The sequence below is a fragment of the Saccoglossus kowalevskii genome, chromosome 12 (genome assembly GCF_978046115.1).
Source record: "Saccoglossus kowalevskii chromosome 12, keSacKowa6.1, whole genome shotgun sequence".
Classification (NCBI taxonomy): Eukaryota; Metazoa; Hemichordata; class Enteropneusta; family Harrimaniidae; genus Saccoglossus; species Saccoglossus kowalevskii.
In genome coordinates this window covers 32,057,045-32,129,133 of record NC_140652.1, presented here as the reverse complement: position 1 = coordinate 32,129,133, position 72,089 = coordinate 32,057,045, and the positions used below count along the sequence as shown (strand labels likewise).

General features: G+C 36.6%; 2 protein-coding genes across 3 annotated transcripts; both read right to left on the bottom strand.

The window, feature by feature from the left end:
• Positions 1–17,488: 17,488 nt before the first annotated feature.
• Positions 17,489–30,323, bottom strand: LOC146735742 (uncharacterized). The gene is made up of 5 exons (XM_085506042.1): positions 30,302–30,323; positions 29,436–29,804; positions 20,164–20,532; positions 18,722–19,090; positions 17,489–17,956 (listed from the first exon to the last, which is right to left on the bottom strand). Exons 1-5 carry the CDS (start codon positions 30,321–30,323, stop codon positions 17,907–17,909), a joined length of 1,179 nt encoding a protein of 392 aa, XP_085362168.1. The 3' UTR covers positions 17,489–17,906.
• A 376-nt stretch (positions 30,324–30,699) lies between these two features.
• LOC146735741 (uncharacterized) lies at positions 30,700–65,274 on the bottom strand. 2 transcript variants are annotated; one of them, XM_085506574.1, is made up of 2 exons: positions 65,134–65,274; positions 30,700–31,246 (listed from the first exon to the last, which is right to left on the bottom strand). In XM_085506574.1, exons 1-2 carry the CDS (start codon positions 65,210–65,212, stop codon positions 30,855–30,857), a joined length of 471 nt encoding a protein of 156 aa, XP_085362700.1. In that variant the 5' UTR covers positions 65,213–65,274; the 3' UTR covers positions 30,700–30,854. The 2 variants fall into 2 exon arrangements, with proteins under 2 accessions (XP_085362700.1, XP_085362699.1); XM_085506573.1 differs by lacking the exon at positions 65,134–65,274 and adding an exon at positions 54,375–54,512.
• Positions 65,275–72,089: the final 6,815 nt, after the last annotated feature.

Genomic DNA, 72,089 nt, shown 5'->3' with positions numbered 1-72,089 from the left:
CAGTATATGTCTTGAAAGCCTTGGTGGGGCATAGCTGCGTATGTGCATCGACTGCGTACTTTGGTGTAAAGGTAAACAAACAAACAAACTGAATATGACCACAATCTAAATTTTCAACGAGAGGGTGCCCAAAATATATTTTTCGAAAGAACATCTCGTAATCTGTATCAAAAATGTGTAAGCATAGTTACTCTCCCGTTATTCGGCAGTAACATTGTGATCCTACATTAAACAACACTTACACTGTTGACTGCAATATTTAAATTTGGTCTTATTTATTTAACACGTGTTTACCCACACCCAACACTAAAAGTATCTCCTGAACGTTTTAAGACTTTACATAATTTTGAATCGAAATATTTGTTGTGTCATGTTGTCTTGTTGTCGTAAAACATCGGACGACTTGCATTGATTTGAATAAAAACAATCATTTCACAATAAAAACGGAACACAGTGGATCGTACCGAAGTAAACAATCTTTACGACCCTGTTAAATCTATGTCAGAAGTTCAAACTGCGGGAATATAATTACAGTCGCAAGACCATTCGTGGACTTGGACCCACTGGTATTAATTCAAATAGGACAAAACATGATTTCTTTTAACTTGTTTTTTTCAAACACAAACTAGTTGAACCTGTTCTATTTCTAACAGAAGAATGACGTTTGACCTCAATAAAAGCTAATTAGTAAAAAGCTAAAACTAAGGTATTTAGGTACACTGCTAGTCTGTGTGACATAGCTGTAGAGTTTAGAGTGTGAAATGTTGTTGAAAACAATCTAAAGTAAAAAAAACTATCCTTACTTTGTCTACTAGCAAAGGAAAGACACAGATACAACAAATGAGCGGTAATAAAAACGAAGAAATTTTCCACATAAAATAATATAAGCGAGCGTAATGACCTATTCAATGTAAGGGCTAGTAAACTAGTAATCTAGCAATGACGACTGACGCAATTAAACCATCGTCCGAATCGCACGTTTTCGCCAAAGCCGGCCATTCACAACTAGCCCACGAATTCCTGCGTGATCGTGTTAGGAAAAGCTGTATTTCATCGCAGTAAAATTCAGTCATTTGATTGGGCGCACAAAGGAGCTGGCGTCACAAATCAGCGTTGCTGCATCATAAGTGTGAACGTCTGGGGTCATCACAGATTAAAATAATGGCGGCGTGTGGCATAGTCTTTGCCAGGAAACGAAACGTGAAAAAAACGAAATGAAATCAAACACAATTTTTTAAACGACTTCTAACATCGCCACGTCACAGAATTCAATTTGTTGAGAATATTGAGTTTTCTCCTTTTTTCCCGCCTACTTTGCAGCTCGATTCATTTGTGCTGACATGACGTGTTAGCCATTTTGGAATTGTTGAACACTGATGGCGCTATTCATTTTGTGTTTCATAGTGTGAAATTTTCTCAGATATTATTAGGCCAATAAACAAGCAGCCTATCGGCTGAGATAGCTCCTCTGTTAGCAATGCACATTTCAATTAAAGAACTGAAGACATCATTAGAAAATGAACAATATGAATAGTATCAAAGCAATCGGACTTACAGTTTTTAGCAAGAAGTCGAAAATATCACTTTTTACCAAAAAATTACAAAAATATTCACCAAAATTAGAGAACTGAAGATATCATCACAAAATGAACAAATCTGAGAAAGGTCTACATGTAGTATCTATATATGTAATATCAAAGCAATTGAACTATTGGTTTTTAACAAGAAGTCGAAAATATCACTTTTTACCAAAAATTACAAAAATATTCACCAAAATTAGAGAATTGAAGATATCATCACAAAATAAACAAATCTGAGAGAGGTCCACATGTAGTACCTATATATGTAATATCAAAGCAATCGGACTTGCGGTTTTTAACAAGAAGTCGAAAATATCACTTTTTACCAAAAATGACAAAAATATTCACCAAAATTAGAGAATTGAAGATATCATCACGAAATGAACAAATCTGAGAGAGGTCCACATGTAGTACCTATATATGTAGTATCAAAGCAATTGGACTTGCGGTTTTTAACAAGAAGTCGAAAATATCACTTTTTACCAAAAACGACAAAAGTATTCACCAAAATTAAAGAATTAAAGATATCAACATGAAATGAACAAACCTAAGAGAGGTCTACCCAAGGTACATATACACCAAGTATCAAAGCATTCAGGCTTGTAGTTTTCAAGAAGAAGTCGAAAAAGTAAAACATTGACACGGACGACGGACGACGACGACGGACGACGACGACGGACAATCACTCATATGATAAGCTCCGCTCGACAAAGTCGACAGCGGAGCTAAAAAAGTTAGGGTTAGGGTTTCGTTTTGTTTCATATAAAAGACTAAGCGGGGGCGTGTAGGTTTTGCGCTGATTCACCCCGAGTCAAGGTATATATTCGTTTACACGTTTCCATTTTTTTTTATTCCAATGTTGTAAATTGCATTTTGTTTGTGGGCAAGTTAATGAAGACGATAGAATGTCTAAACATTTGTGCAAACAGTGTTTTAGTAAACTGACAAAACTTTCGAAACCGATAACATATCCCATATATAGACTTGCCCGATCCGGTTTCGTTGCAACAAACACATCCTTTCCTTCAGATACAGCACTAAGTGCTTCCGTTTGATGGTCAGCAATCTCATTCAAAGAGCAAAAAGCTTGCAACACGTTGATTTCTATATTCCAAGATTGTAATGTTACCAAGTATTTTGTTGTTTCTCTCACGAGTTCTGATTGGGTAATGCAAATGTGCCCAAGTGAATCTTATAATCGTTTGAGGGCGTGCGACGTAAAGTAAATCGTGTGAAAATCTGCCAAGGGTTAATGTTGAGGCTTCGGCGGGATAAATGGTTCTTGGCTGACGAAGATGCAATTGAACACAAGTTATACAAGTTATTGTATACGTCATTCAAGAAACGTACTACTCAGGTAATTCACTATCTATTGAGGGAAGGATTGTTTGAATGTTTTTTTTGCAACTGAAAGCGTACTCAACGCAGTTTTGAATAGGGTTGTACAAAAAGATTATTCTCTCAGCGTAACCCTTTGACTGTTTGAAATAAAGATAAAACCCATGTGAGACGAACCATGGACCCCTAGTTCACCATTCTGTATATATGAATTATTAGACAGAACTGGGCGTAGAAGTCGTAACTAAACTTGTCATACTCAATAGTGACACAAGCATACATGTATGCCGATACGAGAACCACGCCAATGTAATGGCATAACTACACACTCGGAGAATTGCTGGCCAACTACATATTACCAGTGAAACATAAACTTAAAAATACGACACTATGTAATTGTAAATTTGTAATTGTAGTACTGTTGTGCAAAGAAACACACAGTTTACACTTTTTTAATTTCTCATACAGATTTTAAAATGTATTATGACAACACCTTCATCCCTGTGTGTAGTTGTAGTCAAGGTTTCCAGAAACACACGTTTTATTGCAAGTGAAATACACGCTATTCCTTAGAGGCTTAATAACTTGATAGCCAAGAGCCACAGCCAAAGCTTTTAGAACCTTGAACTAAGACATTGAGAAAACTATTTCCTTTACGATCAGCAGAAATTCACGCATTTTAATGCATAACTATCTAAGTGAAATGGAAATTAATCAAAATCACCTCTGTGACAATAAATATTAACGTCCAGATAATATAACAGGAATAGAGTACTTCGTACATTCATGCTAAGCGCTGTCACATGCTGGTATGATCCACGAGCGAATAAAAGAGTATTATCCAACATGAAACAATCATAGTGTGATGATTAGAGAAGGTGATGCTAATTTTTTTGACCAAAGATTAAATTTAAGTAAAAAACTATCAAAAAACATAACTAGTGGTCAAATCCCACTCATTTTAAAGTTCATAATAACTGCATAAACAAAGTTATAAATTGATATACAACACCTTAATTACTATATAAGTTATATAGGTGATGAAATCAGTCTTCAGCTACATAGTAGTAAATTAGTTGACAATACAATAGTACAAGATTATTTAATTCAAACTGTCTCTACTTTACATGTGCATACTATTTGATCACCCCCCCCCCCTTCTTGGCTGCCTAGAAATTGTATAGGTTTGGAACATATACATTTTTTTAAATGTGATATTAATTAAAACAGCGAATTAAAGTATTCATAGGTTTCATAAATCATCAATATAAATCAGTAGTGTTCATATTTTCTGTTTTGGGGGATCTCCCATTTGAAAACCATGAGTGTGCTTCAATGTCCAACATATTTGCAAAATCAGAAGAAAATGTTGTCAGGAGCCTGTGAATAAAGTATTTAAAAAAATCCTCCAGCCTCTCTCCATATCAAATGGGTAGCCCTTGAAAGCCAATCTGTAAATCAGTTAATATTTCACTTCATTATACCTCAGGTTTCAAACAGGAACGAGTTGATTATGACTTACTGCATATGTTGTGCGCTCACTTCATGCATATTATGCGGTAGATATAATTTCCCTGAATTGGCCTTCTTGTTTGACAGTCATTTGTTTTGTGTTTTTTTTCGTTTTGACGACACGTATTCAGACATCGTTTGGGTACATTATAACTATTGCATTAAACTGAATTGTTTGCCAAAATCGCGGAAATTTAACTGACTCAATTATAAATGATCGATCGGATCGGTGACGGGGATCAGTAGCGTACCATGACATGCAAGCAGCAGGTGAACTTGTGTCATTCTGAATAAAATACACAAAATGGACTTTATTTTATTTCTTTAACACTTTATTTGAAGCGGGTAGGCCAATATTCAATGAGTAATTTTCATTGGGCCCTCTGTAGGAACACAATAAAAACACAATATACACACTTGAGCCATTTACGACAAATTTTTCACTAAAATATATTTTGTAAGTTTTCTTAAACATGCCTAATGAAGCTGAATTTCTGATATCGGATGGTCAGTTATTCCATAGGGTTATCCCTCTATACTGATACGTCCTCTGACCCATGGATGTGTACTATACTTGTGGGTTTGGGAGATAGGACTGAACATTTTGCTTATATATAAAGGCGCCAAGCCATTGGTTGCATTATACATTACGATACCTAGAAAATCGAAAGGCAAGATACTCTGTTTTTTGAACAGTTCAAACGACGATTGGCTAAAGTTGTCAGAGGAAATCACACGAACTGTCTATTTCTGAAGCTTATACACCCGACATAAATTTGATTGACTTGTATTGCCCCATACTATACAGCAATAGTCCAATAACGACTAAATAAATGAAAAATACAATGTTCTTCTGACGGAAATAGGTAAGAAGCTGCAAACTCTCATAAGAAAACCAACTCGTTGGCTAAGCTTTTTGCAAAGCATATCAACATGATGATCCCATGATAGAGTTTTATCTAAAACCACCCGAGCGACTTTTCGAAACTGACTGTTTTAATTTTTTCACCATTGAAGTTAACCAGAAAATCTTCACCAACATTATTTAGCCTTTGACGGGATCCAACAAGCATATATTTTGTTTTAGATGTGTTGATTGACATTTATTTGGAATTAAACCAACGCAAAATTGGCCAATAATTATCATTATGCACTTTGTGACTACCTTGATACTTGGTCCAGACGATAACAGAGTTTGATCGTCCGCATACATATCAATGGAACTATTTTCGAGAAATAATGGTATGTCATCAATAAATAGAAGAAATAATAATGGTCTTAAAATTGAACCCTGTGGTACACCATGTCGAATATTGACCGGCATTCGACTGTTTGCCCATCGAATACACAACTTGCCTTCTATCAGTTAAATAAGAATGAAACCAAACATGGGAGATTGGAGAAATGACATAAATTGAGAGCTTATTCAATAATACATGTTTATCTACCATATCAAACGCCTTGCTTGAATCGAAGAAAAACAAATCACACAATAAGCCATCATCCATATTGCTAATGTAACCCAATCATTTTGTGTGCCCAAAATGTAGGTATTACTCAGTAATTTAGTAAATGAATCTGTATTTACAAACCATCTTAGCACAAAATTGCAAACTGTTTTATTACATAATACACTGTATTAATTTATTTTGTATGTATAAGCAGCTCATCTACGCGCAAGTGACCGTATTTATTATGTAGTTTTAAATTTTGAGGTGTGAACGAGGTTGGTAACTTTTTTTTATGAAAACGAGGCTGTGGATAGAAAGGAGCGAGAGTGAGAGTTGATTTGGTTTCTGTGCTCGTTGTATAAATACTAGCTAGTTGTATGTGTAACTTTGATGCATCGATCGAAAAGCTAGGAAAGAACTGGGTCAGGGTGTTGCAGCCCACGGGCGAGTTATCGTGCGACATTTGTCTTATTCCCGTGCCGTGCAGAAGTCAAAGTAACTGTCGAACCAGTGTCGCACCAACTTTGTGGACATTCAACGTTGGACTGTGTCGTCGATGATCGGATGTGACTCGGGAACTGAAAAGTAGGGCTCAATGAACTTGACATACATCAGATCGTGGAGCCTGAATCTTCGGAAGTTGTTGTAATTCTCTTAGAGTGGCTGTCTTCTCTGGCAACGTCATTGCGTCATCGCTAATTATACGTCCCTCGCGGTCAGCAAATTTTCGGAACTGTACAGAACGTTGTGAACCAGTTGGCGACTTTTGACATCGTGTGACATTGCTGTATATTGTTGAACATACCATATGTTTGTTTGATATAGTTTTATTATTGTAGTATGTATCGTTTAATAAGAACTGACAATAGCGGTAAAGCTATTGTGTTTTCGCTGTAAATTGTGTAGAGTATTTAGTGGATGGCGCGAGCCTGTTGTTTTTGCCCCAGTAATTTGGTTTTTGAGTGACATTATTTTGCAATGTTTATCTTATTGGCGGTTTGCCAATTGCTTAGAAACCATCGCTGTAAAATGTTCAGCTTTATTGGATAGCAATACTTTTGGACGCTACCATTTCTGGGGACGGGGACATAGCATTGACTCTACTATCCTCTTATTGCTTAATTTTTCTGTGAAGTACCAGTGTACTTTCTGTAGCGGTCAGCTGCATATGAATCATATTGTTTAAGCATAATCTAGATTTATTTAATTGTGTATAGAATACCTGTATTTTACGTTGAGTTTGAACATTTTAATAAGTTTTAGAGATACACCTTTTGTTCTTTTAACAGAGCTTATGTGCATTTCTATGTAGTAATCTGTGTTTCATATTAGTGCAACTATTAATATTGGTCTTCTTTAAGATAGTCTAAAGTATTAAGTGAGAGGCTGTGACAGATTAATACGGTGCATGTGATTATAATTAGGTACTGTTCAGATGATATTGGATGTTTTAATAGTTTTGTTTGTGAGTACCAATGTAACATTTGATGTATTTACACAGATCTTGTTGGATTAATAAGGTTAATATTGTATTTACACAGAACTTGTTGGATTAATAAGGTTAATGTAATTTGCTTAGTTTGAGCTGGATAGACCCTGCGTATAAGATAGCTAGGACATGCTGGATTATTACATGTATATTGTTTTGAGCATACATGTATATCAGGTTGTTGTAGTTTAATATAGTTAAGTGAATTATTTGTACGATTAGGACTGATATAGTAATTAGATTGCTGGCTGATAAGGTAGTCAGTGGGTTGTATTGACCAAACTTAGTCAGGTTAAAGTACTTATTGCAAGCATTATAGTTATTGAATGTTGTCGATGTTAAATAGAGAGAACGAAGCATCGGTTGTTTTGGATGCTGCTTGTTTAGTCAAAGATTTCTGTTCGTATTGTATTAAAGTATTTGAAGTTGATACTGTTCAACCATTGTCAGCACCTTGTCTGTATGCGTGCGTGTTTCTTCACCCTGTGGTGTGTTAATGTTCGTTGTATACTGACTAATCAACACCACGGACCCTGCCCCAAGTATTTAAATTGTGGCATCGTCTCTCGTTGGTAAACAGGCCCCGGTGAGAGGAGTGTTACACTAAGTAATGTATCACATTGCTTAATCATAGCTGTATGGCAAGAATGGGATTTCCGAAAACATGCGATTTAGAAATTAAATCATGGCTATTCAAATATTGGTATATGTGATCATGCGCATGTTTTTCAAAGATTTTTGAGATTATTGGGAGCAACGAAATTGGACGAATATTACACAAGTCATGGGATTCACCCTTGTGTAATGGAATAACTTTGGCATACCTGATGAGTTCTGAGGTTGAATAAATAAACAATACTTTAACAAATGAATGGAACAGAAATACGCAAAAGTTTAGATGATGTATTGTAAAGGCCAGCTGACTTAGAACTAGATAGTGAGAACAGTTGGTTCTTCACGAACTGGCATGGAACAAATGTTCGAGTATTGGTAAATTGGGGTTCAATACATTTCCGTAAATTCGTAAAATATGAATCTCCCACTGAAACTTTGGGTCGTACTAACTTGTCGGCAACAGAAGCGAAATGTGTATTACAATTATTAACGATATTTTTGAGGTTATTACCAACTGAATTATGAACGTTAGGTTTAGGTTTACCACCACTGATCAAATCGATAATGGTTTTCCACACGGCGGCACTGTTGGAGCTATTGATTTTGATAAGTTGAATATAATTGTTTTTCTTAGCGGCCTTGATTGAATTAACTACCAAATTACGTTTGGCTCTATATTGGTTTAGGACGGTAACATCACTCAAAGTACGTGCAAGCTTCTGAAGATTGTCTCTTTCTCTAATTTTAAGTAGAATGTATGTATCCAGCCATCACACGTCTACAATCAAATGGGGCATGCGAATCACAAAAATGTTGTTAAAAATAGAATGGCATGTCTCAAATGCTAAATTAGTATCAGTAATATTGTGTACGGAAAGTAGAGGTGTGTTCCGAAAGTCAGCCAAAAATAGAGACTTAACGAACACTTGGAAATGTATATAGCAAATAGAAACATGGTTATTTGATTGAGAGAAGGAACGAAGTTTGCTAACCACGAAAATAGGGTTATGGTCCGAAATAACCAAATCATGAATGAGAGCCAAATTAACATTTTCATTATGATTTACATAAACATGGTCCAGACATTTACAGGACGTAGGCCTCGTAATACCATTAATAATTTGAGAACAGACTAAATTAACTAATAAAGTAGTGAGTACAATTAGATAGATCATAATTAAGGTCACCAAAAATATACATTTATTTGCCTTTTAGGTAAGCTTTTTCAATGCTATGAGCTAACAGCACATCAATGTTAAGAACAGTACTTGTAGTAAAATAGACCTACAACTGGGTGGAGTTAATTCAATCCACATAATTTCAAGAAAATTGTTCTCTAGGCCAAGTCTACGACTGAAACCAAAGCCACTGATAAAAGCCACAAGACCACCCCCCTCTCCCATTTTGACGGTACCGCCTAATTAAATTGAAACCATTATTATGAAACTCATTGTCATGGTAAGACGAATTAAAAAAGGTTTCACATACAAAAAAGTATGTTGACTTGTTTTTTTTCCAATCAGCAGTATGTATCAAATTAAGCTCGTCAATTTTGTTAGCTAAATGGCTAATATTAATAAACCCAAGTCTCAGACCATTCTGGAGGTTTAAATTATTCACGAAATTGCAATTGTCCAAAACACTGGCCGGATACCTAAAATTTACAGTATTTCTGCTTGTGACCCGTTTTCCCACAACTCCAGCATCGAATACATGTTACTTGACGACATACACGAACTGTCGAAGTGATCGACAGTTTAATGAATTCCCCTCTTCATGCAAATAGGCGTCCAACATACTTGAAATGAAAATATTGGTTGTTGGATTAATAGCTTTAAGTTTGTTAACAGACGATATGGGTTCGTTAACGATGTAAATTTCAAAAAATAAAATTCTTAATATCATTGGTTCACAATGAATGATAACCGAGTTGCTCTTTGCAATCAATTCTGACATATTGTCAAAACACCTTGAAACATCCGGGACTACGGACAGGCCAGCATACACTAACATAAACCAAATATATTTAGCTCATTGACCTTTGACATTTTTGTATTTGTGCGAATATCATTTCTTCACATAAAGTCATAACATATTGCAACGATTAGTAAAAATGGTTACTTAGACAATGGAAAACATGGTATGAGATTTCATTCTACGTCCTATGGTTTGAATCCAATCGTACGCGAAATAGAAAGATAAGTTCTATACAGCACGTACTATATGATAAAATACAAAACAATAATGGTGTGTACACGTCGTCTCCAGCACCGGTTTTGGTTGTTATTGACACTACGTGAGTAACTTTCTGGTTCACTATAACATATGTTGTGCTTTTCGGATTGTTCTTGCCTCTGCCTTGGCAAGGTGGTCGGCGAACAAGATGGCTACCGCTCACACACGACCACCTACAACGTCAACAAGTCAGTTAACGAAAAATCATGCGATAAGGTGTGACAATATTGATGGAATACCAGTTGAAACCTATGTGGAGGCAATTGCTGATTTGATCGGGGCAACTAATATTGTGGCGGCCTCTCGCATGAATCGATCTATTATCGTTTTTCTGTCTAATGTCTCATGGGTTGGTATGGTCTCTGCCGCTGTCATTGATGTTGAAGATTTACATGTGTCAGTCGAACCTCTGGTCCGACTCTCAACTAAAATTGTTTTATCAAATGTATCCCCTTTTTGCCAGATAAATGTATTACTGACGCCTTGGCCAACTATGGGCGTGTTATGAGCGCAGTGCAAGCGATCCCACTCGGGTGTGAAAATCCAACACTAAAACATGTTAGGTCTTTTCGCCGGCAGGTTTATGTTCATTTAAAAGATCTAAATATTAATAGTTTATGCCTATTACATTCCAAGGTCAAACGTACAACAGTTATGTTTCATCCGAAGAACTGACTTGCTTTTCATGTAAGATGAAGGGGCACACACAGAAAAGATGTCCAAACTCACAATTAATATATATGCAAATGACTCACAGTGAAAACAATAGTAATTAAAAAATAACTTAACAACAGATATGCAACAGGTAAAGAGTAACTTAAATACCACTGACACATTGACTGACGAAAACGATGACATGACTGATAAAAATGTTACAAGACCAGCTGATACTGCTATACAAAACAAGGTGACCCATCTAACAGAAATCGTTGAAACTGATATGGCTACTGGCTCAACCAAGAACATGACAACAAAGTGCACCGTTCAAAATCGCCAGTGAGCAGAGAAACACAAAATGGTGACAACATAGATAATGATAATAAAACTGAACCAGTCCTCAAAAAGCGCAACGATGGAAATGAAAATGAAATGGAAACTACTGAAGAAAACATTTCAATTGATGAAGAGAGGGTACACACCCCTCCTTCCCCTCCCATTGCATCACCTTCGCCTCCCCCACCCTCTTCGCCCTCCGAACCCCTGCCACATGTTTATGCAAATGTGACAGTGTGCAACCCTGTGCCACAACCCGATGACACTGTGTTGTCTTCATTTCCACCATCCCCTCACTCGATTTCACTGCTACTTCCCCGCGCTACTCGCCGCTTTCTGCTATCCCGCTTGACTTAAGTGGGCTAACCGATAAGTCTGAAGACCTTTATAACACACCAAATCCACCAGATCAAACGAATGTCGAAATGTAGGAAACTTTTAGTGATTGTAGCAACAATGAAGGGTCTACGATATCCGAGATTTCAACGTGTACGGACAGTAATGAAACAGCTATATCAAATGAAAATATTAAAGAGTTGTTGGTGTCCACTCTGCATTCTTGTAGATTCATAGATAAGTGCTTTGAATTTTGCCCCAATCTTAAGATACTTGCTAGACACCTAATAAACTACCGAAACTCCCAACAGTTGAACACTTCAGACAAAGCGCGCATTCACAGACTCATTAAGAAAATAAATCAGAACTGGTAATTTTATGGCCGATTTTTAAAAAAACACCCTCATGATGATAAGCTCAATAACATGCGCAACATACAATGTTAATGGCTGTTGTTATGCTCTCAAACAATATAGTGTATTCGAATATCTTAATTCTCTTGCATCAGATGAAAACATATGGAAACTTTTGTGGCGTGGCCTTGGTATTTTTTCTCATGGCACTGTTAATCGCGCAGGTATAGAACCTGATATGCGCACTGCCAAGCTGCTCAAATCTGTCCTGCTTCGTCTCAAACTGTGTGATGCATGGCATCAGCACCATGGTAACATGTTGAATTTTACTTGGGGCCGTGGTGGTACGCTGGTGCGTTTAGATAGAATTTATATCAGCAAGTGTTTGCGCGGTAAAATTAAAAATATCAATACCAGTAATGGTGCGCTAGCGTTTTCTGATCATTCTCTTGTCAGCATCATCATTGCTATAGACGGTGGTAAACATAAGAGTCCTGTGTGGTGTATGAACACCGGGATTTTGGGCGACGATGTTTATGTCACTGTTATCACTGAGTTTTGGGCGAAGTTGCAATCGCTCCGAAAGAATTATGCGAATATTCAGGCGTGGTGGGACATCGGGAAAAACAAAATCAAATTACTAACCCAGCAATATTGCACATTTAAAAAAGATAAACACAAAACAGAAAAACACGTCATGGAAATTGAACGCACTACTACAGGCAATGCACCGCTCTCCAACACCTACACCGAAAACAAAGAACTTTTTGCACGCCTCGTTAAACATGAAAATACTGGTCTTACTACTCGTGAACGAAAGTGATGTGTGTAACCCCTTCTATTTTCAGCTAGAGAAAAAGAATGGCAATAAAAAGGCGATTTTTCAGCTCAGGCGCCAATTGCAAGATAACACACTCACTGAAAATCAAACTGAAATTTGTAAACTCGTACATGATTTTTACAATAACCTGTACACTCCCGATAACATCGACATCGATGCTCAAAATAACATTTTTGAAGGCCAACCAAAGCTTAGTGAAATCGACTGTGATGACCTTGACGAACCGATCACATTTGACGAAATGAGCACTACCGTCAAAATGCTTTCACACGGGCGTACGCCTGGCATTGATGGGATACCAAACGAGTTTTACCAAACGTTTTGGCATATTATTAGGAGAAATGTGTGTGAAGTTTTTACTGCTGCCATCAAAGTAATGCGCTCTCTTTATCTTGTACTAGAGCAGTTGTTACTCTCCTTTCTAAACAAGGTGATGTCACCAACCTAAAACACTGGCGACCAGTGAGCCTGTTATGCAGTGATTATAAAATCTTCAAGAAAACGCTTGCACTGCGACTGCGCGGGGTCATTGGCACCATTGTTCACCAGAACCAAACTTGTAGCGTTCCCAACAGGCATATACATGACAACATTAGTCTCCTACATGACAGCATTGACTATGCCAACGTAACTAACTCTCCTCTGGCCATCGTTGCCCTAGACCAAGAAAAGGCATTTGATAGAATAAACCATTGCTATATCTTTAACACACTTTATGCCTTTGGTTTTGGTGACCGCTTCATTTCCTACGTTCGCCTCATTTATGCACACGCCCAGTCTCTGATTCGCGTTTACTGCGCTCTCACTGCACCTATCGACAAGGCTGCTCAATGTCCACTGCCCTCTACGTTATAGCCATTGAACCACTTCTCCAGAAAATCAGAAATGATAAAAACATTGAAGGGTTAGTCATGCCACACAGTATTAAACAGCATTGTAAACTTACTGCTTATGCTGATGATGTTGAATTTTTCATAACTCGTAAACAGGATTTTAGTTCACTTGCTCACTGGTTATAACTCAATAATAAATCTGCAAAAATCTGAAGGGCTATTGGCTGGTAGCTGGCGCAACAACACTGACTCTCCTCTTAACATCAAATGGAACAGTGTGGGATTGAAAGTGTTGGGTGTTTATATTGGGAACAGCAAAACATATACCGACCAGAACTGGGATGAACTTGTGTCAAAAGTGAATAACAAAATTAATTTCTGGAATCACTTCGTTTATAGCATGTCCTACAGTTAATAACCTGATTTCTTCACAGCTATTGCACCGTGTTAACAGCATAGCACCACCCGTGGACGTAGTTCTGAAGGTGCAGAGATTGTTGCTTGAATTCTTTTGGCAAGGCCAACATTGGGTTTCTGCCGAAACACTGTACCTCTTCTTGGAAAAAAGTGGACAAAACGTCACGCACCTCCCAACGCGCACCAGTGCTATGCGTCTCGGTTACATTCAAAGATACCTGTACAGCAACCACAACCATCCTTGTTTTAAATTCACTGACTACTTTTTTAACCAAGTAAGTAATGAGCATTTTGCCAGTCAACTTCTACGAATCACTATACTATGAATGCTCCTTTACGTTATCTGCCATCCTTTTATTGTGAACTCCTTCAGTGTTGGAAGTCTGTTAATATAATGCGTAATTTTAATGACAGTAACGTAATTGATATTCTCAACAAACCATTGTTTCACAATCCACTCATTCTACATCCCATAAAAATGAACCGTTTGAACTCAGACACTTTGTGGACGCAGGAGTAACCAAGGTCAGAAACCTTGTCCAGGAAACAAAATATATTTGTTTGGGTACTGCTGATCTGGCAGAATTAAAATCCACTCCCAACGTATTCTTCAGCGCAGTATAAAGGTTTATGGAAAGACACAATCAACACCTATTTCAAAAGTAAAAAAGAGTGCAACCATTCTTTTTCTCACCCCAGCTTTCAACTTTCAACTTTCCGACGACCTTAACTTACGACTTTATAATATGGAAAGGGGTGCAATTTATAAATATCTGATTCAGGTTCTCTACGTCAGTCACCATCCACAAAAACTATATACTGTTTGGCGTGACATACTGAGTCTACCTGAAAATGCCAAGCCCAATTTCCATGATTGTTATAAAGCACCAGTTATTGGAAAATATAAGGTCATGCAGTGGCGTATCTCTCGTGGTGCGTTTCCAACTGGGAGATTTTTGTTTAAAGCCCGTCTGAACAGTTCTGATAAGTGTCCTTTCTGTGATGAGGTCGATACTTTTCAACATATCTTTTTATGATTGCTCGCCTAATGATAACCTACTATACCTTTTTACGAACATCGCGTCTCGTCTGGTTCAACAAGACTTTCGGATTCCTGGTTGGTGGTTCATAATGTTACCACCCCGTCGAGCAAAACAGTGTCATTCTAGCCAAGCACAAAGCATTTTTCCTCTTAGCGTGCATGGCTAAACTTGCGATTCACTCCAGCCGTAGTAACAAGCGGCAAAACAAATGATCCAGTGACCCTCTCGAAATTTTCAGACAAAGTATTAGGTCAAGACCTAAATCAGAATATGAATATTCACGCGTTATGAACCTATTGCCTAAGTTTAACAATACATGGACAGTGGAGAATGTGTCACATTCAGGATAATGAGCTCCGTATTATTCTATAATAAACTATTGGCTTACTTGTCTTGTCAAATATTGCAATTTTCGTACTCACATACAGAAATGCACAACCAAGTTTAGAACACGCACAGGAGCCAAGAGTTTCGTCCTCTGGGTTATCTGCAAACATACGCGCGTTTTTCCTTTCTGCTACTTGTTCTGTGCTTTAAATGTTTTAGTTTCCCCTTGGAATTTGGGAGAATGAGGTTATCCTGTGCCACAACTACCTCCAGGTCACCCTTGGGCACACTGAGCGCGCGGGTGAACACGGTGCTTTCCAGCGCTCCTTGAATTATTACAGGCTTGGCCTCACGACTTAATCGTGTCGATTTTCAGCTTTATTGGACATGTCTTGGATACGACGTTAAAACTGCATCTGATTGTGGAGTTTTTGTACTTGGGAGAATGTGGTTACCCTTTGCCACAACTACCTCCAGGTCACCCTTGGGCAAGGTGTAGTACCCGTCAGCCTTGGGTGCCAACTTCCCACATAATAAGTTTGGTTGACGTCAGTAAGGGCATAGGGTCATAAAAGCCTTGCACCAACTCAGCCTCAAGTATGAGGTATTACCTATTAAAGGCAACGTTTACGTTTATTTAAATATGTATATATGTGTCCTGGGCAAGATTTTAAACTACACCCGGTTGTGGAGTCTATGGACGTGGGAGAATGAGGTTACCCTTTGCCACAACTACCTCCAGGTCACCCTTGGGCAAGGTGTAGTACCTGTCAGCCTTGGGTGCCAACTTCCCACATAATAAGTTTGGTTGACGTCAGTAAGGGCATAGGGTCATAAAAGCCTTGCACCAACTCAGCCTCACGTGTGAGGTATTACCTATTAAGGCAACATTTACGTTTATTTAAATATGTATATATGTGTCCTGGGCAAGATTTTAAACTACATCCGGTTGTGGAGTCTATGGACATTGGAGAATGAGGTTACCCCTTGCCACAACTACCTCCAGGTCACCCTTGGACAAGGTGTGTAGCACCTGTGAGCCTTGGGTGCCAACTTCCCACATAACAAGTTTGGTTGACGTCAGTAAGGGCATACGGTCGTAAAGCCCCTCTTCATGTAAATATGTATATATTATTTTCAGTTGTTATTTGGCAGGGGGGGGTCGTAACGTCTTATAGTGAGAACCAGTGTGACTGGCCTGCCAATGGGGTGCTAAGGATTTCATTGGGAAAGTTATCAGTTACATCCCTTGATGTAATTTCGTTTTACATATCCGTAAATCAAAAATCACAATACAATACAATATAATGTTATTACGTTAGCAAGGAAAGTAAAATATAGACCTTTGTGTTCACGCGAAAAGTAACAACATGGTTTAATTATTTCACACTTAATTTGTTATTTTTTTAGAGTGTTTTTTTTTTCTTTAATATATCATATTTCACTTGTTTTATTCCAGTAATGCTATAACGTTGGAAATTATCTAAACTCTTGAAGCTTTCTTTCAACTGTAACATCCTCTTCCGTAGTGATGAGAAATTGTTCGTAGTAGAGTATATTTTGAGGGGGATGACGTATTTGGAAGCTACGCATATACTAATCATATTAGTGTGACACTTGTTTAGTTAGTAAAATTGGTCATCTTCAGTAATGCCAGATAGAAGAAACCCTATAAAAATTGATGACGTTTTCAAATAAACTGGAAGAACATGACACAGATCATCCCCGGTAATAAACTTATCATTACTTTAAAACAGGTGTGATACATAATTCCCTTATTGATAAAATCAAAGTAGCACACTGATCTCATATTAATACATATGGTGTTGTTGCACCAGATAATACGTTTCATTGGGTACAATTATTCAGAATCATTCACAATCGTACATACATTTAAAATGGTTTAAAGACGTGATAATATATTCTTTTCACATCACAGTACTTGAAATAGTCTTTCCGATTTCATTTGACTCAGACAAAATTTGTATGGAATTGCCGGAACATAAGTGCACATTTCTCGTTCACATTTCCTCAAACTGCGAGACTTCGGACCAGCGTATCTTCTCACCCCATTCATGTTCAAAGTATAAACGTTTAAACTTGTGGGCAAAAAATATATGATGAATAAGATGTATTTGTTTTTTTAACTTTAATGATTAAAGCAATATATTTGAGGAGACTCTTGTGAATGCTGGGGATGTAAAAAATATGATTATAATAAGAAGTCTTTTATAATAACTAAATTACACTATGCAGGGGGGGATTAGTAGAATTATGGTTTGATCTACATTCTTTTACTTGTGGTAATGAAAATCACACAAATCATAGATGAATTCTTGTTTTCACAAAGAAGATGAAAATGTAGATGTATAGCAGGCATAGCGTAGATAACAAGTAGTCATAGCGTAGATGAACCTTATCCACATGCGCGCATACTAGATGGAACGCTTCGACCGAACGAGCTTTATCGTACAGAGCAGACGACGATGCCCATTCTTCTTCTTTGCGGTTAGATCACCACAAGACTATTAATACGCTTACTATTACGCATATTTTTTTTTTATCGAAGGCCTCTTCTGTTGATTTATTTCTACTGAAAAAAACAAGTTTTAAAATATTTTATCGATAGCTGATAATGATTTTACCCAAAATGCCCTGTCGAGGGTGAAATAATTATAATTTACAAAAGAAAATAATTTCATCGCGGAATAACTACTAAGGTTACTAAGGTGTTACTCGGTTCCTCAAAGTGACCGTCTTGTAGATTGCCAGACAAAGAAATATAAACAAACGCTTTCACTTAGGGGTATTAACAGCTAAATCGTCCTAGTGTCACACCGTTTGTATTACGGGAAGTAAAGAAAATGAGACTCTCACTTTGAAAACAGCCAGAATCTACAAATAACGCCTACGCTTTCATTGGGTTCGAAAATCGAACACCAGCATGACAATGTTTAGTTGGGCGTCTTTTAAAATAGTGCCACTGTGACGCTTCGACCAATCAACAACAAGCATATGATTGCGTGGTGGCAGAGATACATTCGTAGAAATAGAACTCTGCCTGGGAGATTGAACGATGCCCTCACAAAAGTCTGCTACGATGTTAAAATCCGCTGTTATTGGCAATGGACCGTTTTATTTGATGCCGATTTTAGTACTAAGTACTAGTTATCTAACATTTTTCTTTTCCTTTTTAAATAGTTTCGTTTTCGAAAACAACATTGTATTAAAGTCCATAGCACATGGCCTTGATGCTCAATAATTGAATACACTATCGCGAATATTCTGCTGCACTAATGTCATAAAATCCATTGGAATTAATGTACCATAATGCTATAATATAATAAGAAATATATACCTGGACATGTCGTTGTTGCGCTTCCCAGAGGTTGGCATATACTATTGTTACTTGTATCACTGTCAGTAGCTTGAAGTTGAATACACAATTTTGTAAAGAGAGAACAGTTTGCAGCATCTAATGTTAGGGATAACACTGTTCCTGAGATGGTATTGTCGTTAGCAGCAGCAGTAGTAGTTCCAGTTGCATCAAACATAGTTGACATTATAGCGGATGTATCATCTGCAAAGTACCCCTTGACACCTGTCACTGCATAACCACCACTCGTTGAACTTAGAACGATATCTAATGTGACATCCGTTGGTGCAGTGGTACTGTATGCTATTCCTGACGCTGGATCCGTAATTGTAAAAGATGAAACAGCTACATCTGAAAAATATTTGTAAAGGTATTTATAGTGATAAATTCATATTGAACATAAATTGAAGAAAAACGACATTTTAAAGTATAATTTGATCCATGTAACACCACTACCTGTATGAAATGGGCCATGAAGAAAAAACAGGTAAATTTCAATACAACTTCATATATTGACTTTCCGAGACGTCGGATCAGCGTGTCTTTTCACCCCATTCATGTTCAAAAAACATTCAAGTATAAATGTTTAAACTTTTGGGCAAAGAAAAAGAAATATAATGAGTAAGATGTTTTTTTTTGTCTTCCCATAGAAGTATTTGTTTTTTACTGTAATGTATAAAGCAATATTTTGGAGGGACTCTTGTGAATACTGGGGATGTAAAAAATACATTAATAATAATAACAACTACAGTAATAACTAAATTACACCATTCACGGGGGTGGGGGAAATTAGTGGATCTATGTTTTGCTCTTCATTCACACAAATCATAGATGAAATCTTGTTTTCACAAAGAAGATGAACATCAGACATAGTGTAGATGAGAGGTAGACATAGCGTAGATGAACCTTATCCACATGTACAAAAGTTTGTAGATGAAGCTTCAAGTAAATGAAATGTTGAGTGGCTTTGTCTACGTTTTGACCAGCAGATCTACAGTAGATCTAAAGTAAATGTAACCTCGTCTAATGTAGATCTACATGATTGGTAAGGGCAAGACAGCGGCATCAGTCGCGGATTCTAGAAGCGCGCGTACTAGATGGAATGCTTCGACCGCACGCGCTTTCTCGTACAGAGCAGATGACGATGCCCTCACAGAAGTATGATTTCGATATTTAAATCCGCTGTTATTGGCAATTGACCGTTTTATTCGATGCCGATTTTAGTACTAAGTACTAGTTATCTAACACTTTTTTTTCCATTTCAAATAGTTTCGTTTTCGAAAACAACATTGTATAACAATCCATAGCACATGGCCTTGATGCTCAATAATTGAATACACTATCGCGAATATTCTGCTGCACTAATGTCATAATCCACTGTAATTCATGTACCATAATGCTCTAATATATTAAGAAATATATACCTGGACAAGTCGTTGTTGCGCTTCCCAACGGTTGGCATATATTATTGTTACTTGTATCACTGTCAGAGGCTTGAAGTTGAATACATAAATTGGTGTAGAGAAAACAGTTTGCAACATCTAATGTTAGGGATAACACTGTTCCTGAGATGGTATTGTCGTTAGCAGCAGCAGTAGTAGTTCCAGTTGCATCAAACTCGCTTGACATAGTAGCGGATGTATTATCTGCAAAGTACCCCTTGACACCTGTCACTGCATAACCACCACCCGTTGAACTTAGAACGATGTCTAATGTGACATCCGTTGGTGCAGTGGTACTGTATGTTATTCCTGACGCTGGATCCGTAATTGTAAAAGATAAAACAGCTACATCTGAAAAATAGTTGTAAAGGTATTTGTAATGGTAAATTCATATCGAACATAAATTGAAGAAAAACGGCATTTTAAAGTATAATTTGATCCCTGTAGCATCACCACCTGTACGAAATGGGCCATGAAGAAAATCCAGGTAATTTTTTATACAACTTCATATATTGACTTTCCGAGACGTCGGATCAGCGTGTCTTTTCACCCCATTCATGTTCAAAAAACATTCAAGTATATTGTTTAAACTTTTGGGCAAAGAAAAAGAAATATAACGAGTAAGATGTTTTTTTGTCTTCCCATAGAAGTATTTGTTTTTTACTGTAATGATTAAAGCAATATTTTGGAGGGACTCTTGTGAATACTGGGGATGTAAAAAATACATTTATAATAATAACAAATATACATATAGCTGCATAGTTTTCAAGACCATGGCACATGGCCAAGTCACATGCAATGCATGGCCATGTATGACTGTTTGCAATAGCCCTGAAAATTAACGTTGGTTCCATGTTTGTATATGTGATAGTGTCCGAGATATTATAGCCATGCCATATTTAATGAGTTCCATGACCATATATAGTCATCGGGTATGTTTGTTAATTCTCTTGTCCAATATCTTCAATATAGCATTGGTTCAATGTTCCTACTTGCAACAGTGCTTCAGATATTAGAGACTTGCATATTTAATGAGTTCTATGACCATATATGGTCATTTAAAATGTTGGTCAATTCTTTTGTCCAATGCCTTCAGTATAGGTTTGGATACATGTCTCTATCTTTAAAAATGCTCGAGATATTATGGATATGCATATTTAATGAGTCATATGACCATATATGGTCATCGAATATGTTGGTCAATTCTTTTGTCCAATGTCTTCAATATAACATTGGTTCCATGTTTGTGTTTGCAATAGTGCCTGAGATATTAGAGACATGCATATTTAATGAGTTGTATGACCATATATGGTCATCGAATGTGTTGGTCAATTATTGGTACTATGGTACAGCCAAGCACCACCCATGGACGTAGTTCTGATCGTGCAGAGATTGTTGCTTGAATTCTTTTGGCAAGGCCGACATTTGGTTTCTGCCGAAACAATGTACCTCTTCTTGGAAAAAAAGTGGACAAAACGTCACGCACCAGTGCTATGCGTCTCGGTTACATTCAAAGATACCTGTACAGCAACCACAACCGTCCTTGTTCTAAATTCACTGACTACTTTTTTAACCAAGTAAGTAATGAGCATTTTGCCAGTCAACTTCTACGTATCACTATAAATGCTATGTCATTTTCCATCCTTTTATTGTGAACTCCTTCAGTGTTGGAAGTCTGTTAATGAAATGCGTAATTTTAATGACAATAACGTAAATGATATTCTCAACAAACCACTGTTTCACAATCGACCCATTCTACACCCCATAAAAAATTAACCGTTTTAACACTTTGTGGATGCAGGAGTAACCAAGGTCAGGAACCTTGACCAAGAAACAAAATATATTTGGTTGGGTACTGCTGATCTGACAGAATTAAAATCCACTCCCATCGTATTCTTCAGCTCAGTATAAAGGTTGTTCATGATTCCATCCCCACTAAATGGAAAGACACAATCAACACCTATTTCAAAAGTAAAACAGAGTGCAACCATTCTTTTTTGCACCTCAGCTTTCAACTCCACATTCCTGATGATCTTAACTTACGACTTTATAATCTGGAAAGGGATGCAATTTATAAATATCTGATTCAGGTTCTCTACGCCAGTCATCATCCACAAAAACTAGATACTGTTTGGCGTGACATACTGAGTCTACCTGAAAATGCCAAGCCCAATTTCCATGATTGTTATAAAGCACTTGTTAATGGAAAATATAAGGTCCTGCAGTTGCGTATTTCTCATGGTGCGTTTCCAACTGGGAGATTTCTGTTTAAAGCCCGTCTGAACAGTTCTGATAAGTGTCCTTTCTGTGATGAGGTCGATACTCTTCAACATATCTTTTTTTGATTGCTCGTCTAATGATAACCTACTATACCTTTTTACGAACATCGCATCTCGTCTGGTTCAACAAGACTTTCGGATTCCTGATTGGTGGTTCATAATGTTACCACCCCGTTGAACAAAACAGTTTCGTTCTAGCCAGGCACAAAGCATTTTTAGTTCTTAGCATTGCATAGCTAAAGTTGAGATTCAATCCAGCCGTCGTAACAAGCGGCAAAACAAAGGATCCAGTGACCCTCTCGAAATTTTCAAACAAAGTATTAGGTCAAGAACTAAAACAGAATATGAATATTCACGCGTTATGAACCTATTGCCTAAATTTAACAATACATGGACAGTGGAGAATGCCCTGTGTCACATTCAGGATAATGAGCTCCGTATTATTCTATAATAAACTATTGGCTTACTTGTCTTGGCAAATATTGCAATTGTTGTACTCACATACAGAAATGCACAACCAAGTTTAGAACACGCACAGGAGCCAAGAGTTTCTTCCACTGGGTTATCTGCTAACATACGCGCGTTTTTCCTTTCTGCTACTTGTTCTGTGCTTTAAATGTTTTAGTTTTCCCTTGGAATTTGGGAGAATGAGGTTATCCTGTGCCACAACTACCTCCAGGTCACCCTTGGGCACACTGAACGCGCGGGTGAACGCGGTGCTTTCCAGCGCTCCTTGAATTATTACAGGTTTGGCCTCACGTGGTGTCGATTTTCAGCTTTTTGGACATGTCCTGGATACAACGTTAAAACTGCATCCGGTTGTGGAGTTTTTGTACTTGGGAGAATGAGGTTACCCTTTGCCACAACTACCTCCAGGTCACCCTTGGGCAAGGTGTAGTACCTGTCAGCCTTGGGTGCCAACTTCCCTCATAATAAGTTTGGTTGACGTCAGTAAGGGCATAGGGTCATAAAAGCCTTGCACCAACTCAGCCTCAAGTATGAGGTATTACCTATTAAAGGCAACTTTTACGTTTATTTAAATATGTATATATGTGTCCTGGGCAAGATTTTAAACTACATTCGGTTGTGGAGTCTATGGACGTGGGAGAATGAGGTTACCCTTTGCCACAACTACCTCCAGGTCACCCTTGGGCAAGGTGTAGTACCTGTCAGCCTTGGGTGCCAACTTCCCTCATAATAAGTTTGGTTGACGTCAGTAAGGGCATAGGGTCATAAAAGCCTTGCACCAACTCAGCCTCAAGTATGAGGTATTACCTATTAAAGGCAACGTTTACGTTTATTTAAATATGTATATATGTGTCCTGGGCAAGATTTTGAACTACATCCGGTTGTGGAGACTATGGACGTGGGAGAATGAGGTTACCCTTTGCCACAACTACCTCCAGGTCACCCTTGGGCAAGGTGTAGTACCTGTCAGCCTTGGGTGCCAACTTCCCACATAATAAGTTTGGTTGACGTCAGAAAGGGCATACGGCCATAAAAGTCTTGCACCAACTCAGCCTCACGTGTGAGGTATTACCTATTAAGGCATTGTTCACATTTATTTAAATATGTATATATGTGTCCTGGGCAAGATTTTAAACTACATCCGGTTGTGGAGTCTGTGGACATGGGAGAATGAGGTTACCCCTTGCCACAACTACCTCCAGGTCATCCTTGGGCAAGGTGTGTAGCACCTGTGAGCCTTGGGTGCCAACTTCCCACATAATAAGTTTGGTTGACGTCAGTAAGGGCATAGGGTCATAAAAGCCTTGCACCACCTCAGCCTCAAGTATGAGGTATTACCTATTAAAGGCAACGTTTACGTTTATTTAAATATGTATATATGTGTCCTGGGCAAGATTTTAAACTACATCCGGTTGTGGAGTCTATGGACGTGGGAGAATGAGGTTACCCTTTGCCACAACTACCTCCAGGTCACCCTTGGGCAAGGTGTAGTACCTGTCAGCCTTGGGTGCCAACTTCCCACATAATAAGTTTGGTTGACGTCAGAAAGGGCATACGGCCATAAAAGTCTTGCACCAACTCAGCCTCACGTGTGAGGTATTACCTATTAAGGCAACGTTCACATTTATTTAAATATGTATATATGTGTCCTGGGCAAGATTTTAAACTACATCCGGTTGTGGAGTCTGTGGACATGGGAGAATGAAGTTACCCCTTGCCACAACTACCTCCAGGTCATCCTTGGGCAAGGTGTGTAGCATCTGTGAGCCTTGGCTGCCAACTTCCCACATAATAAGTTTGGTTGACGTCAGTAAGGGCATAGGGTCATAAAAGCCTTGCACCACCTCAGCCTCAAGTATGAGGTATTACCTATTAAAGGCAACGTTTACGTCTCTTCCTGTCATTGCGAAGCAGAATTTGCCAAGCAAGCGTTCGTTCGATTTTAAACTACATCCGGTTGTGGAGTCTGTGGACATTGGAGAATGAGGTTACCCCTTGCCACAACTACCTCCAGGTCATCCTTGGGCAAGGTGTGTAGCACCTGTGAGCCTTGGGTGCCAACTTCCCACATAATAAGTTTGATTGACGTCAGTAAGGGCATAGGGTCATAAAAGCCTTGCACCAACTCAGCCTCAAGTATGAGATATTACCTTTTAAAGGCAACGTTTACGTTTATTTAAATATGTATATATGTGTCCTGGGCAAGATTTTAAACTACATCCGGTTGTGGAGTCTATGGACGTGGGAGAATGAGGTTACCCTTTACCACAACTACCTCCAGGTCACCCTTGGGCAAGGTGTAGTACCTGTCAACCTTGGGTGCCAACTCCCACATAATAAGTTTGGTTGACGTCAGTAAGGGCATAGGGTCATAAATGCCTTGCACCACCTCAGCCTCAAGTATGAGGTATTACCTATTAAAGGCAACGTTTACGTCTCTTCCTGTCATTGCGAAGCAGAATTTGCCAAGCGTTCGTTCGATTTTAAACTACATCCAGTTGTGGAGTCTGTGGACATTGGAGAATGAGGTTACCCCTTGCCACAACTACCTCCAGGTCATCCGTGGGCAAGGTGTGTAGCACCTGTGAGCCTTGGGTGCCAACTTCCCACATAATAAGTTTGATTGACGTCAGTAAGGGCATAGGGTCATAAAAGCCTTGCACCAACTCAGCCTCAAGTATGAGATATTACCTATTAAAGGCAACGTTTACGTTTATTTAAATATGTATATATGTGTCCTGGGCAAGATTTTAAACTACATCCGGTTGTGGAGTCTATGGACGTGGGAGAATGAGGTTACCCTTTACCACAACTACCTCCAGGTCACCCTTGGGCAAGGTGTAGTACCTGTCAGCCTTGGGTGCCAACGTCCCACATAATAAGTTTGGTTGACGTCAGTAAGGGCATAGGGTCATAAAAGTCTTGCACCAACTCAGCCTCAAGTATGAGATATTACCTATTAAGGCAACGTTTACGTTTATTTAAATATGTATATATGTGTCCTGGGCAAGATTTTAAACTACATCCGGTTGTGGAGTCTATGGACGTGGGAGAATGAGGTTACCCTTTGCCACAACTACCTCCAGGTCACCCTTGGGCAAGGTGTAGTACCTGTCAGCCTTGGGTGCCAACTTCCCACATAATAAGTTTGGTTGACGTCAGAAAGGGCATACGGCCATAAAAGTCTTGCACCAACTCAGCCTCACGTGTGAGGTATTACCTATTAAGGCAACGTTCACATTTATTTAAATATGTATATATGTGTCCTGGGCAAGATTTTAAACTACATCCGGTTGTGGAGTCTGTGGACATGGGAGAATGAGGTTACCCCTTGCCACAACTACCTCCAGGTCATCCTTGGGCAAGGTGTGTAGCACCTGTGAGCCTTGGCTGCCAACTTCCCACATAATAAGTTTGGTTGACGTCAGTAAGGGCATAGGGTCATAAAAGCCTTGCACCACCTCATCCTCAAGTATGAGGTATTACCTATTAAAGGCAACGTTTACGTCTCTTCCTGTCATTGTGAAGGAGAATTTGCCAAGCAAGCGTTCGTTCGATTTTAAACTACATCCGGTTGTGGAGTCTGTGGACATTGGAGAATGAGGTTACCCCTTGCCACAACTACCTCCAGGTCATCCTTGGGCAAGGTGTGTAGCACCTGTGAGCCTTGGGTGCCAACTTCCCACATAATAAGTTTGATTGACGTCAGTAAGGGCATAGGGTCATAAAAGCCTTGCACCAACTCAGCCTCAAGTATGAGATATTACCTTTTAAAGGCAACCTTTACGTTTATTTAAATATGTATATATGTGTCCTGGGTAAGATTTTAAACTACATCCGGTTGTGGAGTCTATGGATGTGGGAGAATGAGGTTACCCTTTACTACAACTACCTCCAGGTCACCCTTGGGCAAGGTGTAGTACCTGTCAGCCTTGGGTGCCAACTTCCCACATAATAAGTTTGGTTGACGTCAGTAAGGGCATAGGGTCATAAAAGCCTTGCACCACCTCAGCCTCAAGTATGAGGTATTACCTATTAAAGGCAACATTTACGTCTCTTCCTGTCATTGCGAAGCAGAATTTGCCAAGCGTTCATTCGATTTTAAACTACATCCGGTTGTGGAGTCTGTGGACATTGGAGAATGAGGTTACCCCTTGCCACAACTACCTCCAGGTCATCCGTGGGCAAGGTGTGTAGCACCTGTGAGCCTTGGGTGCCAACTTCCCACATAATAAGTTTGATTGACGTCAGTAAGGGCATAGGGTCATAAAAGCCTTGCACCAACTCAGCCTCAAGTATGAGATATTACCTATTAAAGGCAACGTTTACGTTTATTTAAATATGTATATATGTGTCCTGGGCAAGATTTTAAACTACATCCGGTTGTGGAGTCTATGGACGTGGGAGAATGAGGTTACCCTTTACCACAACTACCTCCAGGTCACCCTTGGGCAAGGTGTAGTACCTGTCAGCCTTGGGTGCCAACTTCCCACATAATAAGTTTGGTTGACGTCAGTAAGGGCATAGGGTCATAAAAGTCTTGCACCAACTCAGCCTCAAGTATGAGATATTACCTATTAAGGCAACGTTTACGTTTATTTAAATATGTATATATGTGTCCTGGGCAAGATTTTAAACTACATCCGGTTGTGGAGTCTGTGGACATGGGAGAATGAGGTTACCCCTTGCCACAACTACCTCCCGGTAATGCTATAACGTTGGAAATTATCTAAACTCTTGAAGCTTTCTTTCGACTGTAACATCCTCTTCCGTAGTGTTGAGAAATTGTTCGTAGTAGAGTATATTTTTGAGGGGGATGAAGTATTTGGAAGCTATGCATATACTAATCATATTAGTGTGAAAATGGTTTAGTTAGTAAAATTGGTCATCTTCAGTAATGCCAAATAGAAGAAACCCTATAAAAATTGATGACGTTTTCAACTAAACTGGAAGAACATGACACAGATCATCCAAGATAATACGTTTCATTGGGTACAAATATTCAGAATAATTCACAATCGTTCATACATTTAAAATGGTTTAAAGACGTGATAATATATTCTTTTCACATCACAGTACTTGAAAATAGTCTTTCCGATTTCATTTGACTCAGACAAAATTTCTATGGAATTGCCGGAACATAAGTGCAACATTTCTCGTTCACATTTCCTCAAACTGCGAGACTTCGGATCAGCGTGTCTTCTCAGCCCATTAATGTTCAAAAAAACATTCAAGTATAAACGTTTAAACTTTTGGGCAAAAAATATATGATGAATAAGATGTTTTTTGTTTTCCCATAGAAGTATTTGTTTTTTAACTTTAATGATTAAAGCAATATATTTGAGGAGGCTCTTGTGAATACTGGGGATGTAAAAAATATGTTTATAATAAGAAGTCTTTTATAATAACTAAATTACACCATGCAGGGGGGGAATTAGTGGAATTATGGTTTGATCTACATTCTTTTACTTGTGCAGATGAAAATCACACAAATCATAGATGAAATCTTGTTTTCACAAAGAAGATGAACATGTAGATGTATAGCAGACATAGCGTAGATAACAATTAGTCATAGCGTAGATGGACCTTATCCACATGCGCGCATACTAGATGGAACGCTTCGACCTAACGAGCTTTATCGTACAGAGCAGACGACGATGCCCATTCTCCTTCTTTGCAGTTAGATCACCACAAGACTATTACTACGCTTACTATTTGCATATTTTTTTATCGAAGGCCTCTTCTGTTGATTTATTTCTATTGAAAAAAACAAGTTTTAAAATATTTTATCGATAGCTGATAATGATTTTACCCAGAATGTACTGTCAAGGGTGAAATAATTATAATTTACAAAAGAAATAATTCCATCGCGAATAACGGTTACTAAGGTGTTACTCGGTTCATCAAAGCGACCGTCTTGTCGATTGCCAGACAAAGAAATATAAAAAAACGCTTTCACTTAGGGGTATTAACAGCTAAATCGTCCTACTGTCACACCGTTTGTATTACAGGAAGTAAAGAAAATTAGACTCTCACTTTGAAAACAGCCAGAATCTACAAACAACGCCTACGCTTTCATTGGGTTCGAAGATCGAACACCAGCATGGCAATGTTTAGTTGGGTGTCTTTTAAAGTAGTGCCACTGTGACGCTTCGACCAATTAACAACAAGCATATGATTTTGTGGTGGCAGAGATACATTCGTAGAAATAGAACTCTGCCTGGGAGATTGAACGATGCCCTCACAAAAGTCTGATTACGATGTTAAAATCCGCTGTTATTGGCAACAAACCGTTTTATTTGATGCCGATTTTAGTACTGAGTACTTGTTATCAGACAATTTCTCTTCTTTTCAAATAGTTTCGTTTTCGAAAACAACATTGTCTTAAAATCCATGGCACATGGCCTTGATGCTCAATAATGGGGTACAATATCGCGAATACTCTGCTGCACTAATGTCATAAAATCCACTGGAATTAATAATGCTATAATAATAAGAAATATATACCTGGACAAGTCGTTGTTGTGCTTCCCAAAGGTTGGCATATATTATTGTTACTTGTATCACTATCAGTAGCTTGAAGTTGAATACATAATTTGGTGTAGAGAAAACAGTTTGCAACATCTAATGTTAGGGATAACACTGTTCCTGAGATGGTATTGTCGTTAGCAGCAGCAGTAGTAGTTCCAGTTGCATCAAACTCGCTTGACATAGTAGCGGATGTATCATCTGCAAAGTACCCCTTGACACCTGTCACTGCATAACCACCACTCGTTGAACTTAGAACGATATCTAATGTGACATCCGTTGGTGCAGTGGTACTGTATGCTATTCCTGACGCTGGATCCGTAATTGTAAAAGATGAAACAGCTACATCTGAAGAATATTTGTAAAGGTATTTATAGTGATAAATTCATATTGAACATAAATTGAAGAAAAACGACATTTTAAAGCATAATTTGATCCCTGTAACACCACTACCTGTATGAAATGGGCCATGAAGAAAAACCAGGTAAATTTCAATACAACTTCATATATTGACTTTCCGAGACGTCGGATCAGCGTGTCTTTTCACCCCATTCATGTTCAAAAAACATTCAAGTATAAATGTTTAAACTTTTGGGCAAAGAAAAAGAAATATAATGAGTAAGATGTTTTTTTTTGTCTTCCCATAGAAGTATTTGTTTTTTACTGTAATGTATAAAGCAATATTTTGGAGGGACTCTTGTGAATACTGGGGATGTAAAAAATACATTAATAATAATAACAACTACAGTAATAACTAAATTACACCATTCACGGGGGTGGGGAAATTAGTGGAACTATGTTTTGCTCTTCATTCACACAAATCATAGATGAAATCTTGTTTTCACAAAGAAGATGAACATCAGACATAGTGTAGATGAGAGGTAGACATAGCGTAGATGAACCTTATCCACATTTACAAAAGTTTGTAGATGAAGCTTCAAGTAAATGAAATGTTGAGTGGCTTTGTCTACGTTTTGACCAGCAGATCTACAGTAGATCTAAAGTAAATGTAACCTCGTCTAATGTAGATCTACATGATTGGTAAGGGCAAGACAGCGGCATCAGTCGCGGATTCTAGAAGCGCGCGTACTAGATGGAATGCTTCGACCGCACGCGCTTTCTCGTACAGAGCAGATAACGATGCCCTTACAGAAGTATGATTTCCATATTTAAATCCGCTGTTATTGGCAATTGACCGTTTTATTCGATGCCGATTTTAGTACTAAGTACTAGTTATCTAACATTTTTCTTTTCCTTTTTAAATAGTTTCGTTTTCGAAAACAACATTGTAGTAAAGTCCATAGCACATGGCCTTGATGCTCAATAATGGGGTACAATATCGCGAATATTCTGCTGCACTAATGTCACAATCCACTGTAATTCATGTACCATAATGCTCTAATATATTAAGAAATATATACCTGGACAAGTCGTTGTTGCGCTTCCCAAAGGTTGGCATATATTATTGTTACTTGTATCACTGTCAGTAGCTTGAAGTTGAATACATAATTTGGTGTAGAGAAAACAGTTTGCAACATCTAATGTTAGGGATAACACTGTTCCTGAGATGGTATTGTCGTTAGCAGCAGCAGTAGTAGTTCCAGTTGCATCAAACTCGCTTGACATAGTAGCGGATGTATCATCTGCAAAGTACCCCTTGACACCTGTCACTGCATAACCACCACCCGTTGAAATTAGAACGATATCTAATGTGACATCCGTTGGTGCAGTGGTACTGTATGCTATTCCTGACGCTGGATCCGTAATTGTAAAAGATGAAGCAGCTACATCTGAAAAATATTTGTAAAGTATTTGTAGTGGTAAATTCATATCGAACATAAATTGAAGAAAAATTACATTGCAAAAGTGTAATTTGATCCCTGTAGCACCACTACCTGTACGAAATGGGCCATGAAGGAACTCCAGGTAATTTTGAATACACCTTAATATATAGACTTTACTGCAATCCATTCGTGATTTTTCGCATTTTGTGACGAGATAGAAGCATCATTGATTCTTTCACATGCCTTAGATATATCACCGATATTTACTTCATTGTAGTGACGCTGTGTTGATATATAAGTTCCGACAAGAATGACTTCTTATCTTAAATAAGATTAGATACCATATTGAGTTCATATTTAATTTCTGTGATATTATTCGTCCCATGTTATTTAGCGAGACATGTTTCTGTCTGCTTCAACAATTTTTGATGAAATATATTTTCGATGTTTTCTCTTTGTTTGAGCTTGGAATTTACATGACCAATTGTTATGTATTTAAACATTACTGAGCTGATGTTGCACTCTCGTGATCCTACAATGCTTTATAATGTGTACTAAAACATCAATTGTACTTTGTCTGCTCAATTTACAGGCAAACGTTCTATCAGAATCATCACATTGCAATTGATGTAGTTTACTTGAGGTTGAGATCTTATAGTAGAATATATATTATTTGGTGTAAATATGTTAAATAAAGCTCAAGATATTCATACGTCTCCCGGATTTTATGAAGAACGCATTGGTGGGATCAAATCCAGCTGTTGACAAATATTTGATGTTTATGAACATTTCTACGAGCCATCGATAATACAGGATTAGTGACAGGAAAAACGTCTATCCCCATTACGAATGTCAGGGAGACTCCAAACTAACAAAGATCGTAGACACTAAAGACTAGACAAATTTCCGTAAAAATGCTATCTACCGACATTGAAAACGCAGCAACAAAAGGTAAGTATGTTGGTCTCGATTGAGAGTACTCTAAATCGGATTGGATTTTTTAAATAAATTGTTAGAAATAGAAATATTTTGAAACAATAATGATAGTTTCAGGCAAAAACTAGACAAATTCAAAAAAAATAAGTTTATGAATTCTGCCAGTTGCAAACAATAAAGATAGTGATAAAATAAGATCCAACAGCAGTTGAAGCCATTGTCATTACGTATTGGCTTCCTTCCAAACATGAACGTCGACGACAGTCATTCGTGCACGACTTACAGGACATGTTAGGAACAAAATATAAGGCAGGAATCGCCCGCAGTTTATATCAATAAACTATTTCAGTAATCAACTTTCAAAACGTGGATTATGTTTATACAAATAGAAGACATTACGAGAACTGCCTGCTAAACACAGCATTTCCGTGAGGAGAACGCACATTGATATGCATTGAGCAATAGTACAAGTTCATGCCAATGTGACCTTTTCGAAGAGCTGTCATAAATACAGTATTTGTGGCGCGGAAAACTTTTATGTCTTACACTAAGATTAGTAGGATGACGTGCTAAACTATTATGGCTACTTCAAATTTCTACGAAACATTTCCGATTTCAAAAAACAACAACACTTGTTTAATGTGTTTAATTATGAAGCGGGGGCACAATTTGTCATATTTTAAATCACTTAGATTTACAGTGTAGGGTGACAAATATACGCGGCAATGGAATGGTCGATGTTCCCGAACTGGACAAGCCATCAAGATGTATGCCTCATACTAGAAAATATGAGACCCACACATATATATTTACAGCCATAGTTTCCCAGATAATTTGATAGCAATGTTTATGCGATTTATTGTGATCGTGCTTACGTGTGAAACACTCTGACGACGATTTATTGTTGTTGGTTTAAACACACCATGGAGGTAGTTGTAATAAGTTGGTCTACGTGTGGTTGTAATGTTTTGGTAAAACTGGAACACTGCATGAAACTCACGACCAATGAAATTCAATAACATTTTGTTTTTGTTTTTTCTTACCCAGATCGTTTTGGCTAGATTGTGTTAACATTTTTGAGTATTTTTAACGCTGGAACATACTCAAAAATCTATTTTAAAATATATGTAAAAATCTCATATGCTTTACGTAATTCATTGTACTCCTCCGTCAGTGGAAATAATAACACGACGCCATGACAGGTTTCACGCAACGTTTTGACTCTGGGGACGATTTTACGTTTGTTTCCCTCGAATAGTAAATATTTTTATTTTTTTATCTGATGATTGAACATCAGCAAGCGTCAGTGTATGATAGATTTTGGCATGTCATCGTGATGCAATAGTATTTTTTGTAAACGATTAACGTCACTTTTATAAACGGGCATCATCTCCGTTAGTGTTTTCTAATTGGTCGAATAGAAGAAAGAAAACTAATTAGCTCCTACAGTTTTTGTCAGTTTGCCTTGACATTTTTACACTGTTTTAACGACGTCTCTACGAACAAAAGGACTGCTGAGCTTATTTTTAAAGCTTTGTATTTTCGGACAATAACATTCGAAGTGTGAAATACTGACCGGGATTGAATATACGTACACATCCTGCTTGACAACTTTGTAATATGAACACAAAACATACAATATATACACCCCGACGCCCATTTATTAATACACAACTGATAAACGTTGTGTTAAAGTTTCACTTTAAATAAACAAGAATTGTAAGAGCTTTTCAGATTTGAACTTGGTAAACTAAAAAAACACAAGTAAAGATAATGGATAATTTGCATAACCATTCACTCAGTAAGAAGTTTGCTAATGCTCATAATTAAAATGGCTTTAACAGTTCCAAATTTAAACCTGTTATCGTTTTGTAAAAAAGTTAAATATAGTGCATAATATGGAGATTCCGTCATTACTTTTTTTCACCATGTTTTTATTGATTATTTATGTACAGCCTTGCTAAAAAGAGAATGCTTGTACCTGTTTTCTATATTTTAAAATCGTCTTTTGAGTGTGTTCCATCAGTCACAATGCTGCGAAATTTTAACAGCCTATGGCCAAGACTGTTTGGATAATAAAAAGTCAAAAACAAATTCACTCTCAAGTGCCCACGAACCTGCATTTATACCTTAATAAAATTGTTCAAAATTGTTCATGCTCAAAGTGTAACTCGATGTTCATTTATCATTTAACAGAACGAGTTATAGAAAACGGAGATTTTTGTTTTTGTTGAAAGTCCACATTTAGTAACTCGAAGTGTTATGTTCCTGTATCTCGGAATTCGGTTAACTGCTAATTCAAATTTTAATTACTAAATTTGAGTTACGCGTGCATATTGTCCGTAACTCTGCTAGCTGTTAACTGAACATCGAGTTACAATTTACATCTGCTCTTGCCAAAGTTGGCATAGATTTCAAAATATCGGCGTGGTCATTTGTTTAGCTCGACGTCCCCAACAATTTAGTATCTCTAAATTACCTCATATATAACACGATATTCCACTGATACTGACTGTTACAGAACAAGTTTAATTAGTCAGCCAACAAGCAAAAAATTTGATCTGCAAAACTTTTGTATGTCTTGTTACATTATCAGTTGATATTGCTTGGTTTTTTGGTCTATGAACTGAATGGAAGAAACTATAATTACATGTCCCACACCGGATTATTTTCATGGCAATTACAATTATTAAAATTTTGACTGCTATCAATGTTATGTATTTCATCTTAACTACGCTACCAATGTATTATTATTATTTGAAATGTAGACCAATTTACGTTTAATCTGGTGAATAATTGCATTAGCAGGTGATCGAGCATTTAGCCTGAATGTCTAACTTCTGGCCAGCCGCTACTATAACAGAGGCATTAAAACTAAATTGACATCGACAGTGGGCGCATTGAATGTTGGAAGATTTCCACAAATAATTCGATGTTGAGACTTCAACAAATTCTGTGCTGACCCTGATTTAAACGTGTATAATTATCATTAGGAGATAAAATCGTGTAGACCTACCGTCGTAATGAATGTAGATAAGCTATGACTGGAATGGAATGATTATATTTATATGCCTTGGAATTCACTGACGCACGTTCACAAACTTAAATTTTGTGGCGGTAAAATAGACATGGTTAATGTGCCGGCTAAACAGTTATTGTCATGTGACCTTATTAATATGTGTAATAATCCAAGCATTGTATCAAATTGGAATAAGCAACCAGTACTATTATGGGTGATCATACTTGGTCATGTGACTTATTGAAGCGCTCAACTGAATATTATTTATTTCTACATATAAATTATACATGCAATTTATATGGACTAGTTTAATTTTCTAAAGTAGAAATAAGTCATAAATAGTGGTAATCAATGTTATTCAGGGTTAGCACCTGTCAACCAGTATAGAATTAAATTTAAAAAGGTTACTACAGTGTTGATAATAACAAAACATTAAAATTAAATATAAATAATACGAATATATACAATGAATTAATAAATGTTCTCACCGTAAGATAAGCTTAAATATTTGAAGCATTGTTGACAATAGAAGCATGCAACCATTGCTATTAATGAAGCCATCGGGAAAGAGATGCAAATATCATATTAGATGACCGTGGTCAGGTTAGCTCATTACTATGAATAACAGTCATATCTCAAGCATTCTATCAACCCGTGAAGTTTGCAAGGGGTAAGAGATTTATGGGAAAATATTTTTTATCATTTTTGGCCATTTTGTCCATGGCAGTTTCCTTGAAATGTAATGACCGTTTCCTTTCTGTCCAAACTGTTAAATGTACTTCATATAACTAATTTATTCTTGTGAATAATGTTTTGTATTCTTTCTTTTTTGGATTCCTTGTTTGCGAATAGAACAAACAAATACTAAATAAATGAGAACGCAATGCACTTACCACCAACATGTTATCATAATTAGTGTCTCTAAGTTTCTAAGAATATCATATCTGGTGCAAACGGTGTCTAAGAATATTGTATCTAACTAAGTTAGTGTCTGGTACAATGTTATCCACTTAATGGTCGTCTACTGTCTCAATTTAACAAATACTGTACAGCCGAAATAATAATAACAGAAAAACATTTGCCAAAGACAAACAAATTGTACAAATTGAGTTGCTGTAAATGTAAATGGTTTTCCTTGCATGTCTTTGGTTATATTATACAAAACCTTTGTCATTCTATATTAGATTAAGCAATGTAGATTATGTTGTAGAACATTAGGATAGATTTTGAAGATGTAATCATTGCATATAGCAGACAACACGCACGCAATAAAGATAAGTTTATAGCTTATATGTATGAGGGAAAATTCTTCTCGCTGAGGTTCTCCAACACGTGTCAGGGGGAATCTCGTCTGGTCTCCACATCTCGTCTTCTTGAGGTACGGGATCGGAAAAGTCACTTAAACTTTACAGTCAAATAGACACACACAACGAAATACGTTTCAACTCTCGTTTTTAGTCGGTCAATCGACTACTCTATAAGACACAGCGCCCTGGGGAAAAGTCCTCAAGACCATCGCAAGACTGACCCAAGGCTGCGTCTCTCTTGGTGTTCTCGCCAAGACCAACTAAACACTCTTTATTCACTTTCAAAACCTTAACCAACTACAAAGCAGTTTAAAAGACTCTAGGGCGTGGCCTTCAAACATACAGCCAATCACACCAAAGTACTGAACACGTCATATCACAATTGATTAATCGTCACTATATTACTAACTGCGAATACCAACTGTCAGAAATAGTAGTCCGGATAGCGTCGGTTATATCGTAATTAGTTCCAAACCACTGAGTCGAGTTCCGTCCAGGACCTCACATAAGCCTAAATGATGACAGACATAACACAGCCATTCGCTAGTAATCAAATAAATAAGTCAGTCAACAGATACGCAAAAACAAATTCATCACATATGAATAGATATAATCAGGTCAGGCAACTTTGCAAGCGACCCAGAATTAAAGGGTGCTGCTACGTCATATGAAATAAGAAAGTCTATATTGATAGAATGAATGACCCTATTACCACTGCTGGTCATTGAGCTCATACAATATATGTATTATATAATCATCAAAAATATTCTTAATATAGATTCTTCGACAGCTTTAATAATTGAAGTTTAGTTGTTTATTGCATTAACGTGCATGCATGTAATATACATTCAGCATGTATATATTACCAAGTAATCCCAATTAAATAAAGTAGTCCGCTCGTCACACAATGGTGCATGTGTATATATTACAACTGTCTCATCAACTGTCAACATGCCTACTGATATTCTCACTCCATACTGTACTTAACTTAACCATGCAATACCAACCAATGATTTGTGTGATCAAGCTCAACTACCCCTTTTCACGAGTATTGCTGACCATTGATTTAACACTAACATTCTCAGTCTTTGATTGTAATATTGCAGATACAAACGATCACCCAGCCATTTATGAACTGGACTAGAGGAATAGCAAATATATTCGATAACCACAAATGGTCACAAGATCGCATTAATATGAATACCTAATATGCCATTTTTGGCTTTTGAAAAGTATTCCAAGCATATTAATTGAACTGAACATAGTTAACAATATTATTGACCACAAATTGTAAAGCCATATATAGTCATTATATATGCATAACACTATAAAGTACGTAATAAAGATTGTGATCAGTATGATATATTATAGTCTACATGCTTGACATTCAAATCGCCCATATCTTGCTACATTTTAACTTAATTGCACGTGAACTTTTCATATATAAATGATTGCCAAAACGTGTCAAAATATAATGGCGCATACTTCTTGCGCTCTTGTTACCGCTTGAACAAGCACACACCAGACTCACAATGTACAGGAGAGTATAGTACATCCAATTAGGTAGTACGCGTGTATTTGCACCAGCTCTTCGTTAAATGCAATTTCATAAGTTTCATCACAAATTTAGCTCAATGTTAAAGAGAAGATGCCAAGACTGGAGGTGCTAGAGGAGTAAAACCCTGTCAAGGCTATATGATGCCGTGCAAGCAATGTAACAAAACGCGATTTTCGCCGTCCAGTGATGATGAATCTACCATCAAGAAGTACTCGCATGAAGGAAACTTCTCCGCTGGCTATTCAGCCGAAGTCCTACATCATTGACACATACGTCATTCAATATAATTGCCCAGGTATCGGAGATTAATGCACAATCTTGAGTGAATGCAAGACAAAATACAGCAGTTTTACGAAACAACAAGTGGGATAAAACGTTTCGTGAATTTATGAGCCATGCTTAAAAGCACCAACACGTAGCTGGTATCTGTGAACAGTATACTGAGAAAACGAATTTGTACTGCGACTATGAAAGAAACAATCAAGGCCAGTACATGCATGGAAGAAACCTGGAAGTGTACGGTTTACCAGAAACAAAAGAAAAATAATTCACTGATTTCACTTAAAGTTCTCAAAGCCATTTACATCAGTACCTGCATGAGATACATTGATATAACACATTACAATGGCAATAAATCACAACCAGGCCACAATCCACGCCATCGTCCGATAATCTGTTTACAAACACACGTACAAAAAAATATAAATGGTAAAAAACACAAAAATCGGATATTGCATCGTCAGCAATATTTACATCAACAAAACCTGACACCAAGAAGAAGATAATTATTTGACCTGACTAAAAAAAGGCGCAAGAAAAATATTTTGAAGTTTGCGTGGACACAAATGGGGAATTTCTTGGTAAAAAACGTAGATCAACACCAGGCATCATTATTGAAAATCTCCAAGAACTGGGGAAAATTATTTGAACATATCATATATTTTTTAGTCAATATATACTTTAAACCATTCCACATAATTCAATAAACGGATTCGAAAATATAATTGCAATCACTATTCACTAGATGAGTTTAACAAAAAAAATTGTTACCTTTCAACTGAACGTTATGTTACATCACTTTCAAAACATTTTCATGAAATTCTTTTATTCTTAAATAATCCTAATAACAATTTCTTCTCTTTAGATGCGAGTTAAATTCAAAATCCAGCAATTCCCTTTATAATATTCTATCATACAATTCAATTACATCTAACTGAGATAATTATTTGCCATTTACTCGCATTAATATTAATGCCGTGTAATGGAAATCAATACTTGTGGAGACCCTCATTAATAACAAACAGCTGATATGAGGTATTAATTATAGGAAAACTAACACCCAATACGTCGTGCTTCTGTATGGCTTTAAAGATTGTAAACTGGAGGAAGTGGAAGTGATTGCATAGTATGTGAACATCGGCACTACCAATAACGTTAATCCCGTATACTCATTATAATACTCAACTAAATTCTTACAACTTTTCTCAATTAATTCAATCCCGAGATAAAGAAAATACTTGTACAACTGCAGGCAACCTCATGACCTCATTCAGTAAGATATCACAGACCATTACCCTATGTTAGTTACAATTAAACGTCTCATCCCAGAATTCAAATCAGAATCCGAATATCCTTCTTTTTATATTAAGAGTTATGATCAACACGTTTTCATTATCGACATATTTATGATTGTACTGACGCAAATCAAGCATACAGAGAGTTTAATAACATTAACATCAGAACTGCCTCTTAATTTTTTACTTAAATCAAAACCGTCATTATTTCACTCGATTACCACATAATTCTTCAACTCGGCAAGCGTCTGTCTGTTTCTATACTCTTCAAACACTTGCTTTCACTGAATCTTATTAGAATTAGGGCGCAAACTCGACTTGAAACCCGGGAAACATAACTCTTAGATTACTCATAAGTTCGTGGCTTTTCGTCCAATTGATGGAAATCTCCTTTATAAAGATTTTTAAAAGATCATGTCTTATGTATAGCAATGTTCAGCAATGTATATGACAATACATCACGCGGGAGAAGTTTAATTACAAAAGGAAAGCTTATTCCGATATTAGAAAACATATTATATTTTATTTAATATATGGTTGAATAGCGGGCACTGTCATTGGTACATGAAGGTAACACGATTGTCCATACCTCTGACATTCACATGTTTATCATTATAAAGCCTGGTGAGTCTGTATAATCAACTATTAGTGTCATATCTGCTGATGATTTCCGTTGAGTGGAAACCCCGGAAAACACTAAACCTGTCGAAAAACACTAAACCTGTCGAAAAACACTAAACCTGACAATAAAAACACTAAACCCGAGGTAAAGGGTGTATTATGGGTGTAAAGTGTGATGGTGTAAATGGTTTGATGTATTGTTAAATATTTCCTCTGACATGTCACGATGTTGTGCACGATGTTTATCTACAACAAGGACTGAATTTGACATGATGTAGTTTTAGGAATTTCAAATCTAAAAATATGCCAATTGCTGTGTTCATAATTTGTAAATATATAAATGTTTACGAAGGGTTTAGTGTTTTTTCAACAGGTTTAGTCTTTTTCAACAGGTTTAGTCTTTTTCAATAGGTTTAGTGTTTTTCAACTGGTTTAGTGTTTTCCGGGGTTTCCACTCAACGGATGATTTCCAAGTAAATCAAGTTTTACTTGCACCGGCTTAGTTGTCACTGTGATCAAGTACGGCTCTTTGTTCTACGTAGGGCATTACCATATTTCATTGAAAGGTAACATCTGTTGTTACAACAATGTCAAAAACGTACCAAGATTGTGGTAATACTCGGGTCGTTAGTCAAGTGAAGGATGAAAAAATTAACAAGAAGCGTATGTCCCCTGGCAAAGAAACTCCTGTACTCCAACAACAAAAAATGAACAGATCGTTTGGATGAAATCATCCATCAACTAAGCTGTATAAATGAACTTACACTCAGTATGAAGGATATTAAGGCCTAAATGAACTTTCTCAATGATATTGTTGAAATCATCAAGAATTAATCAACACACTAGCAGAAAAGAAATATGAAATTGGAAGAGTGTAACGCCAATCTTGTTCAGCATATTATCATCTTAGAAAAGGCCAGTGAAGAACAAGATCAGTATATTAGAAGAGATAACATCGAGATACATAGCATACCCGATGTGACGTGATCAACTGAAAACACCAATGAAATATCACTTAGTTATACAGAAGATTTCCCAAATGTGACATCAAGGTATATTGAAATCACCCACAGAATAGGAAAGATCATCCCACCAGAAAGAGATGGTGCAACAAATACAAGACCTCAGCCAAGACCTATAATTGTTAAATTCGCTGGACGAATAAAATAAGATGAAATGTACGGGACCGAAAGATAATAAATCAGATAACCACAGACAGTCTATGGTATAGAGGAAAGAGTAAAATATATACAAAGGATAATCTGACACCAACTGGTCGAAATTTACTGAAATTAGCCAATGCTAAATGCAAAGCTACCAACTACAAATGTCTGTGGACAAGAAATGGTTAAGTCTATGTTAGAAAGGCAAAAGGTACACCACATATTATATCTAAGAGTGAATTTGACATTTCAAAAATAGTTTGAATTACTTGTACATATATCCTATACTGTTTATACATATAACTAACAATGGAAGATGATAATGATCGCCAATTATTCAATATTCACTGATCGTCATTCTTCATTCTCCAGCTCAATACAGAATTCTTTAATGCACTCAACACATTCTCTATATCTCATATTAATATTTTTAATATTTTGCAGGGGTAGGCATTTACATTCAAAATAATCTACGGTATTCTGTTTTGAACTCAGTTCGTGTTAATATTGCAGAGACTTTGTTTTTATACATTTCTATTGGCAAACACCAATTGAGAGTTTTAACAGTAATGTTATACTGAATAAGAGCAAAACACAATACAATGGCTGTATTATAGTTGCAGATTTCAATATTGACCTGAACAATAACAATTCTAACCCCAAAGTAAAATGCCTTCTCAATACACTGTCATGTTTTCAAAACCCCAACAAGAATAACAAAAACAAGCCAAACAATTATTGATCACATATACACTGATATATGCAAAATAGATATTTCTTACGGTACTACTGCCAATTCGTGAAGATAACAATTATATGTATTCCCGAGATTTCTCCAAATTCCAATTAGACTAATTTAGATCCGATTTGAGAGCAGAAAAATAGGTTGGATTGTCGAGATGTTAATGTGGCGACCGCTAAATTCAACGGATTTCTTTTTTTAAACATGTCATCAAAATGCACCTATGAAAAATAGAAAGTCATCAAAAAAGGAGAAAAGATAACCCTTGGATAACATCGACAATTAGGAAATCAATTAAAACAAAACATCGTTTATTTGGAAATATGATTAAAAGTACTAAGAACAGAAACATTCTGACAAGGTTACTACGGAAAACCCGACAACAATATTACGGATATTTGGTAACTCTAATAAAGTAAATCTTGGCAAATCCAAAACAAATTTAGTTATACCAAAATAAGTCCAGCTGGACTATAATGGCGCCACAATTATACACACAGATTTAGAAAATATTGCGAATGACTTTAATGCCAACAGAATAACTTCAAATAATAATAACATTTTCTACAACTTTCTAGGGAAAGGATACCCAATAATATTTCCTACGCCCAGTAACTGTTCATGATATCCAACTAAAATTGTCAGGTAAGATTTTCACAAAGCGGTCGCAATTTTGTAGCCATTATGTTACATTACAAACTGATCAATTTCCACAGGGCAATTTCCAGACTGTCTTAACAAGGCCCGAGTCATCGCATTCTATAAAAAAAAGTAATACAACTAATCTGGGGGAACTTTCGACCAATCTCTATCCTACCAATCACCAGTAAAATGTAAATAAATGCCTGATATGGTTTTCGAGAAAAATATAGCTGCAAACTTTCACTCATTAGCTTAATTCAATATTTGTTATTTGAAATGAATGGGGGTAATGTCACAATTAGAATGTTTATAGATTTTTCGAAAGCATTCGACACAGTGAACCTCAGCATCTTAATCTTAATCTTAAACTTTAACATTATGTTATAAGGGAGTTGCCTGTTCCTGGTTTAAACGTAATCTGACAACAACAAATCAGTATTTATAACACTAAATCCCAAACATTGCCAATTACATCTGGAGTACCCCAAGGTTCTATTCTAGGGCCCATACTATTTTTGTTATATATAAATGACATCACACAATCCACTAACCTAATATTTCCCACACAGTTCAAAACAAATCTAACCAAATCAACATAAACGCTCTGAATTGTGGATTTCAAAAGGTGGTATTGTGGTGTGATGCAAATAAACTTACTATCAATTCCGATAAAACAAATGTTTATTGCCAATACACACAAGAAATCAAAACTGAGGGTGAATTCAACCTTAAAGGTGACCAATTTAGTGAAAGCTGTAGTATTAATTATATTGGGATTACTATGGATAAACATTTGACATGGAAAAAATCACATATCAGTAGTAAAGAAAAAATCAGTCAATTAGCAGGTATATTTTATAAGCGAATATTTTTAGTTCCACGGTCAGTATTAATATTACTATACAACACATTTATTCTTCCCCACATTTCTTATAAATTAGAGGTTTAGGGAAATACATATCATTGTCACCTGCAAGAAATTTTACTTTTATTATTAAAGGTAGTCTTTTACTATTATCGTATTTCGTGATAGGCCCATGCCCTGCGTTGTTTTGACTGTTTTTTAGTTCCCTAAAAGGCGGACTATAGTTTCTTATTTCTGCTTTCCTCCCGTCCACCTCCCTTTACATCTCCAACATTTCCTCAGACATTCTGCAGCAGATATCAATGAAACTTGGCAGGTTGATGAACAAGTCTCTGTTGAATATACACGTAATTTTTTTTCCAGATCAAAACATTTTAATTGGGTCTTTTTCAAGGATTTTCATCCAAAATCGTGCACTAAATTCGCTGTTTACTTTGACGCGGAATGTTTGCAAACACTTCATTTTTGGACAGAGTGGATAATTATAAATTAGCCATTGTAGTTCTCTGTTGTTGTGAATACTGTACGAGATTTATTATTTTAATGAAGTTTCGAATATGTCAAGCGACAGATTGTATTTAATATTACGGAGTTGTTATTGTATATTTTGTTATTGAGTATTATGGATGTGATATACCACACCTTGTCATTATGCTCTGACATGATACTAGTTTTAAGTGTACCATGGGCACATTTATTTATTTTTGTCTCGCACAGATAAAAAAAAATCTAATGTTTGCACCATTTAGAACAAAGTATTTACACCAACGAACTATTAACCTGGCAACCACATGTAAAACACTTTACTGACGTCGTATCAAATATTTTGTAAATTTGTAAAGCCATTGTGAAGTTTGTAACTCTTGTTTCAGTGCTACAGAGACGTATACTTGTATTGATATATTTTGCTAATCAAAGTGATATACTTTTGAGCGAGGACGCTTTTTATGGAGTGAGGTCACTCCATGTTGGGAAAAGTACCATGCCACCAGTCCGAGATACACCTGAAAGTATATTAAAGTATTCCTTTGGCTATATGAGCAATCACAGAGGTGATTGCTGCCTAAATTGTATTGTCCGTCACTGCTGGCGCACCCCATTTTGCATGATTACGCAAGAAAGCGTTGTGAGCTCACGGTAAGAAGATGCATCCGTCAATGCAACTTTGCGAGCTAGAGACAGTTAGTTCAGTAGGAGTCAGCTAAAGTAAAGGAAAGACAGGGGGTAGTGCAGGGTAGACGAGCACGAGACTGGCAACGAGAGTTGGGTCGATAACTGATCGGACGACATATCGGTTCAGTAAGGATCACCACTCAGCATTGAGAAGGCAATAGCCGGAACATCATATGAAGTGTGTGTATATGCGCATAGGCTAACCTTAAAGCTTTATGGCTTATACTACTACCATGATTGTCATTATATATGAAGGAATTGGATCAGAAAATGACTGTTGCTATAATGGATGCAGAGCAATCTGATGATCAAATTTCTTATAATGAGCTAGTCACAACTCCTGATTCGTCCATATTCGATAAGCTCTTAAAGTTTTTTGTAAATAATACGGAGACAGATCCCAATTGGCAATAGTGGTGGATGATCTCATTTTACGATTGTTATAGCAACATTAATTATGCCGCAAGGGGGAGTGTATACCAAGCTGAAAGACAGGTGAAGTCACAGATGAATTTGTTAGTGGTAAATCGTTGAACTTTATCATACACCCAAAACCAGGGAATTGTTTATGGTTGGTCATGACTAAATAATTCACAATGAAAGCACTACATATACAATGTAATGAGACAGTATTTTGTCACTGATTTGAAGTAATCTTAAATGATTCGGGCATTATTTTTCAGAACATTGCAACAAAGGATATTGCAACTATTGCAATGCGAGAAAGTATGTGTGGTATTATTTTACAAAAGAAATGCTATGGGCAGTGGATGCCTTGATGTACCATGTTCCAAGAGCACGCTAACAGAGTAGTGTATGGCGACAAGCAATACATCTCAACCCTTATATGATGGAAAGCGGCAAGTATTCCAAATTTTCACATCACTGCCACCAATTCCAGTATCTTCAAGTGTATCATATAGATGCACAAAGGGATGCAGATCTATAAGATGTGAATGCAAAAATGGAAAACTCCCATGACCAGGAGCATGCAAGTGTAGAGAGAGAGGCACATGTATTAATCATTTAGACTAATGTATATTATCATACTGTATGTGTAATAAGTGTGAATAAAAGTTTAAATGGTGGCCATATATAAAATTGTTATTTTGTAATAAATATCACAATTTAAACTGTATACAAGTAGAGTTTATAAGACATGCTATAATCTATACACATAAATTGAACATTTGAAACAAGTTTCAAGGTAGTATTTATACTGCAATTATGCATATTCAACATCAGAGCTATTTTGTTTTCTGCTGTGACATATAAGCAAATATAACGTGTTTATAGAATTTGTAATTAAAATAAGCTGCATGAATCTATCATTTTTAAGTCTCACGTTTCAGTGGCCATTTTGTTCCGGGTCGCCATTTTGAGGGTATGCATCATGTGCATGTAATTTTACACAACATTCAGGGACCAGTCATGTTGAATGCCGATGTTATGGAGGTTATTATAATACCACAAGACGATAGGTGCGCATACAAAACGAGGTCACAATCAACATAATTGTTAATTTCAATGAGCTAAATAGACTGGCTTTGGCTTTGAACAAAGCTTAACGCTAGATACTATTTTTCTTGATAATGTTACTTTATCTAAGATTAAATAACACTCGCCTGGGAGTAATTGACAACATTCTCTTCAAATTAAAAAAAATGCTATTGAAATTCCTTTACATGATCTGGGTTGCGAATGGAGTGAAACATACGTAGCTCAATAACGTAATATCGATACTATAAATGAATGAATTTCATGTAGGACTATACTTGACAATACTTTATTTAAAATACATTACATTTTCCAAATACCAATACATATCTCAATAGAATTCCATGTGTTTTCAAAATTGTGTTATACCTATAAAAACATGTGTCAACGTGTTTGTCTGCTGAGGGACATATCAATAGTATTTATACAAAAAATAAATACATTTATACAGAATACATGATATACAAAAGCAAGTAATGTGGCATGGTCGGAAATCCATTATTTGCACATGTGCAAGAAACTTTTAAGCTGGACAACTTAAGTTGAAAATAATTTTCACAATTTTTTTCTAACACATTAAATATTACTTTGACCTCAGTTGACCCCTATTTTACCCATGTTGTCACTGGCATAGGCCGAAAATAATTTGGCATTGTTTGGTCTAGCTATCGTTTCCACAAATACAATGCATGTACAAGGCATAGTATATAATAACCTTAATAATTAACCTCGTCACAATCACAGAAATATATTACGCAGTAATCATGCACAGTGTCAAGCAAGGATAAATATAATAATCATATCAAGTATACACAGCTCATAAATTAAACAAAGTATACAGTACTGTTAATTATTTTGAATTAGTTTATACTTAAACAAAATAGAGTTCAAATAACGTAAAGATGTGTCCCAAATATCTTGACTTCAGAGTGATTGTGGCTGAACACCGGGTTCACAACCCTGCACGGTTTCCGCCAGAAGTAAGAGAATTAATTTCCCTACAATGACCTGGCCCCCAGCTTATACCTAGACGTATATGTCTCGGGCGCCCCGTGGTAAACGTGTTGGCTCGTTTCTCTCAGTTTGCACGCGGGCGACTAATAGTCAGTCCTGCCACTGTGACATCCTGAGTCAGAGTGAAGTGTCCTCCGACCACACCACGCAAACACAACAAAATAATTTTGAATAAATTAAAAACAACATACCCCTGTTCCTGCATTCATGCACCTGTGTATTAATCTAATTGCAAGACGGATTCTCGCGTGACACCTGTGACGTCTATTTGACCTCTAGCTGACTTCAGGTGGCATCAAGTTGACCTATATGCAGTGCATTTGTGCATGTGTATTTGGTGCTATTGTGGTCTTCTACTGCATATGTATATTTGATTAAATTGTGCACGTCAAATTAGCTTTACTCTGCCTGTATTAGACCTCATTTGATCTATATTAAACCTCTGGGCGACCTATTTGACCCTAGTTGACATCGAGGCGGCCTGTTTGACCTCAGATGATCTCTATTTGACCGAATTCGACCTAAAGTTGGCATATTTAACCTAATTTGACCAGTGGTTGACCAATTTTTCCTATATTTGACCACATGGCGGTCTTTTTTATTTCAGTTGACTAGGCGGTTTATTTGATCTCTAGTTGACCTTATTTATCATAGATTCCATGTCTAAATATCTTTACTGATTGTGTATCCTCGTTGACCTTTAGTTGACTAATTTAACCTTAGCTGGCCTTCTTTGACCCCTACTTGAAATCGAGGCAGCCAATGTCAGATCAGTCAACCGTTAAATAATTATCTAAGTGACACATTTTACCGCAACTGATCTCTAGTTGAACTCTAGTTGGCTTTATTTGACCCATTTAAACTCTGAATGGCTTATTCAGCATCAGTTTTTCCGGCATATTTGAACTTGGCTAACCTCTATTGTACCTCAATTGTCCCTACTTGACCTCTAACTTGACAATTGAGAGGGCTATTTTACCTCAGTTAAGCTCTAGTTGGACCCAGTAGACAATTTCAAACTTTGAATGGCATATTTTGCATTGTTTGGCCGCTATTTTCCCTTTTGATGGCATATTTATATTAGGTTGACTTCAGTTGTTCTCTCTTGCTCTTGGCTTGTTTGACCTTCTTTGACCTCTAGTTGAAAATTTGGCGGCCCTTTGACCTTAGCTGACTTTATAATGTCTTTTAGTGGCCTTTTTGTCTTCAGATGATTTCAAGTTGACCATATTCGACCTCTATTTGACTTCTAAATGGAATATTTACATCAGTTGAACTTTAGTTGACCTCTATTGACCTCTGGCTGATCTCGTGCAAACAAATGACCTCTAGGTTACTTATTCGTTGACCTTCTTTCAACTCTGGCCGGCCTATTCGATTTTAGATGACCTCACATTGACCTCATTTAACATCTAGGCAGCCTACTTGTATTCAGCCTAAATAAGAGTAAACTAGAAATCAGATATTTTAGGCGGCCTATTTGACCTGCATTGACCTCTACTTGGCTTCAATTGACCTCTAATTCATTCAAATGCGGATGTATAATTCGAGCCACTCTGCATGTATATTTATATAGGTTATAGTGTGTAATTGTTAGTGACCCCTAATGTGCATGTTTAATTTGTATCACTGTACACATCCCAATAGCTTTACTTTATATGTACTTACTCTGCTGTTTATTTGACCTATAGCTAAACTTATTTGACCCTAGTCGACCACTGGGCGCTTATTTAAAATCAGTCCACCTCTAGTTGAGTTAAATTTGACCTCTAAGCGGAATATAAGACCACAATTGACCTGTGGTTGATCCATAGGCGGCATATTTGACCTCTGTTAAGCTAGTTGATCGTTAAACTCATTTGACCCATTCAAAAGTTGAATGGCATATGTGGCATCACTTGGCCGTTTTCCGAACTCGGTTGACCTCTATTGGATCTCTATTAACTCCGGTTGTAGAAATTGTGTATTACAAAACGAGCAAATTATCATAGTTGCTCACAAAGTTTGGTTGCCGCAATACATTAACAAAAGAAGAAATGTCTAAAAAAGTATTTCTCTCATACTATTTAACCCAGTGATCTAACATTTAATTTGTAGCATGCATCAACAAAACGTGTCACTATGATATATGGTCTCAATTGTCAATTAAATACACGCAGAAAATAGTCAAATGTTCACATAAATATACAAACCCGAAATGCGTGTAAAGTATTATGCAGTTGTGGCAAAAGATGTATAACTCTTTCCAACCATCACCATCACTAATGAGAAAACAATTTTCTCTTGTAAAAAAGTGTTGGTAATATATGCAACAATTGAGAAATTTTAAATGCCAACGAATTCATGTGACTGATTTACATTATTTTATTTTAATATACATTTCTGCTGAACATTCAATATGGCAGCAAAAATTACTGATCAGAATAATTCTTCTGTTGTCGATTTCCCCATAATCCCCTGTGTTCTACTAACTATTCATTATAGCGACAAGTATATTCGAGACTTCAACCATTTATAAGTTTACTAATTTTGACGAAAGATGACAAAAGTCCATATATGTACTACATGCTTTAGCATAATAATCTTTAGGTGTAATAATGCACGAGCTTTAGGTTTCATCTTGACGACAGAATGTAGCAAGTGTGTTAGAGTTGTGTGATGGTTTTTTATGATAAGTTCTTAGATTTAGAAAGATCAGCAGAGACGCTCGAAATGCTGTTCAATCACGAACGTAAAACATGTGAACTAGAATTTTAAAGAGAACAGGCGCCATCAACGCAGCTTTAATGAAGCATTCAGAAATAGCAATGCCTCACCTTTGGGAATACCGACAATGCCAGACTAAAAAAATAATAATTTTTAATATTTTCACCGAATGCAGAAAATCTTAGAAGTGTAATGTTTTTCCTGCAGAAAAGGTGAATCGTTCGGTATGGTCATCATCACGTACGCTGTGCACGTCGAATGTCGACAACTTTGCTTTTGTCAATCGCTAGAGTAAATATGTATGTGTTTGTTTGGTTATACATATATTGTTACCTGATTTCAATCTACTTGGCAATTGTACATTCAGCATATGATAGAAAGTACGTTTTGTGATGCGGAATAGTACATCTACTATTTGAGCCGCTTTAAAAATATTCGAAGCACGTTTCAACCTTGTTTTCTCTTTTTAGTAACATATTTTGTGTAATGTGAAAAAAGGGAATTCCGTACACCAGTTCCAGTGATAAGAGTTCTCAAACTAGTTGGAGATTTTATGTCTCACGATTCATCGCAGACTCTTGTGTGGGTGTGGAATTATATTAATATAATTCGGATGGAAGTAGTGTGTGAAGAGTGCAGACGAATATATATAAGATGTCGGCGAATGTATTAATAGCGTACAAGATCCAACCAAGACAGTCCTAACATCGTATATGTAGTTTTTAGTACAAATTTACATTATTTTTAGCTGTCGGAGCTTATAGTATTACTGATTGTCCGTCGGTGTCCGTCGCCGTCGCCGTCGTCAACTTTACATTTTCGACTTCTTCTTAAAAACCATAAACTGTATAGTTGAAGTTTTCTATGAAGGTACCTGTGGTAGTTCTCTCTGCATACCAAGAATTAAATCATTTCGCGCAGATATGTTCAATTGTCTTATTTATAGTGAATATTTTTGTCATTTTTGGTCAAAAATGCTATTTTCGACTTCTTCTTGAAAACCGCTAGCCCAAATGATTTAATTCTTGGTATGCAGGTACCTTGGGTTGACCTCTCTCAGATTTGTCCATTTCGTGATGATATCGTTTTTTTAATTTTGATGAATGTTTTTGTCATTTTTGGTAAAAAATTATATTTTCGACTTCTCCTTGAAAACTGCTAGTCTGATTGCTTTGATATTGTATATGTAAGTACATCAGGTGGACCTCTGTCAGATTTGTTTATTTTGTGACAACATCTTCAATTCTCTAATTTTGTAAAATATTGTTGTCATATTTGGTATAAAATTATATATTCGACTTCTTGAAAACTGCTAGTCGGATTGCTTTGATATTGTATATGTAAGTACATCAGGTGGACCTCTGTCAGATTTTTTTATGTTGTGACAATATCTTTAATCCTCTAATTTTGTAAAATATTTTTGTAATTTTTGGTCAAAAACGTTATTTTCAACTTCTTCCTGAAAACGGCTAATCCGATTGCTTTGTAACTTTATTTGTAGGTACATTGGGTGAATCTCTGTCAGATTTGATAATTTAATGACGATATCTTCAACTCTTTAATTTTAGTGAATTATTCTCTGCAACAAAATGAAGAAAGTTGGTGTCTTGCGATATTAAAGCAGCTAGCATTAAGTTTAAATTGCTTCTTAGTCATTGCTTTCAGAGCATGCATCACAAACAGCGGAGCTATATCAGCCGACAGGCTGCTAGTTATTTTACCACGCATGTATCATCTCCATATCGAGGGAACATTTTTAGTATAGGCCTCGAAGGCATTGGTGTGATGTAGTTTGACCTTTAACATTACACTCAAAGCGAATAAACACTGCTGTGTATGTATTTCGAATGTGTAAGGGGTGGTCTGCCCACCGTCCCTCTGGCGCGACCTTACAGTGGGGTGGTCCTCCGGAAATCTAAACCCTCCGTAAAGCTATCCTGCATTTTGAGGGGCAATTTTTCTTGACACAAAGGGTTTCAGTTTGATGTGAGGGCGTACTACCCTACCCCCGACGGTGTCACCGCCACTGTAAATTTATTGCAAGAGGGTGAGCAAAATGAAATTTGGACCAATTACATTTAATTTGTTTTTTAAAACACAACCATCCTTACTATTACTATAAATTATCTACTTGAACCTTTCCTTATTCTAACAGAAGAATGACGTTTGTCGTTATTAAAAGCTAATCAGTGAAATCGGCGGAGCTCCCGCGGGATACGAGGTAGCTTCTCCCGGGCTCTCCAGAGCTAGATGGATACCGGGATACCGTTGGTTTGATTTTTATCACCTCATTAAGTTGGGGTATTCAACTATACTGCAAGTCTGTGTGGCTAATACGTACATCTACAAGAATTGCAGTTATGGCGGCAAATGTCTTTAAAAGTGAAGAACTATCCTATCCACTGGCGAAGAGAAAACATAGATACAACAATATGAAAGTTATTCAAAGTGAAGCAATGTATTCTTTTCCCATGCCGATATATCATTCACATATCAACCTCATTCCCAATTTCCACGTAAAATATTATATGTGAGCGTGATGACCTATTTATTGAAATATAAGGCTCAGTATCAACGGCTGGCGCAATTGAACACTAGTTACATAGTTCAAGAAGTTACGATATTCAAGAAACGTACACCTCAATAACTCACTTTCTGTTGAGGGAAGGATCGTTTGACAGGTTTCTTTGCAACTGAAAGTTTACTCAAAGCTGTGTTGTATAGCGTTATACACAAAAGGTTATTCTCTCAGTGTAACCCTTTGACTTTTTGAAATAAAATCCCAGTGAAACGGACCCCCTAGTTCAACATTTGTTATATATGAATTATTGGACAGGTCTCGGCTTAGACGTCGTGACTAAACTTGTCACACTAAATAGTAACACAAGCACACATGTATGATATGCGGGAACTACGTCAACGTAATGGGACAACTACACACTCAGAGAATTGCTCAGCCAGCTACCGTGAAAGCGTAAACTTAAAAATACGTTTACTCGTGTGATATAAACGTGTGAAATTATAATGTTTTATTGCAGATCTCTACTCTGCGCCTACCATGTACGTAATGTGTGTCATAGAAGTCGTAACTCTTGCCCTACACACAATAGTATCAAAAACTCTTTTATGAGGATGGAGGATGAACCATTCAGGTATGACATGTCTTCCAGGTAATCAAATTGTTGCTGAAAAGGTTCACTCGTGTGGTACAATCGTGTAAAACGTGTGTAGAATCATGATTATATTAAACAACCTACAGCCACTATGCTAGTGTTTGAATACTTTGCCCGAGTGTTCCCTGGGGTATTTTGTGTACTTCAGTCTATTTATTTAAACCCCGCCTGTCAGCGTGTTAAAGCGCGGTGTCTTCGGATCATGTTCAATATAGATCTTATTGCAACGTACACATCGCATTTAAAAAAACATTGCCTATTCACGCGAAATAAGAATTTGTGTTGTGAGGCGACCACTCACTTTCTTCTACTACATGCTCGCATTTTCCAACTTATACTGTCACCGGGTCATTTCGCGGTAACTAAACTGTTGGAGTGTATATTTTGCCAGTTTATTAATTAAGTTCAATAATTTTGGCCAGGTATGGCGCTGTCTGTATTTGACAGTTTTAATTGGTGAGACTAACTAACCCACTAAATGATTTTTCCTGAATAAATTCACTCGACACTAGGCGTAACATAAAGAAATCACTTCTGCCTGCTGCCTGTTGGAAAGTTCGTTGTCAGCTCCTGATATTTTGGGTAGGAAACCCCATGGCCAACATGTGCTTCTGTCAGCTATAGTACATGGTGAAGTTGCCAAGCCTACATATTTTTGATATTCAGTACCTTATATGTCGAACTGTCATCTGAACAAAATTCCCGGGCGATTTTCAAACATCGCCATTTTATATTGAGCTATACAACAAACGTCTTTGACGTCGTTATTTCTACGTTATTGCGTTCTTATTTACTCTGCAGTGTAAATCGATGTTATCGATCTATAAATGACAGAGTAAAACTTTACTTACTTGCATTCTCGCATTTACTTAACACAATTAACTTATTACATTGTTTGGGGGCACTAATCATGATGCTTATTTCTTTATGAATGTAATTATTGCTTTAATTTTTGATAGTAAATATTATGATGTGCGTTACAAATATTATTTGAGATTATTCTACATAACAATTTTCCCAAGTTGTTTTTATATTGTACATTTTTGGGTTAAGTACCATGTTTGCATTTGTAACTATTTAACTGTATAGTCCGGAGTATGGTGTGGTATTAGAAAGACAAACTATAGGCGATAAATAACCTTACCTTGTCCACTAGCCAAGGAAAGACACAGAGATAACAACGTGAGGAGTATCAAAAGTGCAAAAAGTCCAATGTGTTCTGTTGCCATGCTGAAATATCATTCACATGTCGATCACACTCAATCGTCAAGCACAATAATATGTGTGCGTGATATCCTATGCAATGCAATGTAATGCAATATAAGTAATGAAGACAATAGACAATGGACAATGCTTATATGGTTGACCACGGTTTCTGAGAATTTACCACTCAGGTAACTCATAAGTTTGTGTATTTTCTCTTTCTATTGAGGGAACGATCGTTTGAAAGCTTTATTTAGGGTGCTTGACGTATTAGTCACAATACTCAGCAACCGAATATCTAATGAACGTTGTTTTGATTGGCGTCTTACTAACATCGATTCATTCGCAGTGTAACTGCCCTTTCATTTCTTGAAATTATTTCAGATCTCTACGTACGGAATTTAGGTCATGTCATGACTCTTGTGCTGCATACAACAGTAACAAAAAAAACAACAATATTTTTTACGAGGAACTAGGAGCATTCTGGTGTAACATGTCTTCCAGGTAATCAACTTACTGAAACGATGCACTCGTGCAATACAATCGTAAATGTGGAAAAATTCCTGATTGCCCAAAAAACCCACAACCACTGTGCTGGTGTTTAGAATTGGGTTAGGAACTATAACATTTTGCTTGGCTATTTGGTTTATTTCAGACAGTTCAGAATCCCTGTCTACCAAACGTGTTAAAGCGCGGTTTCGTCGCGTCGTGGTCAATATGGTAAACACATGTATTTAAAATTTTACTATAAGGATGAAAATATTCTAGATGCGTCAAGTAACGTATATATTCATGAATATTTACTGTTTCTCACACATCGGGGAAGAAGTTATTTGCATCTATGATCTGGTGTCTCTAATCTGAGGTACTGTTGTCATATCACAAATTGTTCCTGTAATTTCTTACTGAAATACAAATTATACCTAATGTACAAAGTTAAATTATTGAAACAAGTCTTTGTTCAACCTTAAATATATAAAAATATATATATAGACGAGCTTTCCTTAATTATAAAAAAATATCCTGAAATTGCTATCGTAATCCTTGGTAATTATTAGATATGGCCAGACGTATTCTATCCCAATGATAAATATTGTTATATTATCCAAATAATATAGTCAATCGAATTTCGTTGTCGGACTTAAATGTATATTGCAGACATATTTGATAAACACATGCAATATTTTCACTTAAACTTCTTAGTAAAATTCGAAAAGTAAAACAAAAACATCAATGATCTCAGGTTTTTTATTGCAGTCGAAGAACGTGGCTGACGATGCGAGGGGGACATTCTGGTCATTTGCAAGTCGCCAGGGTGTCACATTGTAAGGCCTGCTTATTGATAATGGGAGGCCAGCCACAGAACATACAGGGACAGGGTGTTCTTTCACTGCTAGTATTGGGTAAAAAAAACTATAGTACTGTAAACACCAAAATACACCAAATATCAAGTTAAAGCTTCCAGGTTAATACCTCTCAAAATCATTACAAGAAACAAAGCACAGAAAAATGCAATGAATAAATTCACTAAAATAGTGGATTGCCTAGGGAAGTGTGCACTGGTGATAAGTCAAGTCACATTTCCATAACTTACATTTCATGCATGACAACAACGAAAAAATACAGGAGTCTTGCATACAGGAGAACGCTGTTACTCTGGAGGTACCGCTGAAAGCAGGAGATCGCAGAGCATTTCATACAAGTCTCAAAGAACAATGATTGAAGCCTGCATCACTTGTTTCACAATATCGTAGCAGCAACACACAGGGCACACAGTAGAAATGCTGAACCAAACTGTCCTCAGTGCAGCCTATTTATAGGCATTATTTGCTCAGAAACAGGTACACCACCTGGATTTCCACATGAGCCAATCAAAATGTGGTTTTGCTATCAGCTGTCTCACGTAGGCAAGTCAGTAGATCATAAACATCTTTTGTTATTCAGATAACAGCACACCAGGTAAATTGCAGTTGTCCTTCCCAAGTTGTAAACACCCTTTGTTATGTAAATCACAAGCATACCTGGTAGATTCCAACTGCCCTTCCATATTTGAAAGCAAGTATGACCTGTCAATCACCTTTATGACAGTTATCACACGACAATGCACACCATTTCTATTTGCAGAGTTTGAGGTAATATGACAAAAATATAGTATAAAGGATGCTGACACATGGGCTAAGTACAAAAGACAGTTACATGTCATCTCTTTTGATTTTCCATGCATGAATTTTGAAACTTGATTATTGCACTCCCACTACTTATTCGTGGGTGGAGTAGAATAATTGAGAACATGACAATATTAGAACAGCACTATGTCGTCACCGCCTTTTCATTTCAAAGCATTGTCTATGACACACGTGCAATACGTAACGAAATTTCTACTACCAGGTTATATATAAACAGAAAGAAAATATTATTTTGAAATAGTCAATGTTTTCTAATGCGTAACTATTTTGACAAATGCAGAATACCAAAATGATATTCAACATGTGCGGAGCGGCTTAGTCTTTTCCACGAAACGAAATGAAACAAAATAAAACGAAACGAAACGAAACGAAACCCTAACCCTAACCCTAACCTTAGATTTTGAACGACCTCAAACATCGTCACGTCCGTATTTCACAGTGTGATATTTTCTCAGATATTATTGGGCCAATGAAAACAAAAATGCGAGTTAGGGTTAGGGTTAGGGTTTGGGTTTCGTTTCGTTTCGTTTCGTTTCGTGGAAAAGACTAAGCCGTGCGGAGCTAGCAGATGAAAAACTCGAATCCACAACACAAAACCAATAGTTGTTAACAACACCAAAAAAGTTGCATAGTAAAACAAATACATCCAAGTCAGTAGAGGACTATGGCATGCGAAACATTCTTGTCAATCAACGCCTTGAAACTAGTTTACATACATATTTTCAATGTTGTAGGTTGTGTGGCGAAAAGAAATATAAAATGTATCGACAGAAAAGAAATAACTTCACATAGGTATGCACCATCATTACAAATCCCCAACCCCCCCCCCCAGTTCGCCGATTTAGTGTTTGATTTCAGTGCTATGCAACGGTTGGTGTGCTAATCGGATATGCTTCCAGCAAATGAAGATGTGTAAAATAAACACGAAATTAACACCTACTGATGGTGATATTATAACAACAATGCTATTATATTAGATTCATAGTGAGTGTTCATTTACATTTTATAAATGTTCACCTCGTTAGAAGTGGACATACAGTTTAAATGGCCGGAAGAACTCATTGTCAACTGAAGCTAAGCTGAGATTTATAAGGATCTCTAAAACTGGTTATCAACCGCTGTTGTGGTGAGCATTTGTATTATTATACCGAATAACTCTTAAAATAGAAAATGTGACACTCAATCATGGCAATCTCTCAGGTCACACTCGTAGGTATGAATGCATGTATGTACAAACATACAAATTGAAAGAGTTCAAAAGCAGTGATTGAATTCTATTTTTCCATTTTACTTGATGAACCTAATTTCAGCAGCTTCAGCCTGATGAACAAATATTTGTTTTACAAACACACCCGGCCCCACCCTGTACGCACCACACTGCGTCCCAGTTTGCATTAGAACACTGGTACGAGATACAAGTAGAGCTGCACACTGCTTGAGTATATGTTTATGTCAACAGCACTCTATTTCAACAAATTACGCTGTACATAATATGTCGATTTACTATTAATGCACGCAAAATACATAAATCGCTACATATTATCATGGCAATGAGTAATAACCCTACAACGTATGTATATACATCACATCATTATTAATAAGGCCATATTACACCTATACACAATATATAATTATTTAGAGTATACATAAAACCCGCATATAAATGTATGGCACCTTGTATGTGGTTTAATCAGCTAACCGATCATTATATAATTTATGAAACTTTGCATATCCTGATTGAATTTGGTCATTTGTTGAAAGTTGATGCAGTTACTCATCTTTTCAGTCTTGTTTATTCAAATTTTCTTGAAGTGACTGATTCAAGCAGAATTCACCTGAAGTATTTACTGCAATGTGTTTTGATTTACTACTAACGACAGATAGGTCATGACCTAACGATGTTTACGTGGGTGTACTCCACCAACAACCCTCCAGCTAAGTTGGAATGAAAGGAATTGCATTTTAACGTACACGCATGATGTATTGCAGTAAAACACACTGGATCCGAAAACATAATTCTGATTTTGCAATGTGTCATACTCCAATCCCATGACTCTAAACCACACATTTGAAGTACAACACATTAATTTTACTTTACCTAGGAACTTGCTTGCACACGCATGGTGGTTATTTTCTTGTTTATGTGTTCGTATAAGTGCATGTAAGCGATTCGAATTGAGCATGTCCATCTAGTGGCTATAAGTTTGCATTCACTAAAACACTAATACAAGCTTCATTTGAGGGCTGACAGTGACAAGTTACATTTTCAGTGGTTCAAATGTCCATTTAGTCACTGTGAGTCACTACACAATTTAAAGCTGTTCTTTGCCATTGTGGTGCGCATTTACATGGATGTCTGGAATCAGAGTTGTTGGTTTACATGTTCGTATATGTATCAGTAAATTAGATTAGTAAATATTCATACGGACCCCACTTGCTAATTCAAAACACACGGGTAATAACTAAACAATTTAATGAGGAAATACGAAAACGTTATTCCAATCAGAATTCATCAGAACAGTTACTTAAAAAATGTTGTCAAAAAAAAACAGTTATGTGTTTTTAGACCAAGACTTTGTCAAAAACATGTTTTAAGAGAGACCAGACCGTCTACTAGGAATCTGGATGAGTGCATTTGCCGACCTTATCAGAATTCTTTTTTTAAGCTACGTATTTACTTGGAACCCAGCTGAATCTATTAAAATTCACTAGTGGTTGTCGAAATGATAATAGAACAAACTGTAGTCTAGAAAGTCAATTTCTTGTTACCCGGAGTTCTCCTTATCTGCGCTTTCAAAAATTTCTGAAATGCACATTACATTTCGGGTGGATTTTGTCTGTATGTCAATGCCCACTAGTCGGTAGATTTGTACATCGCTAAATTTATACAGAAGTCATAATTCGACTGTGCATAAGTTCTACTTCAAAACAATTTTTGAATTGGTGAACAAGGCGGACGATTCATAATGGCCATCTGTATAATTCATCGTTAGTTAAACTATCAGAAACCAAACTGTCGATTGATGTTTATAGGAGTGTGCCACCTCAAGTGATAGTAGCTGAAACTTATTAGTAGTACTTTGTGTCGATTATATGTCTATCCGATGCCCTGGTAACCAGTTTCTATGACATGTTCCTGTATTTCATTAGCGTCGACAGCCCCAATCTTGCGCGCTACAATGTAAACCAAACGTAATGAGCAATATATTTTCATTAGTTTTGATTATCCTTTATTGCTGTATTTCTACTGTGTTCAGTACTCCCCATCCTTGTTTGGTTACACCAGTAGTTAGTTCGGTCACAAATGAGGTGAGTTGTAATCAAAGTGATATCCTCTTATAGAGTAACAAATAGGTCTGTTATCGTGGATGGTTGTGCCTACACTAAATGAACGATAAAATGGTGGCCAAGCTACTAAAGAGATTTAGGATTTGTTTTTGATTTGATATCTTTATGTATCAGTACATTCGTCTACAGGACAAACCCACGATATGCATTCATCTAGCTGGTTAAGTTAACATAAACCACAAGTGTCTATTGCTTTTTGTTTGAGTATGCCACCACAGTAATAATAGCCAATGCTGATAAGTAACGGTCTGGATGATTGAATTGACCACAGTCGCCCTAGTAACCCGTGATTATTGCAACCAAAAGTGTTTCTGAAATGCCTTACATTTGGTATCTAAATGCGTAACAAGTCAGCAGAATATTTACCCCATCGAATGTATACAGAAGTAATTATTTGACAGTACATGTGCCCCGCTTCAAAACAATTTATTACGTTCTGAATAACACGATGGTATATTACCACGCATTTGGTCTGCCGATATTATACATCAGAATGTCAATTGTCATGAAAACATAAACTTTATGCTGATTTATCATATAGCTCAAAACATTCGATGAATTATATAATTTAACACCCAGCACGAAGCACAATAACCCGGACTATTTATTGTACCATTGTTCTGCACTCCATAATTGCACATAACGCGTTAATTTGTCACATTTGTAAATATAAATTATTTATTCGCGTCATTCATATGCACTTATTTGCATATGTTTCCGAAAATAAATAAAATCTTAATTGATACCATCGCCAATCGAGTCACATATTAATCAGAGTACACTCAACAACATATATTAGTAGTGATATTATCAACATCGAAATATGTCAAGCATAAAATAATATTTTTTTATCTCTGAAAAGAAAGAAAGTGTACATCTCATTAAATTCCCATCAAAAACATAATATAATTTATTGAGTACAGTGACAGACATTGTTTGTGAAGCCAACATGAATTCACTGTCCGTGTAATCACATGACATGCACTTATATTGGTGCACTTACACATGGCGATGAACTACGCAATGCGGCCCTAAAATAGCACAAAAAGTCAAAGTTGACCAGGTTATAAAAAGTTCTTGATAATCGAAATTACATTATTTTTCTTATATGAAGCTTTGAACATGCATGCTACACACACAATATCAAGTCAGTCTGTGGAAGCATCCATGCTTTGGCTTACATGCTACATGTTCTATATTGTGATCATTTTGGCACAAATCCATGATGCCAGCAAATATATGTGACTGATCAAAATAATTGTGTTCGTGTATTTTGGCCATACATCCTGCATACAAAATATCAAATTGGTAGGACCAGATGCTACAAATACCACACATTGTACACATACAAACTTAACTAAAGTATCCAATATTGGGGAACATGAAAGTTGGCAGAAAATCCATTCGACGAAACAAAACTATTTTCCTGCTTTCTGAAGAAGTTCAATGTAAACATGGCAACAGGTGTTTCAAAGAATGGTCATAAAATAAGGCCTCTACCATATATAACTTTTCATATTCTTAAGATGTTGCTGTTATAAACTTCAAGCCAATACCAGATATTAAACATAAATGTCTTGTGAAATAAACCATGTCAGAGGCTTATCATTATAGACAACTCATTAAATGTGTCAAATAACCATTTGAATGTGTCGCCCATGCACGAGATTTGTCTTGATAAAACAAAATGATTCGTTGAGATGCGTTATAAGTGTGAGTAATTGGTTATGGTGAAATAAAAACAACTTATGTGTGTGTGTGTGTTTTTGTTTTGTTTTTTGTCATGTTAGTAAATTTGACAACCGAGTCAAATTTAAGCACAGATCATAGTAGCAGGCGGGGTTTTCTTTTCCTTAATCTCAAGTTTAGTTATATAAATTTAAATTTAAAATTGTTTGTTGAAATTACATCATCAATATATCTGAATGTGTTGGCTTCGTTGTATATTTTTATTTTTAACCAATGTATGTGTATAACCAGCTGTATACAAATAAGATTCATGTAAATAAACACAATTTCTTGTATTATTTTATCAGTATAACAAATGAAAAGAGTCTTAAAAAGTAGTAAAGTAAAACTCATTGTAATGTATGTTATTGCACGAAATCTTTAGATCACACTTGTTCTCATCAAAACAGAGGGAAGCTATTTTGTCTGCCGGTATTATACATATTATTTGTTTTGATATGGTGCCACGTCACATGCATGCACCGTATTCGATATTCGGCGATCATACGCGAAGTCAGTCACCAATGCACTCGATACCCAAGTTAGTTAATTGATGACACCTAGGTGTACTATATCATGTACAATGAAGCCGAACCACTATTCAAGCTAATGTTAGATAAGAAGGGTACCACAGTTTTAGTAACCTCGTCATGTATCGTAACCTAATGTGTCCAGTGTAGTGGGTGGCCACTGGGGATGTGGAATCAACACTGTAGGATCAAACCACAGTCAGCTGGCGCACACGTGATAATAAAATAAATACGATATTTACTATATGGGGCCGCCATCTTGAATGACGCATAAAACTAAATAAGAGACAAGTTGTGAAACGCGTTTTTCAGTTTCCTGCAAATCAGGACAAAAATACCAATCTTTCACAAAAATACGGTCCGTTGGGGTTATATTAAGCCAACCGATAAAAAAATTCGGCCGAATTAGCACAGCACAGCACAGCACAGCACGGCACAGCACAGCACAGCAGCCAATCAGCGACGGCCTAACGCTTAGATGACAATTTCGGTTTCAAATACCCCGGCTTAGTGTTCTAGGTTCTTCGCGTAATTAGGTGTTCGTATGCAAGGGATTTTTCCACACAAAAACGACGAATTCGGCCGAATTTTGTTATCGGTTGGCTTAATATAATCCCAACGGACCGTATTTTTGTGAAAGATTGGTATTTTTGTCCTGATTATTAGAAATCTGAAAAACGCGTTTCACACTGACTTGTCTCTTATTTAGTTGTATGCGTCATTCAAGATGGCGGCCCCCATATAATAAATATCGCATTTATTTTATTATATCAGATGTGCGCCAGCTGACTGTGGATCAAACAGACCCCAGATGCAGAACCTTTTGGAAGTGTCATAATTTTGCCTGCAGAAAACGTGAATCGTTCGGCAGTTACTTGACCACGAAGTTTGTGCAAGCAATACAGTCATCACCACGTACCCGCACGTGTAAACGTCGGCAGCTTTGTCAGCCGCTAGAGTAAATATGTATATACTAGTTTGTAGTGAGGTTAAAAATATATCTATCTGCTTGACACTTATACATTTAGCGTATATGATAGCGAGTACGTTTTATGATGCTGAATAATCAACTTATTCAAGCCTACTTCAAACTACTCTAAGAATGTTTTTCCATGGCTTATCCCAGGCGCTTCAGGATAATATAATATATTAATCCCATTCTGGCGGAAATGGCGTGTGGTGACCTAATGACAACGAAATAATGTCAGTATTAATAACGTGTATGTAGTTTTTACAGGTTTTCATTATTTTAAATTACCAATAATGTAACATCTTCATATCGAGGGAACCTTTTTAGTATAGGCCTTGAATGCTTGGAGTGGGTGTAGTTTGACCTTTAACATTACACTCAGTGCGAATAAACACTGCTGTGTATGTGGCTTGACTGCGTGAAATGTTAGACTTTGGTGTAAATGTAGAAACCACATTGTAAGAGGATGACCAAAAAGTATTTTTAAAAAAAGAAAATTGCGTCATTTGCACCATTTGCATACCCATTAGTCTACAGTAACATTCTGATCCTGCATTAGACTATTTAACTGTTGTCTTTGGTGTCATTATATCGTGTTTAAATATGTAAAATAATAGACAGCCCCTAGCCCAGAAAATTAAAAAAAAAGTGCCACTCAGGTAACTCATAAGTTGTTTGCGGTTCCCCTTTTGTATCGTGTGTAAGGGTTTATAGGGTGCTTCTCGTACCAGTTGCAATACTTAGCAACCGAATGTTTAATCAACGTCCCTTTGAATAGCGTTGTTTGCTGTTTTTACAACGCATCTCTTTGATTTTTTAAAATGAAATTTATTCTCATTGAGACGGGACATGCCCCCCCCCCCTTAGTTCACAATTTGGTATATAGTCATGTATTATAGAAGTCGTGACTGAACTTGTCACGCACAATAGTAACACAAACCATTATTTACGAGAAGGAATGGGCCGAAAGCTAACTAACGTGATGGCAAAACTATACACTATGGTCACTTAATTACATATTACCAGTGAAAGGATCAACTTAAAAGTACGACAAGCAGGGGAATTGTAGTTAATGAAATACATTTTTATAAGGTCCCTCATTACTGTGCAGATAAAGAGAAACACGCGTAATTGACTATATAGGTCATATGGCGCTCCACCCAATGTTTACCAGGTGCTAAGCTTGTTGCTGAGAAGGTGCACTCGTGCGGTACAGTCGGCTATTATCCAGGTATTAAGCTTGTTGCCGAGAAGGTGCACTCGTGTGGTACAATCGACTATTAAGATCATATGACATTTCACCCAATGTTTTCCAGGTATTATGTTTTGATTGCATGATTCGTCCGCCATCTTTTCTTTTTGAAAAAGATGACCAATAGTTTTTTGGAATTTGTTTATCTTGAATGTCGTAACCAATCAACTTGATATATTGCATATAATATGTATAGCCATAGCTTCTTACGAAAAAAAAAATATAATATTGATTAGTCAGGTGGTATGGCTGCCACCTTGAAAATTACCAACAATTTTGGGCATTGTTTCTCATGAGTGCTTCAACTGAACAACTTGATATTTTGTATATAGCATGTATAGCTAATGTTTTTGAAGAGTAATATAAAGTTTGTATAGCCTTATATCTATAAAATGCGGCATAATTTTACTCTATCTAGTTTAGACATTACTGGAATCCATCAATACTACCAACCGATGCTTAATATGATATCGCGATTCCGCATGCGTGAATATTTAAATAATGAAATGCAGCTCGTCAGTGATTATTATTTATGGTTTAAGTTAAAATTAAGGTATTTAACTATACTTCAATTTTGTGTGGCCAATACGAACAACCACCATGTTTGCAGGTGTGACTATTTAACTGTACAGTCTAGAGAGAGATATGTTTTAAAAGAACAAACTAAAGGAAATAACTATCCTTACCTTGTCCACTGGCGAAAGGAAGATGCAACAATATGAGGAGTAACCAAAGTGCATCAAGTCCAATGTATTCTTTTGCCATACTGTAATAACAATCACATGTCGATTTCACTCACAATTTCCACGTAAAATAATATATGTGAGTGTATAAGGCCTAGTAAGAACTTGTAATGACGAGTTTCTTTAGGATACTTGTTGTAACATTTGTATTGAAATGTAATGAAATCCCATTGAGACAAGACATGGTCCCCCTAGTTCACCATGATTTTGTATATAGTCATGAATTATTGAACAGGTGTGTACTACGCTACTATGTACGAACTTTGGGGCATAGAAATCTGGGGCATAGAACTCGTGACAAAACACACACAACAGTAACTAAAACCATTATTTACGAGAAGGATGGTAGAACCGAATGCATACATGTGTGACGACATTAGAACCCCAATCATAACTATCTACCGTAATGGCACAACTGTACGCACAGAGAATTGCTCACCCAATAACATAATATCTATGAAAGAATGAACGTCGAAATACGCCACGCGGGGAAATTGTAGTTACTGAAATATATATTTTTTTTATGGAATTCCTCATTGCTGTGCAGAGAAACAGGAAACGTATTATGATTTATTGACTACATGGGTCAAACGGCACTCCACCCAGTATCTTCCAGGTAATCAACGTGTTGCTGAAAAGGTTCACTCGTGCAGTTACTGAACAGTCGTGTGAAACGTGTGGAGCCCCCCCCCCCCACTCAGGATCCATAGGGGGCCGCATGCGCGTTCCCATCTTCTCGGGAAAGGGGGTACTTTTTGACGATCTGTCTCGGGAACATTTTCCCGAGGAAATCGTAGAAAAGGGGGTATTTTTTGCTTGTATTCCCGAGATTCTCAAAATAGGGGGTGTATTTCAAAACACTTCCCGAGATATACAAAAAGGGGGGGTTTAAAACGAGTTCTAGACTGAAAAGTTCCCTAGATAGGGGGTGAAATTCATCGGAAAAGCCCGTGAATGGGGGGGGGGGTCAAACAAATGAGGGAACAAGCATAGCCCCCCCCCCCTAAATATAGGGAGTGGGGGCCGGGGTGTGGTGTAAAATCACGATTGCCTGCAGCCACTGTGCTGGTATTTAGAAATAGGCATTAAACTAACTAACTTTGCTTGACTGTTCCCAAGGGTATTTGAGTCTATTGAATCCCCGTCTGCGGTCGTATTAAAGCGCTGGTCGTTGCATATAGATCATAAACAACGTGTAAAATACATTGTTTGTTTGCACAAAATTCAAAGAGGCGCTGCGCGACGGCTGCGTGCCTCTTTATAAATATTTACTATTTCTCACACCTCGAGAAAAATGTTATCTGCAGCATGTATAACGTTAGAGTAAGGTCTGGCATTATTGTCGTGTCAAAAATTGTTCTCGTAATTTTGTTGTTGTGTGTTCACTCTAATCGTCCTTTTGTAAATCTCTGAGAGTACAACTATTATTTGTGGTTTTTGTTCTATTCACACTAGTGACACAAATCGTCCACAATCATATTTCTCGCGTCAAGCAACTACAATTATCTACTAGTACTAATCTATTGAGCTTTCGCTTTTTATTAAAACAGAGCATAGTTCTAAATTGCTTTTCAATCAAACAAAATACAACAATCACTTATCGTCCAACATAAAGTAACGTGCGCAAACTTACGATTCTACCTGTATAACCGATTACATGATAGTCGTCACGGTAGCAACTGATTTCAGTGAACTATTTAATTATTTAACAAACGAAATGATTTTCTAAGTGTAACATTTTGAAGAAAATATAGGATAATTCATATGCCATGTCATTATGGGACGAATAACAGCGTGTCATATTTTTGTATACTTTTTCCATATTCTTGTACGCCAAGCTGATTGGTAGAGAGCCGGTCAAGTCGAATACAAAAAATCACAACTCGCGTCTCCGTTCATGCAAATCACACAAACATACCACGTTTGAATGTTGGGTGAACCACGCCACCACCGTGTTGGCTGACGAATTTATATAAGCGAATTTAAACACTAATGCGATATCTTAAAAGTCTAAGTCACTAAGCCTTTAAGAAATTATTAATGACATCTATACATTCAAAAAGATTAGTTTGCTGAATATCATGACAAATGACAAATAAATATATAACTCAAACCATGAAAGGACAGTTCCTGTGACACAAACATACTAGTATGTCATGTTTGTTTCAGCAGGATTCCGGGTTTCAGGGAGATTTGTCAATTGGAAATGTATGTTAATTTGAAAATAGTGTTTATAAATACAATACAATCAATTCATTGATAATTCGATAACATTGAGCTCAGTGTTGATTGCCCCTTTCTCTACTAATTTACCACCCCACATTAATAAACAAATTATTGTAACCAAACGTTCGCGATATACTGTTTGATTGTGTAGTTTGAGTTTTAACTAATACATGTATGAGAATTTGAAAGTATGGCAGCAGTGAATTGGGCATTCACAGTTCAATTCAATGCATCTAGTATCCAGTCTTACATAACTTGATGCATCTTACCGCATAGTGATGTGACTAAATAGATTGCATTCTGACCAGTCCGAAATTCACCACAATTAACTGGGATCCACTATTGTTTATACTAGGAGGTTATATATGAAAACCCTCGTGATGGCTGAAAAAGTGTTGGTAAAGTGTAGATAGTATGATGACATAGGGAATAGGAGATGCCATATTACAATATGTAAGCAATGACAACAGCGGTCCTTGTAGCTAGAAAACATTTCAAATTACATTGTGATAAGAGTCGGCATTCCCAAAATACATAAATTACTACACGTGTAGCCTTTTTGAATTCAGATTATGCGCCGTTTTCAATTTGCATTATTCAAATCACTACGCATGCACAATTTCTAATTTAGAGTATGCAAACCCAAATTAAAATATGAATGGACATAGCCTATTTTAATTTGTCTAATAAAACGAAGAGAAGACGGGAGATGGATGAAGTAGAAACACCTGGTATTCGCTACGCCGTAGAGAGGTTCCCAAAATTTAACTGATGCCAGGGGAACTGTTTTAAGGGATAGTTATATTATTAAATTGGGGTATATGCAATATGGACATTGCAAAATATAATAGACCAAGCCTAAATAGTGAGTGACTGAAATCCAGGCAGCTGTGTTCGCAACAAATTTGATTTGTCACAAATTAGTCAGTTGTACTAGTGTCGAGCGCTAGCTAAATGGGTCGTTTATATATGCATGTGCACTGTTCAAGTAAATAATGTACAAGTAACCTGTAGAATGCTGTGTGGGTAATATTTTTTATATTGATTTTTGTTGCATTTGCAGCAAATAGTAACCAAAAAATAAGAAATCTATAGGATTGGATACACCTCTCAGCTGGCTTCACATGCACAGTTCAACTTCAAGCCTGCCTAACCGGTGCTTACTTTACCAGGATTTAGTTACAGCACCTAGACGGTTTGTTGTTACAGCTTCATGTTCTGGGTAATCGCAAGAAATTGACATTACAATAGAGAATAAAAGACTGGCACTCCCATGCAATTAATAGCAAGTAAAATTCCTTGGATTGAAACATAGACTATGAAGTCACTGATGTAGGCAATGAATAACTTCAAGTTTATTTAATCAGTGCTGAACTAGAGGCTAAAATTATAATTACGTTTGTTGTCATATAATTTGTTTATTTCAATTTCCCCTGAAGTCTAATAGAAAACGCTGGTGAAAGGATGTTTTGGGGGTGTAGTGTATATGACGGGGTAGGGGCGTGTGTCATATAATTTGTTCATTTACAACTTTCATAAAGTCTCATAGAATTTCACTTAATTTATTTTCGCTGAAAGGTTTTCAAGCATTACGTGTTGATCTAATTTTCACTGTGCTGTGTAAAGTCTCAATAGAGTATAAGGGAAATGGCATTTTCATTGGAATTTATTTTAGCGGAAAAATGTTTTCAGTGAAAATGAAGTATTCCACATTATTACATATGTACTGCAGTTTATTTTGATTCGTCCCTGAAATCAAAATCGGTATCTCCACACCCCATATGCAAATGAGGTCTGAGAGCAAACAAATTAGTCCGTTCAGGAGTAGCGTTTTTCGAAACATAGAAATAAACAATATTTAGAAGTACGATAGTTTACCCTTGGGGTACATGAATATACTTGCCGAGTGAAATAGAATTTAAACAGTAATGATACTTTTAGGCAGTCACTTATTTTGACTAAAACTAATTTGCAAATGCATCTTCAAATAGCCAAATGTATCTTCTATAAATTTAGGATACAACACATCAGACATGGCTCATTCTACTCAGCTTGAGTGTAGGCACAAAGTTACTATTGACATTTTTGATATCTTTTTTTCATTAATGAGCAATTTGACCCCAAAGTAACTGGGGGTAACTGTCGATGATAGGGAGAATAATCCACTATTATTTCCCTAATTATTATTGTGATATTCGTTTGTATTATCGATTCAATATTATTCAATTGTGTTTCAGTGCTTTCTGATATTTTTATTGTGTTTATTCAATTCACCGTCTTTATTACATGTTTAACTCGAAGAGAACTAGCACAAATAACGACAGCAGACGCCATTTCAAATGATATTCCCTTATTCCCTAATTCCCTTATTCCCTAATCATAGGTCATAGCACTATGAACCAATCAGCACCAAGCCCGCTAAAAGGGTTTAGTGTTTTTTCAACAGGTTTAGTCTTTTTCAATAGGTTTAGTGTTTTTCAACTGGTTTAGTGTTTTCCGGGGTTTCCACTCAACGGATGATTTCCAAGTAAATCAAGTTTTACTTGCACCGGCTTAGTTGTCACTGTGATCAAGTACGGCTCTTTGTTCTACGTAGGGCATTACCATATTTCATTGAAAGGTAACATCTGTTGTTACAACAATGTCAAAAACGTACCAAGATTGTGGTAATACTCGGGTCGTTAGTCAAGTGAAGGATGAAAAAATTAACAAGAAGCGTATGTCCCCTGGCAAAGAAACTCCTGTACTCCAACAACAAAAAATGAACAGATCGTTTGGATGAAATCATCCGTCAACTAAGCTGTATAAATGAACTTACACTCAGTATGAAGGATATTAAGGCCTAAATGAACTTTCTCAATGATATTGTTGAAATCATCAAGAATTAATCAACACACTAGCAGAAAAGAAATATGAAATTGGAAGAGTGTAACGCCAATCTTGTTCAGCATATTATCATCTTAGAAAAGGCCAGTGAAGAACAAGATCAGTATATTAGAAGAGATAACATCGAGATACATAGCATACCCGATGTGACGTGATCAACTGAAAACACCAATGAAATATCACTTAGTTATACAGACGATTTCCCAAATGTGACATCAAGGTATATTGAAATCACCCACAGAATAGGAAAGATCATCCCACCAGAAAGAGATGGTGCAACAAATACAAGACCTCAGCCAAGACCTATAATTGTTAAATTCGCTGGACGAATAAAAAAAGATGAAATGTACGGGACCGAAAGATCAGATAACCACAGACAGTCTATGGTATAGAGGAAAGAGTAAAATATATACAAAGGATAATCTGACACCAACTGGTCGAAATTTACTTAAATTAGCCAATGCTAAATGCAAAGCTACCAACTACAAATGTCTGTGGACAAGAAATGGTTAAGTCTATGTTAGAAAGGCAAAAGGTACACCACATATTATATCTAAGAGTGAGTTTGACATTTCAAAAATAGTTTGAATTACTTGTACATATATCCTATACTGTTTATACATATAACTAACAATGGAAGATGATAATGATCGCCAATTATTCAATATTCACTGATCGTCATTCTTCATTCTCCAGCTCAATACAGAATTCTTTAATGCACTCAACACATTCTCTATATCTCATATTAATATTTTTAATATTTTGCAGGGGTAGGCATTTACATTCAAAATAATCTACGGTATTCTGTTTTGAACTCAGTTCGTGTTAATATTGCAGAGACTTTGTTTTTATACATTTCTATTGGCAAACACCAATTGAGAGTTTTAACAGTAATGTTATACTGAATAAGAGCAAAACACAATACAATGGCTGTATTATAGTTGCAGATTTCAATATTGACCTGAACAATAACAATTCTAACCCCAAAGTAAAATGCCTTCTCAATACACTGTCATGTTTTCAAAACCCCAACAAGAATAACAAAAACAAGCCAAACAATTATTGATCACATATACACTGATATATGCAAAATAGATATTTCTTACGGTACTACTGCCAATTCGTGAAGATAACAATTATATGTATTCCCGAGATTTCTCCAAATTCCAATTAGACTAATTTAGATCCGATTTGAGAGCAGAAAAATAGGTTGGATTGTCGAGATGTTAATGTGGCGACCGCTAAATTCAACGGCTTTCTTTTTTTAAACATGTCATCAAAATGCACCTATGAAAAATAGAAAGTCATCAAAAAAGGAGAAAAGATAACCCTTGGATAACATCGACAATTAGGAAATCAATTAAAACAAAACATCGTTTATTTGGAAATATGATTAAAAGTACTAAGAACAGAAACATTCTGACAAGGTTACTACGGAAAACCCGACAACAATATTACGGATATTTGGTAACTCTAATAAAGTAAATCTTGGCAAATCCAAAATAAATTTAGTTATACCAAAATATGTCCAGCTGGACTATAATGGCGCCACAATTATACACACAGATTTAGAAAATATTGCGAATGACGTTAATGCCAACAGAATAACTTCAAATAATAATAACATTTTCTACAACTTTCTAGGGAAAGGATACCCAATAATATTTCCTACGCCCAGTAACTGTTCATGATATCCAACTAAAATTGTCAGGTAAGATTTTCACAAAGCGATCGCAATTTTGTAGCCATTATGTTACATTACAAACTGATCAATTTCCACAGGGCAA

What these genes read in the sequence shown, in the direction of transcription:
- LOC146735742 (XM_085506042.1), bottom strand. Translation starts at nt 30,323, where the DNA reads ATGTCTGATGTTCATCTTCTTT. An exon ending in GTCTGATGTTCATCTTCTTT is followed by an intron (nt 29,805 to 30,301) that starts GTGAAAACAAGA and finishes AATATTCTTCAG; the next exon opens with ATGTAGCTGTTTCATCTTTT. An exon ending in CACAACAACGACTTGTCCAG is followed by an intron (nt 20,533 to 29,435) that starts GTATATATTTCT and finishes ACTATTTTTCAG; the next exon opens with ATGTAGCTGTTTTATCTTTT.
- LOC146735741 (XM_085506573.1), bottom strand. Translation starts at nt 54,459, where the DNA reads ATGGCAACAGAACACATTGGACTTTTTGCACTTTTGATACTCCTCACG. An exon ending in TTCCTTGGCTAGTGGACAAG is followed by an intron (nt 31,247 to 54,374) that starts GTAAGGTTATTT and finishes AATATTTTTCAG; the next exon opens with ATGTAGCTGCTTCATCTTTT.